General features: G+C 45.0%; 1 protein-coding gene across 1 annotated transcript; it reads left to right on the top strand.

Annotated features, from left to right (window-relative positions):
* The first annotated feature begins 19778 nt into the window (after positions 1–19778).
* PKD2L1 (polycystin 2 like 1, transient receptor potential cation channel) lies at positions 19779–69910 on the top strand. The gene is made up of 15 exons (XM_053310203.1): positions 19779–20064; positions 33223–33336; positions 41312–41439; positions 43308–43561; positions 46798–47022; positions 50726–50954; positions 55937–56107; positions 59377–59558; positions 63298–63418; positions 64076–64174; positions 65567–65688; positions 65913–66030; positions 66766–66905; positions 67767–67914; positions 69318–69910. The coding sequence occupies exons 1-15, from the start codon at positions 19779–19781 to the stop codon at positions 69483–69485; spliced, it is 2505 nt and encodes an 834-aa protein (XP_053166178.1). The 3' UTR covers positions 69486–69910.
* Positions 69911–72089: the final 2179 nt, after the last annotated feature.

The raw sequence follows: 72089 nt of genomic DNA, 5'->3' as shown, positions 1-72089 counted from the left end.
GTGGGACACAGAGAAGTATTAGGCTCACTGCATAATCTGCTGTGAGAGAAGGGTGGGTGAAGAGACCCCTGGAGCAGCCCTTCGGGGCTACTGCTGCAGCTCTGTCACGGCCACAGCACCCTTGGAGTGACAGACAGAGTGCCATGGGAGAGGCCTGGCAAGCCAGAGCCAAGTTCTCAGAAATCAGGATGGCCTCCCTCCGGGGCATAAGAGCAGCCCTGCTGGATCAGGCCCAAGGCCCGCCCAGTCCAGCATCCTGTTTCACACAGGGGCCCACCTCCTGATGCCTCTGAGAAGCCCACAGGCAAGAGGTGGGGGCATGCCCTCGCTCCTGCCGTTGCTCCCAACTGGTATTTAGAGCCATCTTGCCTCTGAGGCTGGAGGTGGCCGATAGCCACTAATTAGTAGCCATCGATAGATGAGAGACCTGTCCTCCATGTATCTATCAAAGCAGGGGTGTCGCTATAATTGAGCAAATGGGTTCAAAGAACCCAAGGGCCCCAGCTCCTGAGGGCCCCCCAGCTCCACCCCTCCCTGTGTTCTGATTTTCCAAGGGGCCACTGGGGAGAGGGGTGAACAACACGGGCCCCCTCTCCCCTCGCTATACCACTGTATCCCTGCCCCTTTCAAAGCCATCCAAGCTAATGGCCCTCACCACATTCCATAGCAGAGAATTCCAGAGATTCATTGCACACTGGGTTAAAGAGTACTTCCCTTTGTTGGTCAGTTTCATGTGGTGACCCCTGGTTCAATGGTTGTGAGAGAGGGAGAAAAATTTATCCTTGTCCACTTTCTCTACTCCCTGCATGATTTTATAAGTCATAGTTGGAGATGCAGCAGTTGCTATGGGAGACTCCCTTCCTTTCCTGACTCCTCTCTCTTGCAACCTGATTCATCCAGAAGGCAAAATATGCAGAATAGGAGAAGAAAGATCCAATCGGAGCAAGAAAGGCAGCTGAGTGCTGACTGAGGGCAGCTACTGGAGCAATCCTCGGCCCTATTGGCAAGATTTTCCTTTTGCTTCCTTGGAGACATTAGAAACCTACTCTGAACCCATCTCAGGTGTTCAGAGCTGAAGGCCTTTAAGTATCTTGGGCAGGAGAATAGAAGGCCACTGAAATCGGGAGCTTTCCCAGACAGCAGGCTTTACTGCAGGTTTACTGTGAGTTCAGGGCATATATCGGATACGCCAATGCAAAAAGTGGATTTTTTTACCCTGGACATAAATCAGGCAGGATGAACTGACAGGATGAAGAATATTTTAAAATGGCAGTTCTATTACTCATCACCTTTTTGTGAGCTAACCATAGAACAGCTTGAAATGAACAGAGTACGTATAGGCTAAACATACTGGCCACAATTCAGCAGTGGAGCCCAACATGCTCAAAGGTTGCAAAGGCAAAGGAAAGCATCCAAAGCACATACAGAATTCCATCTGCCATGGGAAATCATGGGGTCCTCAAGTATATGGGGGTTCCAAGTCAATACATGGGGGAAACCCAAATCGTGTATGGAGTGCCTTCTGTTATGCTGCATGGACTTCAGGGTAAATCTGGCCAGTAGGGCACACCCTTAAAAGCCCCATCTGGGAATGCTCCAGGCAAGCCGAAGGCTGTAATCTGATGGCACAGAGCATTGAGCAACAACTTGGCAGCCTCCCTCAAGTTGCTCAGACTGAGAAAAGGCAGCTTTGGGCCACCCACTGGCACTAGACTGGCTTCTGGTGTCACCTGACTGACTTCTCCAGGACTGTGGTGGTGAGATAGATGGAGATAGCTAATGGACTGTGGTGAGAATGCCCCAGCTGGAACTGTCTGCAGTTCTCTCTGCTGGTCAGCAGCCCAGGGAGGAAGACAGTGTATGTCTCTCAGGGCTTCTAGTCTGGTGCCACCTGGCAGTCAGCCTACTCCCTTCCTTTGTCTTTAGTCTGTTGGGGCTCTGTGCCAATGCCTGGACCCTACTACTAGGTATATTTCATGAATTATATTTGGTACTGCTCAAACCATTTATTTCTTGACTTTGAGAGGCTTGGTTGAGAACACCTGGAGGAGGAGGAGGAGGAATAACTTTATTTGTTTGCCACCCCATAACAAATTGACCTCTGGGCAGCTATGAGGAGACAGAAAAGGGGCTAAGCAGTAGCTAGTAGCACTGGACTTCTTGGGTTGAAGAGGGCCAAAAGGCCCTTCATGGGCCTTAAGCTGGGGCCCTCCACACTTCTTTGACAGAGATGCCTTGGCTCTTTCTATGTTGGCCCACCCTGACGCCAGACCTCAAAGTTACGTATTGCCATTACTCCTATCTACAACATCCTGTCTCATCCCCCAAACCTTTTCCAGAATAGACAATATTATACTCCTCATTTTCTTTACAGTGGCCATCCTACAGCCAGGCAAGAGAAAGGAAAAGTGGTACCCTTTCCTCCACTTTTCCACAGCATTAATTATGTTTGGGTTACTTAACCAATCTTCTTCTTTAAACTTAAAAAAAAAATGTTTATTTTGCATACTGGACAGAGGGAAGTCTAGAAGCTGGTTTTTGCATTGTACCATATGCATGCCATTTAAACTCCCGCCAGCTGCTGCTCAAGCTCTCCTCTCTCTCTTTAGTATGGCGACAAAGAGGGCCCTGATTGGCTGACTCACTCCTACTGTGAAATTGTGGTGAGCAATGGCAGGGAAGAAGAGCAAGGTTGGTGTGGAGGAGAATTTGCACCCCACCCTGGCTCACCTGTCCCCACTGTGGCCTGGGGGTGGATGGTGGGGAGGAGGAAGAGATGCAGCAAGTGACAGCCATGAAGTGGAGGCCCCATGGCAGGCATGGCAGTGCAATCACACATGAGGAATTCTTGCTCTTGCTTGGGCTAGGCTGCTCCTAGTAGTGGGAGTAGTGTCCGATGGTGTCTGTGTATGCATGAAGAAGCTGTCCCTTTAAATAGAAACTGGAGAATCCAGACCTGGCTGCTTCCAGATGGAGGGCTCCTCTGCACCAGCATCTCCCAACTTGCACAAGGGCTGGAGAATGAGTCCACATGCTCCTCCCCTTTCACCTCTTTCTCTCGCAGTTCTCTGTTTTTCTGTCCACATCACAGCTCAGAATAATCCTGAATATAAGAGTTATTGGCTCCTCCCCACTTACTGTATCCCCTCTTCTTCCAGTGCCTCCCCCCACCTCGTGAAGCTGGGTGTGCACATGCGCAGCCAGCTTTCCCCAACCATTTTTTGCCTTTTGGGTGGGGGTGGGGGGTGGAGCAGCACTGGAGTCCCACAGCTCCACACACACAACAAAAGAAAAAGAAAGCTCACAGGAATTCTGCAGCTGAGAATTTGCATTTGTGCAAACTGGGAGTGTGTGTGTTGTGTGTGTGTGTGTGTGTGTGTAGCAGCTGTTTTCCTCTCTTTTTTTCTGTTCTTCCCCTCCATCCATCCATCCAGGCAGCCCCAGCCCCCACATAGCCTTCTCATTTCTGCTACTTTCCTCTCCTTTCCTCCAGTATCCTCGGCAGACGGCATGTGCACTCCCTCACATGCTCTTCAACCCTTCCCAGCATCCCAAGCACAGTGAAGCACAGTTGTTACTCCACTGGGTAGAACTCATGGTGGCGTCGAGGGTTGCCTGGCAAAGAAGTTGCAGGAAAGAAGTCCAGAGTCCCACATTTCCACACACAGCCCTAAAGAGACTTTTATAAAGCACTGGACTCCTGTAACTCCAAGAAGGACCAGATAGAATGAATGAATGAATGAATACTTTATTACGATCCATGACCAGGAGACAAAAATATACAACATATCCATCCATTATATCCAGCTAGTATTTTTATTTAAAGGATATCAATTACAAGAACCACAATTAATGGATCTACTCTTACAAGCAGCCACACATAATTTAGCTACTTTAAAATTCGTCTCAGGATTCACTCCAGAAAGTAAATAGCTGGCATAAAATAACTATGAATGCCCAGGGAAAGGCAGTAAAAGCAGAGTTATAAAAGAATTTTTTATTAACTGATAAAATATACAATTAAGAAGGACATATTCAATTGACTCAACTGCACCAGAATTACAAAGACAAATTCTTGCATCATATGGCATATTTCTGAAACTTCCCATACTTCACCGCAGAAGGTAGAGTATTCCAGTGAGCTAAGGAAAAAGCCCTGTGATGGCTGTCAATTCATAGAGATAATTTGCTGGTTTAAGTTGACTATTAATTCTTTCCAGGTTAAGGTTTTTTGGGACCAAACTAATATCCTTTTGATGCTCCATATAGCAAATCCTTTGCTTAGGAGCCTTCTTAGCACTATCAAAACCCAAGGATAATAAAAACTTAGGAGAAAATCCATAAGCCAATAGTTTAGATTCCAATTTTATACACCAGGTGAATCTAAAAGTATCTGCTAATATCAAAGGAGTTAAACCACTAAGGAAGAGGTTAAGTTTTAGCTAAAAGTTAAATTTTGAAAGCTAAATATTGGTTTCCAGCTTTAAAATCCCAGCTTCAAGTCTTAAAGCTACACTGGGAGCGAATTTAGCAATTTGAAAGATTGCTCTTTAAAATTTGGATTTCCCCAGAGAGGGAAGGTTTGAATAGAGCCCAAGCTGAGCACCATAAAGAAGCTGAGCTAGTACTTTGGCCTCAGAAAGCCTAATGGCTGCAGATATATAATTCCCACCTCTGGTTTGAAAGAAATTTAAAATGGTCGTTACACTCCTTTGTGCAGTCTGAACGAGATGGTTAACGTGTGCATTTTTGCTGCTGGAAGCTTAGAAGAGCACTCCCAGATATCTAAAACAATGTACTTGTTCAATCTCTATCCCATTTATAACCCATTTATGTTTCTTGGGCCTCTTAACAAAAAATGAAACTTTGGTTTTGTGACAGCACAGCAACCTCTTCCTGTGCTATTTTGCTGTGTTACGGATCATATCTGACATATTCAACCGCTAATATAAGAAAAGCTGTTGCTTTTTGTGTTTTATTTATAACAAAAAGAATTGCAATTAATAAACATTATTACAGAATCCCCATTTGTTCTGGGGTGCACTCATTTCTGAATGAACAGGAAAAAATTCAAAGGTGACATATTCAATATCCATTATTGCTATGGTTAGCAGTATGTTCCTACACTTTGCAAGTACCATGTTCCAAAAATCTTGTGTTCTGGGGCATTCCCACCAGAAGTAGAAGTTGAAACAAACACACCCACAACTCTTCTGGCATCTGGGAATGCATTCTACGTTGTTGCTCTGCATTTTCACCATGATAATACACCACCTGGGAGTTATTCACACATGCTTTCATCTGAAAGGTATCTGAAAAGCGAATCTGCTTCGCAGCAAATTCTCAAGATGTTTAATTCTGCGTATTAAATGAACAGTTCACATAAGGTCAGCTCCTCTCCGCAATGCTGGCAGATCTTTTTCCTGTGCGTTGCTCTGGGATTTTCCTCCAACCAATCACAAATCACATCACAGAGAGGAGGAGGTGAGAGAGCTTTTTTGTTGTTCGTTTGAGCTACGGAGGCAGAGGTGCACCTAGGTAATTTTGAAGCCTGGACCTAAAGGTGTTTGGAGGTCCCCTCACTGCAAGTTAAGCATCATTTTTTAACACGTAGGTTCTTGAGGGCACAAACCACACCACCCTGGACAGACTAAAGACTATTTGGGGGGCCCCAGGGAGTGTGGAGGCCCTGGACTTTGGCCCCAAAGTCCAGGGGTAAGAGTGCCTTTGTACGGAGGAGTGGAAGTTGCCGGCACAACAAGTTGCCAAAAGCTTGATCAAACAGCAGGACGCTTAACCCTTGCCTTTGTGAGTGACTGCCATCATCCCCTCATGTGACTGCCTTCATCAATGCCCCCCCCACACACACACACACCACGCAGGGAAGTTTAAAGCAGAAATCAGAGCTTTCTCTCTGTCATGAAGAAAATTGCAGGCTAATGGAATCAACACGGGGGGGGGGAGGCTCAGGTTGCATCAATTCTGCATATCTAAAGCCTATGTAAACTCCTCTTCACTGAGTTTTGAAAAGCTGAATTACTGGCATGACCACTCCACACATCAAGGGAGAAGCAGTGGACATAACAGAAGCCTCGTATTCCTCCCCGGCCACAAAAGCTGCTGAAACTAGAGGATTTTTTAAAGCTGGACATACTTCGGGCTAAGCCAGAATGTGCAGCCTCGATTCGGGGGGAAACAGAGTCCTATCTGTACTGGTCCCTGATAACCCGCAGCTACTTCAGGGTAAATGCAGCTAATATGTGGACTGGCCCACTCCATTCTGGAGGAGACTAAAAGTAAAAGCCCTGTATGTAAAGCCTCCTGGATATTTATTTTAAATTTGCAAGTTAATACAATCTGTTAATCCTGTATTCCCAGGATTTCTCCCATAATCTTCCCTCAAATCCAACTTCTAAACCTGTGTATATGAACGTTTTCCTCGGGCATTTGTAGTATCTATGATCTTATACATTAAAAAAACAGTTATTTCGGAGTTAACAGCAACTCTTGGAAATGCATTTGAGTTGAGTCACTTCTTGATTGTTTGATTTGAGATTGTGTAAGTGCTTAAATTGGGGATATTGGAATGTTAATTGGTAATATGGAATCTTAAGAGCTGCTTCTCTCTTTTGAATATCAATAAGTGACACTTGTTTCTTTCTTGGTGCATTACTTTGCTTCTGACAGATTTAGTTTAGATACAATTAATAAACTAATGGAGGGGAGCCATCATGGGGCCTAAGTAAGAATGGGATTTGGTAAAGGGGAAACATTTGGAATAACTCTAGTTCTCCAACTTTACTACGATTTGAGGGTGTCTAGTATTACAGGATGCTGGTGTTGTCAATTTAGCCCTGTTCTTGGACACATACCAGACATGCACATCAAGCAGGGTCAAGCTGCTTTTCGGTTTGTTTTTAGTGTGTGCTATTGGTAGTATTTGGCCAAAACACAATGATGGAAAATTGAGCTGCCAATAGTACTCTTAGATCTGGAACTGCTAAAACACCATTACTACAATGCTTTTGTAAAACAGCTTTTTAAATCCATGGCTTTTTATGTGCCCAGCAAAATGTGGATATTATTTTTTGCCAGTTTAATTGGTTACAATCCGGGGAATGAATAGGAAGTAGTTGGAAGAAATATTCTTCTCTATAGAATGCGAATTCCTACTTCAGCAATTCTAGCTATGTAGGATGAGTTTTTTAAAGGCCAGTCTTTTAAATCTTGCTCTGCTCAGGCTCAGACTGGCCTGCCCGGCAGGAAGGCATTTGCCCGATGTGCCCTGAGGCCCTCTGAGTATGAGCGCCCTCCCGTCTCCACAGCGCCTGCCTCTCTCTTGCAGGACGCAAACACCAGGAAATCTTGCCTCTGTGTGTGTGCGCGCGCCCTGCTGCTTTCTCCGAGAGAGTGTGAGCGGCGCCTCCTCCCTCAGCCCCAGCCCCTAGAACTGCGGAGCTGCGGTCCGGCACTTTAGAGTAAGAGTAAAGTAAACTTGAGAGAGAGAGGGTGGCGGGAGAACCCCACCTGAACCAAAACCACCCCGTGTCCGGACCAGTCTGGAGGCCTTTTGAATGGCCTCTGAACCGGTCCGTGCACATGACTACCAGCCCCCTCCCTGCCTCTGTTGTCCTGGCAGCTCCCAGCAGCGCCTTCCTCTCTTGCAGGGCACAGCCTGTGTGTGCGTGCGCCCTGCTGCTTTCTGAGAGTGTGAGCGGCGCCTCCGCCAGCCTGCCTGCCTGAGCGCCCCCAGCCCCCTCCTGCCTCCGTTGTACCAGCAGCCGAGCCAGCGTGCAGCGCCTTCCTCTCTTGCCGAGCGCAGCAGCCTGTGTGTGTGACTGTGCCTGCGCCCTGCTTCTAAGAATGTGAGCGGTGCCTCCGCCATCCTGCCCGAGCCCCGGCCCCCTCCTTCCTCCGTTTCACCAGCACCTGACTCTCTCTCTCTTGCAGAGGGCAGGGAATCTCTGCATCCAGGCAGGTTGCTGCTGTGCTGCTCAGAGAGTCCATTGAGGGAGTCAGGGCAGCGGGCTTCCTTTCATTCATTCTCCTTGCTGCCCTCCTCTGAGTCAAGTCAAAGTAGTTGCTTAATTTGAACGTGGCGCCTCCAAATCGCTGCTATTATTAACTGCAGAAATAAATGATTTCAGCCTCCAGTCATGTCTCCCAAGCGCTGGGATTGGGAACCTGGTCCCTCTCCTTACTAATCAAAACATTAGAAAGAGGTGGTCTCCTCCCACTACTACCTTCCTGCTTCCTCCTCGCTTGCTCTCTCACTCTGTACGTGCACAGACTCACTCTTCACCTCAGTCACGTGAGTGAGGTCAGAGTGAGGAGAAAGGAGACATGGGGAGCAAGAGCACACGCACACACAGTCTCATCCATTTCAAAACAGTAAGCAATGCATCATTTCAATCATTCATATTTCAATCAGTAAGCAAAAATGGAGGGGGTGTGGTGCATGCATATGGGGGATGTTCTGTGCAATGGAGAGATATCAGTCTGTCTGTGATTCTGCTGGTGGCTGTGACTGAGTGGAGAAGAGGGGAGAAAGAATTTCAGAAAGTGAGCAAAAATGGAGGGGGATGCATGCATATGGGGCCCCATTGCCCCATATGCATGCATCCCCCTCCATTTTTGCTTACTTTCTGAAATTCTTGGGGGATGTGAAATTTTATTTATTTATTTTACATTTTATATCCTGCTCTTGCTCCAAGGAGCCCAGAGCAGTGTACTATGTACTCCACACAACAACCCTGTGAAGTAGGTTAGGCTGAGAAAGAAGTGACTCTCTCAGAAATGGGGAGGTATCAGGCATAAAATCACTCTCTGTGTGTGATTCTGCTGGGTGGCTGTGATTGAATGAGGAAGAGGGGAGAAAGAATTTCAGAAAGTAAGCAAAAATGTTGGGGGATGCATATATGGGGCAATGGGGTGTGTGAAATGGGGAGATATCAGGCATAAAATCACTCTGTGTCTGTGATGCTGCTGGTGGCTGTGACTGACTGAGTGGGGAAGAGTGAGGGGGGAAAGAATCATTTCCAAAAGTAAGCAAACCTCTAACAGAGATTTTCAGATGTTGTTGACTACAGCTCCCAGAATCGCCAGCCAAATGCAACTGCAGCTGAGAATGCTGGGAGTTGTAGTGAACAGCGTCTGGGAATCCCTGTTAGAGGGAACAGTGCTCTGGTGTCACTGAGAGGGAAGAAAAGTGAACTTTGAGAATAGTCAGCACTGATGCTGCTCTACTATGAAATGTCAGAGAGCTTCTGGTTTTCTAGAGCATGAAATAAACCTCATCTATAAGTATTGCCTTTTTATAGGACTTCCATTATGTTTTGAATTGTTCTGGAGTTGACAGCAAATGTGAAGGCCTTAGGGGATGGCAATGTATTGAGTGCAAAACATGCAGTGCCTGTAGAATCCAGGGCAAAAATGCAGTACATTTTAATTCAAAACCTAGACTTTAAAACTGACTCCCAAATGAGGAAACTAACCAAGGGATTTAATATAAGGGCATGTCCAGAAATGGCCAGCAGATGTCAGTGTTCAATTCTTAACAAGGAAGTCAAACCAACCTTTCCGGTGAGGGGAAGTGTACAGTTCAGGAGCATTTTGGAACTGGTGCACTCAGATGTTTGTGGGCTGTTACCAGTCAGTTCAGGTGGAAATAGGTATGTCCTGACTTTCATTGATGATTACTCCCGATTTTGCTATGTGTATGTTCTAAGAGAGAAAAGCCAGGTGTTTGAGAAATTTAAAGAATATATTGCACTGGTGAACAACAAATCTGGAAGAAAGCCCTAGTGTTTGAGGTCAGACAATGGAGGGGAATATATGTCAAACCAGATGAAAGAATTTATGAAATCAAACGGTATCTCTCACCAGACTACCCCTCCATTTACTGGACAGCTCAACGGGGTAGCTGAGAGAAAGAACAGATCTCTAGTGGAAATGACCAAATGTCTACTGCATGATGCCAATTTAGCAGACAGGTTCTGGGGTGAAGCAGTGATGACTGCTAACTACCTGCAAGACAGATTGCCAACCAAGGCAACAAATAAGACACCATTTGAACTTTGGCACGACAGAAAACCTTCCCTAAGACACATCAAAGTGTTTGGCTCAATGGCCTATGCATATATTCCCAAAGCAAAGAGGACCAAACTCAATTGCAGATGTGAACTGGGAATTTTTGTTGGCTATGAATCTAGAGGATACAGAATCCTTAATCCAAAAAGTGGAAAGGTCAAAGTGTGCAATGCAGTGTATTTCGATGAAAGACAAAGACCAAATAAAGGTGAAGCATCAAATATTTCCCCAGAAATCCAGATGAATAAAGAGCCATATGATTGGACTCAAATGGATCTGGAGTCAAGCAGCGATCCTGAGGAATCAGTGCCAGATTCAGAAGGGGCTGCACAACCAGAACCAGAACTGAGGCGCTCACAGAGGCATAACAAAGGGGTTCCACCTAACAGACTCTCACTCATGGCTAAAGGAGGAGAGATGCAAGAACCCACTACGTGGCAAGATATAGAAAGGTTGCCAGCTGATGAAACTGAGAAGTGGAGAAAAGCAGCAATGGAAGAAATTGACTCCTTGCACAAAAATGAGACTTGGAGACTTATGGAACTACCCGCTGGAAGAAAGACTGTGGGATGCAAATGGGTCTTCAAAGTCAAGCAGGATGCAGAAGGGGATGTACAGCGCTACAAAGCCAGACTAGTAGCCAAAGGATACTCCCAAGTCTATGGTCAGGACTATGATGAGACTTTTGCACCAGTCGTGAAACACACGTCAATTAGAACATTGCTCAGCGTGGCAGCAGCCAAAGGGATGCAAGATGAACACTTGGATATAAAGACCGCCTTCCTACATGGGGAAATCGAGGAAGACATCTACATGCAACAACCACCAGGCTTTGAGGAACCTGGAAAGAAGTGGCTAGTGTGCAAACTGCAAAAGAGCACCTATGGCTTAAAGCAGGCATCCAGAGCATGGAATGAAAAACTGAATCAATTACTACTTAAGGAGGGGTTAACGCAAGGAAAAGCTGACCCCTGCCTATATTCTAGACTCAGAGACAATAGATGGACTTACATTCTGACTTACGTTGATGATTTTATTCTTGCACATGAGGAAATGCAAGACAGTCATGAAATTGTACAACACCTGAACAAGGAAATAGAGGTGAAGGAACTCGGAAGCATCTCATATTACCTTGGCATCCAAATAGTAAGAGAAGAGAATGGAACATTCCTTCTCAACCAAAAACAGAAGATAAAATATCTTCTAGAATGCCTGGGACTGATAGATGCCAATAAAGTCAGCACGCCAATGGATGCTGATTTCTGGAAGCAAGATGAGGACAGCCAGCCTTTACCAGCCAACAACCAGTACAGAAAGGCAATTGGAAAACTCTTGTACATAGCCACAGTGACAAGGCCAGACATTGCCTCAGCTGTGGGAATCCTGAGCAGAAAAGTGAGTGTGCCAACGAACAAGGACTGGATAGCGGTCCAAAGACTGGGAAGGTACCTGAAAGGTACTGCACATTATGTATTGGAGATCCCAGCAAACAGCAATCCCAAACTTGTGGGATATGTGGATGCAGACTGGGGTGAGGACAGAACGGACCGCAAGTCCACAAGTGGACACCTGTTCCTGTATGGAGATGGAGCCATAACTTGGAGTAGCCGCAAGCAGTCACTTGTTGCACAATCATCCACAGAAGTGGAGTACGTTTCAGCAAGTGAAGCATGCAGGGAAGCAGTATGGATACACCAACTACTATTGGACTTTGGCATCGAGGAACCAAAACCCACAGTGATGTTTGAGGACAACCAAAGTTGTATCCAGATCTCCCAAATGGAGAAAATGAAATCTCGAACTAAGCATATTCCCATAAAGTACCACTATGTTCGGGACTTGCAAGAAAAAGGGGTGGTCCAGCTGAGGTACTGCCCCACAGAAGAGATGCTGGCAGATGGATTAACTAAGCCATTATCCAGAGACAGATTCCAGATGCTTCGTGAGAAGATGGGAGTTGTGACCAGGTGCGACAGGCGATGAGAAGGGGTGTTGGAGATGAACTTCCAGTGCATCGACCTTTTTGCACCAACTGTACTAATGACCACTAGGGGCATTGGGAGTAGAGACAGTGAGTAAGGGCCTCCCTAACTGTCCCTACTCTATGACCCCTGAACTGACTCTGCAGCACTTCCTGTGCTGAGTCACAATCCTTCCTTTCTTCCTAGAGAGCAGATGGAAACATCTCTCTCTCTCTCCTTACCTATCCACTATGTAGTCCTTTAGATTAGATATAGGTCTTTCCTGTCTAAGTGTATTTAACCAATAAATGTTTAGTGTTTAGTCATACAAGGATCTCCATGTGTTTTCTCTAAATAGCTGCAATATCCAAACCATCCTCTGCTACCTACTCTGTAACTGGAGTGTGTGCTCATTCCTTAGTGCTCTGCTGTTTTACCTATTGTGGGTAAAAATCAACAACCTCTAACAATATAATGGATTAAATTATTAGTGTACATTGTCATGTCATGTTCTGCTCTGTTCCTCCACCACTCAGTCTTTCAATCTGTGAATTGTTTTGAAGTGCCATGACAGTGGTTCTATAGGCAGACTAAACAACAAAGGCAATAGGTAAAGGTAAAGTGTGCCATTGAGTCGATTTTGACACTTGGCACCCACAGAGCCCTGTGGTTTTCTTTGGTAGAATACAGGAGGGGGCTACCATTGCCTCCTCCCAGGCAGTATGAGATGATGCCTTTCAGCATCTTCCTATATCGCTGCTGCCTGATAATACCATTGGGGATTCAAACCAGCAACCTTCTGCTTATTAGTCAAGCATTTTCCCTGCTGCGCCACTTAAGATGGCTAAAGGTGATAGAGGACAGCCTTATTTTGATGTATACCATATGATGGGAGCTGGTTCTTTGCTGTCACCATGACTTTGAACGATGAATATCTATCTTTAAAAAGTTTGAGCCCCCCCCCCCCAAGTTCACCCACTGTCTTGAAAACGTTTGAACACAGACTCAATATTTCATTCTGAGTCGCAGATAGCAGATGTATTTCTATTCCATGTGGTCAGACGTTTTCTTAGCACCTACTAATATTACTTCCAGAGGATGATGAATTGACCTTTGGTCATATGGATAGCATTTAGTGTCCTACAGATGTTTCCCATCATGACTATAATGGGGAAATGATTATAAATAATCATATATGCTAAGAGTAAACTCAGGTATGCTATATCCATTTTGAAATTCAACAGGGCATCCCCGAATCAAGGTAGCAGTTTCTGGTAGTGGAATGTAGCTGTATATACAGTAAAATATTTGTAAATTAAAAGAAAAAGGGAAATGTAAAATCTCCAAAATGGCCCTATGGACTGACAGGGCCTCTGGGGTTGCCAGAACTTTCAGAAGGTTGAAGGAAGATCGCTTCTTCTTAATGCAACCTTTTAGTTGTGCGGGAGGGCGGACGTTGCTGCTGCTGCCACCATCTTATCATCCTGAATTTCTTCATAGTTACCTGCCTGGAAAGAGGGGGAAGGATCTAAACAAGGAACCAGAAGTCCGGAAGGCTGTGTGAGTCTTTCACACAGCTTGAGAGTAGTTAAAACATGGGATGTTGAAGGAATCAGCTGTGAGGAAATTAAAGGCTCCTAGGAAATGGAGTAAAGGAAGGAGGAGAGAGACCTGTCCAAGTCCCTAATGGATGGTTTGGAATTGGGGAATGTGCACTATGAGGTTAAAAACACTTCTCTTGCTGCACTATATAGAGATTTTTCAGGAGAGAAGACACCATTTCACTCTCCATACAACCACATGTCCCACCTAGTTTTATCTGGCCCTGCTACCATGGTGAAAATGTCCACAGACCCTACGCTACTTTGATCAAAGCGTCCAGACGGCAGCAGTTCCAATGGCTGGAAGACAGCAGTCTCAAAGACAAGCCACTTTCTTTCTCAGCCTCAGCCCCTCTCTACAATATGGTGAAAATACTGAGATTGTAAGGAAGAAAATGTACACAAAGTGTTTGTACTAAGTGCTCTACCAATACCAAGTGCTATACTAGAAGCTCTATACCAAACGTGAAATATTATTGAACAGTTGCTTCCAGCAGGCATTTGGAAGGATGGTGCATTATAGGCTGGCTTTAACAGTCCAAGGAGATACAAAGTGCAGGGTCCCTTCCTGGCATTCCACAAGGAAACCCTTGTCTGACTGGTGTGCACTCCTGGATGGAATGAACATTAGGTTCCCCTCCCCATTTCCAGCCCCCTTGGCAGGATTTCAGTCATGGATTGACTAAAACCGCTGTGGGTGTCTTGGCCGCAGTGTAGAAAGCTGCCTTTTGCTCTCTTACATAAGGTAGGTTTCCTTTTATGTCCTGAACATCATGAGCTAATGGCCCATCAGAGCTTTCACACCTTGCCCAATAAATCAATGCCAGCATTTTCAGGCACTCCCATGTAACCACCTGCTGATGCACTGGCCCTTTTCAAACATGCTGTTTAATCCCACTGTTTGCAAAGCCGGAGACGGGCTGCCTCAAGACAGTGCAGCAGACACTTCTAGGTGTGGGTGGGGTGGGGTGGGGTGGGGTGGGGGCCCAACCAAGAGGAGCTCCTTCATGAACTCTCCCAGGGTGACTGGAGTAAGCAAAGGAAACCACCTCAACAAGTTCCTCCCTTGTGGGGAAATCACCTTCCAGCAGTAGTCATTACTCCAGTTGATAAAGAACCCTTTCCCGACTAGCATGATGGTCGCAGATGCTTTGTTGTGAGGAGGATGTCCGGCCCCAGTGTGACGCAAGGGCTTGGATGGAACTGAGACCAGCCCTCCAAAGGATAGCCTACGACAGATGGTAGGTAACACTAGCCCATTGCTGGATAACTGTGTTGAGAGCAATTGACTCTCTGATTATGGAGAAGTCAGCAACATGGGGCCATCATGGATGAAAACCTGGAAGACCTCTGAGGCCGCGCTCCTCTGAAGCAGTCTCCACCCACAACAGTGCTAGTTCTTAGGGTTAGACTGTTTGATGTTGTGCTTGCAATCAGCCCTTGTGGGCATTACCGATGTTTTTGTTTGTTGGAACCTGGGTTTTTATTTATTTTTTCACTTACTTACTTACTTACATTTTCTGCGTGTTTTTATCCATGTATAGTGTTTTGTACTTGTATATTACATATTTTAATATCAGATTGTTTTTATATTTTTAGCTAAATACTTTTAATTTATTTTTATTATGTGTTTTAACTTTTGTAAACCGCCTTGCGGTTGTTTTTAATGAAAGGTGGTATATAAATCTAACAATCAATCAATCAATCAATATCCTGCTCTTCCTCCAAGGAGCCCAGAGTGGTGTACACGATTATGTTTATCCCCACAACAACCCTATGAAGTAGGTTAGGCTGAGAGAGAAGTGACTGGCCCAGAGACAGTGAGTTTCATGGCTGAGTATGGTTTTGAACTCAGGTCTCCCAAATCTACATCCAACACTCTAACAACTACACCATCCTGGGAGGGGCCCAATCCAGATCAGGACTGCAGCATGGAGGTGGGCTGCAAATGGGAGTTTCCCATTCAGGGCAAATAGTCAGAGGTGGGATTAAGATCAGGGCTGTGACAAGGGGCAAAGGGTTATTCTCCCTCTTCTTCCCATACTGCATTCTGATCCAGATTGGGCCCCCTCTGGCTAGTATTGAGCAACAAGAAGAAAACACCCACAAGCATGCAAGAGCTTAAGATTTCACTATATCCTTAAGATTTTACTGCCTTGATGCTCACTGAGATGAAAAACCTGGATCTGAGCTGTAGCATTTCTGGCTGCAAATGGGGCTCGCATGGCTGAATGTTCCTTCACATGAAATGCCCAGGTTGCCTACCCACCTGGCACGCCAGCTGCTGCTGAACTACAGCTCCTATCACCCCCAGGCACCATTCATTGTGGCTGGGGGTGGTGGGAGTTGTAAATCAGCAAAAGCTGCCTGGTGCCACGGTTGCTACCCCTGCATGAAGATTTCCCTCCACATAGAAGCTTGGTGGCAGACAGAGGATTCAACCCTAGCTATTCTCTGACATGCCTGATTCTAGGAGCCGGGTGTGTGTGTCTTTTCCCTATGGAGGAGGGGTACTCCATCTTAGGAGCCCTCACCTACAACCTGAGGTGGGATAAGATGCAGGGCTCAGCTGTGGCCTTCTAGAACAGGCCACAATAGGTGCTAAAGCTCTCTTGCAGCAGCCAGCCCCAGTGAACAGCCTGGGCCAATAGATTCTGGAATTCCTGCACAGAGCCAGCCCATGGAGACTGTATTGCAGTAATCTAGTCTAGAAGATACCAACCCACCAGGCTTTTCTTAAGACTCTGAGAAGCCTAAGAACTGAATGTTAATTTGAGCTCCTCTTCTGCATTGGAGTGTTAGTGTTTCTCCGTGCCAATGTGGCTGCCTTCATGTGTTTGAGGCCTGGGGCAATTGCCCTCATTGCCCACACCCACAGACACACCAAGGATCTGCAACCTATATATCATAGTTTACCAGTCTCTATTGATGCAGATATGCCCTGAACTCCAGAGAGAACTGGGAAGAAAAATCAAATGTACATCGCAGCCATTGCAGGTTTTATATTTGCACTAGGATATGGCTTTAAACAAAGTTAATTTCAACCCTACCGGTGCAAACCCAAGTGTGGTGTTTAAGAACATAAGAACATAAGAACAGCCCTGCTGGATCGGGCCCAAGGCCCATCTAGTCCAGCATCCTATTTCACACAGTGGCCCACCAGATGCCACTGGAAGCCACAGGCAGAAATTGAGGGCATGCCCTCCCTCCTGCTGTTACTCCCCTGCAACTAGTACTCAGAGGCATTCTGCCTTTGAGGCTGGAGGTGGCCTATAGCCCTCCAACTACCGTGTTTCCCCGAAAATAAGACAGTGTCTTATATTAATTTTAGCCCCAAAAAATGCACTAGGGCAATTAGCGGTACATCAGAAATTACTGCTAGGTCTTATTTTCGGGGTAGGTCTTACTTTCAGGGAAACAGGGTAGTAGCCATTGATAGTCCTCTCCTCCATGAAGTTATCCAAGCACCTCTTAAAGCCATCCAGGTTGTTGGCTGTCACCACATCTCATGGCAGAGAATTCCACAAGTTGATTCTGCGTTGTGTGGAAAAAAATTTTCTGTAGCTTAGGTAGCATGATGTTTAACTCAGCTGTGGCTAGAAATGTACTTATGTGAATGAAAGCTGCACTAAAGGATACATTCCTCTTTCAGTCAGGGACACAAAGGCATCTTCCCATCCCCATCTAGTACAAATGTTCAAAGCTTTGGGATAGCAACCCACCCCTGGGAACATGGGTAAGGACAGTGGAATAGCTAGGTAGTAGGCAGCCTGGGGCAAAATCTGGGGCATGCAATCTTACCCCTGGACTTCCACGCTGAAGCAAGGGCCTCCATACCCTCTGGGACCCCCCAAATCCTTTTTAGTCTGTCCCAGATGGTGTGGCCATGTTAAAAATGTGTTAAAAATTCGGGGGGGGCCCCCCAAAAGCCTTTAGGTCCAGGCTCCAAAATTACCTAGGTCCACCTCTCCATGCACTACAACAACTGCGTCTGCCCCTGCGGGGCAGGAAGGGTAGAGACAGTGGGACGTGTTGTTACGCTGTAACGTCTACAACCAACTTCGCAGCAAGCTAAATCACCCATTTCTCTCACAGTTGCCAGGTCGTTCAGAAGAATTTTATGTGTCTTTTTAATTAACAGAGAAGCAATCAGTGATAGCTTATTCAGTGGAAAACATTTGCACTATGGCTAGCAGCGTGCATCATGAACTAACAAAGGAATCCTCCAGTCTATAGTAGGGTGAACTGAGTAACGATAAACTATTGAATTGAATTGGTCTCTGTGCACAGTTTGTTTCAATTGATTATATTTTATTCTATCGTTATTTGGAGGTGTGAGTTCTTTGTTGTACTGTTATTGCATGTTGTACGGTTGTATATATGGTTTGTACTTCCTACTGTTGTGTCACATTTTGCATTATATTATCACTATGTTTTATTGCATCTGGTCAGAAACCATAATAAAGGACTTAAAAGAGCCCTTGGTGGCGCAGTGGTAAAACTGCTGCCCTGTAACCAGAAGGTTACAAGTTCGATCCTGACCAGGGGCTCAAGGTTGACTCAGCCTTCCATCCTTCCGAGGTTGGTAAAATGAGTACCCAGAATGTTGGGGGCAATATGCTAAATCATTGTAAACCGCTTAGAGAGCTCCGGCTATAGAGCGGTATAGAAATGTAAGTGTTATTGCTATTGCTGTTGCTATTACTTACTGGGGCATGCCCCTCAACTTGGCTCCTTGCTCACAGTTTTGTTGTTGTTTCCCACCATGCTGCACTGCGCAACCAAGTTGGTTTTTCTTGCTTTCCTGCCACTGCCCAGCATCCGGTACGTCTGCCCCACCATGCTGCCTAACCCTCAGCTAGCCAAGGCACATTTACTGCCTGACCCTCAGCTAACCAAGGCACCATTTAAGGGCTCGGCACAGCAAAAACTTGCTGACCCATCACCCTTCAAATGGCTCTCCCCGCCAGAGCTGGGGAGAGCACAGCCACGAGGGCTGCAAAGGTGCGGATGAGCACCTGGGTGGCCCATGTTCAATGCTCATGTTCTCCAAAAGGAGGTGATGCCCCTGGTTAGGGGACAGGGTTGGAAGAGAAGATCCAGAAGATATCCTTCCTATAATTCTGAGGTCAGCAAGAGGCTTCCATAAGCCACAATGCTGGGTCCTCAGGGAAGCCAGAAAAAAGAACTGAGTTTCTGTATGACCAAGCTATACATTTTCCATCTTATCTCTACAGGCATGCTTTCCCACATGTAAACACCTAAGCAAGGAGACAAAAGGTTAAAGCTATAGAGATCCTTGCAATAAGATACCCATAGAGCTGAGGTTTCTCTCAGGATGACTGGTGCTGGGCTGGCAGGGGGTGGGGGGCTCTTTACTGCAGCTACCCAGTTAGAAGGATGGATGTCTGTCTTCCTCCATTTACAATTCTAACTCTAAACCTAAATTTGCTATGTGATGCTAACCAATTTATGATAACATAGGGGAATAATAGAGCAAGTCCTATGATGTGTCTATGTGGCTTTCGATTGGTTGCTATGAATATCACAGTAAAATATTTGATGCTGGTTTCCCCCCGAAAGTTGCCAGTGCACAGGGCAAACACTGCCATATTGGATACAGGTGTAATGAAGGATCCCAATTAAATTTCATCTCAAAGAAACAATGTCAGAGAATCTAATCTCCGAAAACAAGCCTAAATGGTGATTTTCAGTTCTCAAGTGGTCTCTTTGGTGCAGCTCTATTTAAAACCTAGTACTGGGATTGTGCCAAGCACCACTTCGCCTGCAACTGAAGGTGTCCAATGAATGTCCTGCCTCTTTCCCCCCTCCCTCCCTCCCCTTTCTCCCCATGCTGGTTTTCATGACTGTTGTTTGCAGGGAGGGAGAGATCCTCCCCTGGGTGTAGCTGTCCTCACTGAAGAATAGAACTTACAGCTGTTCCCAACAATGGCCTGTGCCTCCATTCTGTACCTGTCATCCAGCGAACTGGTATAAAAGGGGCCTTTGAGCAGAGTGCCGAGCAGTCTAGTGCTCTCTCTGTCTTAGCCCCTCTCCAAGATACTCTTCTGAACAAATCAGCCTCAGCTACTTGCATTCAAGAGAAACTTCTGCTTGGTGTATAGTCATGAGCTGTTCCCGTCTGAACAACCGAGCTGAGAGCCATTTCCAAGCACAAGAAGAACATGAGCTGGAAACTCTGGGAAAGAAAGCATGGGACAACCCTGTTTATAATGGTTCACCTTCTTCCTCCCTGAAAATCAGGGCCATCTACAACCCCAAGTCCATCCTGGAAAATCCCTATGAGAATATTGAGAAACTGACTGACTCCCTGCCCTACCAGAAGGAGAAGAAGGCGGAGGAAGTGAAGTCCTCCCCAGGGTGCTGCTTCTACATCTTCAAAGGTGTACGAGGTAACCATGTGGGGTGGAATGAGGCTGGGTTTGCCCACTTGGGGGAGGGGAGGAAATGTGTGGCAGATTCGCCTCCAGGCAGGGGGCAGCCAAAAAGTAACTTTTGTATAAGATTACTGTGGGAGCTTTGTGCAATGAAATGGCTATTGTCAGGTGTTTCTCTGTACTGTGCCAACTGTGCTGTGTGATCAGCAGGCTGCAAAGCAGAAAATTGGAATTCCTAATTCTGTGGAGTCCAGGGGTGTCGCTATAATTCAGCAAATGGGTTCTAAGAACCCAGACTCCTGAACTCCTGAGGGGCCCCCGCAGCTCCAACCCTCCCAATTTTCTTCATTATCTCCTTCACTCGGAGGGGCTGCCAGGGAGAGGGGCAAACGCAGGCTCCCTCTCCCCTAACTTTGCCCCCCGTGCAGCCTGTCATCTCTTGCAGATCATTACTCTTTCCTTTTTAGTAGCTGGGGAGCCTAAATCTCAGGTGTCACACGCCTCACCTGTGGAAGTAAACAGTGCCAAGGTAATTGTCCTGAGCCTTGAAGTAGCACAAAGCAGCAGTCATGCACACTCACTTTGAAGTAAGTCCGACTGAACTCGGTGGGACTCATTTCCAAAGAAAAGTGCATTGCATAGCTGTAAATCAGCTTGCTTCCAAGTAACTGGGCTTAATTAATATGGGTATTACATGCAGAAAAACTGGCGTATCAAACAAGCCAAATTGAATTTTGCTGTTGACACAAGCTGGACATGGAGCACATGTCTGTGATCATTTGGAAATGAGTGTCATTTTATTACCCTTTTTGGAATGGTCGGATCCACATGAATATTAGTATAGAGGAGAGATGTTGAGAAGGCAGGAGAGGTTGGATCAGAACTTGAGACAGGGTGTCTAATGCTGTGTGATAGCTCTTTGGAAGCTCTGCAGAGAAGTTTCAGTCATATGGTTGGATATATTTGGGGCTAAGAGGGAAATGTAATTTCCCCTTCTGATTGGGTAATCTGGTTTGTGTCTCATTTTGTGTGTGTTGTTGTTTTGTCTTCTGTCTACAAGTATGACCTGACTCACTTTCTTGTGCTATCTGGAGCTATTTACCCTGCTGGCCTCTTTTCTGAAGTGCACCTATGCTTTGCTTGTAGCCCTGATCAGACCTTAGGGCTCTAAAGGACTCTGCCGGGTTCTCTCGAATCTGTTTGGCAAGATCAAGGGGCTGGGTGCTAGTATGCTTTGCATTTGCTAGGTAATCTCTCACAGCACATTCTACAGCTGTATCCTATTTTACACCCTCTGAATCTGGCAAAAAAAGAGGCTGGGGCTGCATCGCACGATGGAATGAGTCTAAAATGTGGTGGCAGGCTGTGGTCCAGCAAGATCCAGATCAGCTTGCTAGGGAGGGGAGGGGGAAACAAACCACGGTGCAAAGGGGGAAGGGGGAAAGCCATCTCTGTCCTGTTGGTCATTCCTTTGGTTAGGGTGGGCTCTGGGCTGGGGAAACCGGGGCAGCTGAAACCATCTAAGTAGTTCAGAATGTCGGGTTTACTGTTGATGGAGTGCCAAGTAGGGAGTGTTCAGTGACAGGGCTGGTCCAAAACATTTTGCTGCTGAAGACCAGGGGCAGCTGGTACAAACAAGCAGGGCTGTGTGTGGAAAATGAGCCTCAGGTGCAGCCCGTGATGCTCCCATTCTGCCTTGCCCTCCACTACATCTCTCTTTCTCTTGTCTGCCCTGCCCTGACTCCAGCAGGCTGGTATTTCATCTGGCTGGAGAAGGGATTGAAATCCCAACTACCTTATTGGGAAATTCAATCCTGGAGTCAGGGCGGGGCAGATGACAGAGGTAGCCAGGACTGGGCAAAACAGGAGGGCCATGGGTTGCACCGGAAGCTCGTCCACCTCCCAACCCTTGCTCGTTGCCCCTACTTCCCCCTGTTGAGCAAAGAGGAAATTATTTAGCTGGTGGTTCTCTTCTGTTTAGCAAGGGAGAGCAACTATCCCTATCCAATCTCAGCACAGCAACCCTCCAGTGGCTGTTGCGGGTGTCTACTTTATGTTTATTTTTAGATTAAGAACATAAGGACAGCCCTGATGGATCAAGCCCAAGGCCCATCTAGTCCAGCATCCTGTTTCACACAGTGGCCCACCAGATGCCACTGGAAGCCTACAGGCAGGAGTTGAGGGCATAACCTCCCTCCTGCTGTTACTCCCCTGCAACTGGTACTCAGAGGCATCCTGCCTTTGAGGCTGAAAGTGGCCTATAGCCCTCCAACTAGTAGTCGTTGATAGACCTCTCCTCCATGAAGTTATCCAAACCCCTCTTCAAGCCATCCAGGCTGTTAGCTGTCACCACATCTTGTGGCAGAGAATTCCACAAGTGTGTTGTGTGAAAAAGTACTTCTGTTTGTTGGTCCTAGATTTCCTGGCAATCAATTTCATGGGATGACCCCTGGTTCTAGTGTTATGTGAGAGGGAGAAGAATTTCTCTTTATCTGCTTTCTCCATGACGTGCAAGATTTTATAGACCACTATCATGTCTCCCTGCGGTCATCTTTTTTCTAAACTAAATAGCCCCAGGTGTTATAGCCTTGCCTCATAAGAAAGGTGCTCTAGGCCCCTGATCATCTTGGTTGCCCTCTTCTGTACCTTTTCCAGTTCTACAATGTCCTTTTTTAGATGTGGTGACCAGAATTGTACGCAGTACTCCAGGTGTGGCTGCACCATCATTTTGTTTAAGGGCATTATAATATTAGCCGTTTTATTTTCAATCCCCTTCTTAATGATCCCTAGCATGGAATTGGCCTTTTCCACAGCTGCCGCACATTGAGTCAACACTTTCAACGAGCTGTTCATCACGACCCCAAGATCCCTGTACTGGTCAGTCACCGACAGCTCAGATCCCATCAACGTATACTTGAAGTTGGGTTTTTTTGTCCCAATGTGCATCACTTTACACTTGTCAACATTGAGCTGCATTTGCCATTTTGTCTCCCACTCACCCAGTTTGGAGAGATTCTTTTGGAGCTCCTTACAATCTGTTTTGGATCTCACTATGCGAAAGAGTTTGGTATCATCTGCTAATTCGGCCACCTTGCTGCTTACCCCTACTTCTAGATCATTTATGAATAAATTAAAAAGCACCGGTCCCAGTACAGATCCCTGGGGGACCCCACTTCTTACTTCCCTCCATTGTGAAAACTCTCCATTTATACCTACCCTCTGTTTCCTGTCTTTCAACCAGTTAGCTATCCACATATGTACTTGTCCCTTATCCCATGACTGCTAAGTTTTCTCAGGAACCTTTGATGAGGAACTTTGTCAAAAGCTTTTTGGAAGTCCAGGTATACTATGTCAACTGGATCATCTTTATCCACACACTTGCTGATGCTCTCAAAGAACTCCAAAAGGTTGGTGAGTCAAGATTTCCCTTTGCAGAAGCCATGCTGGTTCTCTTCCAGCAGGGCCTGTTCTTTGTGCTTTACAATTTTATCCTTGAGGATGCTTTCCATCAATATGCCTGGAACGGATGTTAAGCTAACCAGCCTGTAATTTCTCAGATCACCCCTGGATCCCCTTTTGAAAATCAGTGTTATATTTGCTACTCTCCAGTCCTCCGGTACAGAGCCTGATTGTAGGAATAAGTTATATATTTTAGCAAGGTGGACGGCAATTTCACATTTGAGTTCTTTGAGGACTTTTGGATGGATGCCATTCGGTCCTGGAGGTTTTACAGACAGGCCCCCCCCCCGAATCTACTCCTGATTGGAGTGTGCCAGTCCACATATTCGCTGGATTTAACCTGACCTCCCTGTGGGCTATCATGGACCAGGACAGACAGGGCTTTGTTTTTCTCCGAAGGGAGGCTTCGGATTCTGGCTTAGCCCGAGTTATGTTCGGTGTAAAAAAAACCCTCTATTTCCAGCAGCTTTTGAAAAAACAAACTCCGGGGCTTCTGCTTTCTCCGAAGGTGTTGATGGAGGTGTTGATGGCTATGCGAATAGTCCATATAATCCCTTGATGCCTCAAATCTTCTGCGAAGCAGATTTGCTCTTCAGATACCCCAAGGCATAGAGCCATGTGTAAAAAAAACCTCCTGGCCATTTGCTAGTTTTCAGTTTTTCCAGACAGTTCAGAACATCATCTCTTGTCCCTTCTATCTTTAGCGTCCATCCCCACAAAGCCTGGTTCAGGAACAGGTATATGCTCAGTATCCTCCACTGTGAAGACAGACACAAAGAACTCATTTAGCTCCTCTGCCACCTCCATATCCTCCTTAATAATCCCTTTCACTTCCTCATTTCACTTCCTGGTCTAATGGTCCAGCCGCCTCCCTGACAGGTTTCCTGCATCTGATATATTTAAAGAAGTTTTGTTATTCCCCTTGATGCTTTTAGCTAAATGTTCCTCAAACTCTCTTTTCGCCTCTGTCACTTTGCATTTCTTTTGCCAGAGTTTGTGTTCCTTTCTGTTCTCTTCATTTGGGCAGGCCTTCCAATTTGGGAAGGAAGTCTTCTTCCCTTTTATGGCTTCCTTGATTGTGAGCCTTATGGGGACAGGAAAGAGAAGCATCTTTATTTTTCTATGTAAACTGCTTTGAGAACTTTGGTTGAAAAGCAGGATATACATATTGGTTGTAGTAGCAAGGCGAAGAACAAAATAACACAAATACATGCACATACCATCTGTGGGTGGGTGCTCAGTCTTTTGAGCCCATGCTGCCAAGGTTGCAAGGCAAGCTGCAAGCACTCTCAGGTTGTGTCACCAAGCCAGGCATTGGTGACAGTGGTGTTTTTAGCTCGTGTGTGTGTGTGTGTGTGTGTGTGTAAAGAGGTGAGCCTGCAGGGGACAACAGGAAGGAAACGAACAGCATGCCTCAGTGGGACAAGGAAGGGTGATGCAAGGAAGGGTGATGGCAGAGACTCTGAACTTGCTGTCCCCTGTGCACCTTATAAACTGGACCTGCACCTTGTTTCTCTCCAGAGATGCTAATTGTTAACAGAAGGGGAAGCCCAGGTCTAACCCAAGTCCCCTGGCATGTGAGGCAGTAGGGTGAGGCGTCTCTCCATTTCTCCTGTGGATTCATGCTTAGTTGCACCAAACGCTGACTGGAAGTGCAGACACCCCTCTACTCTTGCCTTCCCTTCGCTGGTGGTCTCTGAGCTGCTCCTCTCACTCCTGCTTCCTGGATTTTTAAAAGGAAGTGGGGCCGAGGAAGCCCATCCTCCTCCTCTCCTCCATGCAGCCTCTTCTGCTTCATCCATTCCCCTCCTCCTTCTTACAATCCAGGGAGCAGGAATGGGAGGAGGAGAAGGAGTGATGGCTGACGTACCATCAGGTAAGGGACTAGACAGAGACCAGCAAGAGGCAGGCAGAGGTGGCCAGCAGGTACAGGAAGCCCTCTGGCAATTTGACAATAGGTCAGGGGTGCCTGCTCTTAAATCGGAGGGGTGGGGTATGTGCATAAAAGACTCCTGAATGGCTGGAGAGAGTAGTAGGCCCTGCCATTGTTAACAAATGACTCCATGATACAGTGAGAAAAGTAGGCTGTCAATGACACCATGGCATTATTTTGTTTGTGCAATATTATTTGACCTGACAAAATTGTGCAATTTTATTAGACCTGACACTTGACCTTGACCCTCAAGAATGGAATGGAACTTAGTCCTGATGAACTTTTACTGGATTGCATTTGGCGCATGTAAACTGGGTATGAACAACACAAGTTTTCTGTCTTTTATGTATGGAACAATCCTCTCGAATATGTCAGATGGCACAGTTATCACACAGAATCCTGGAACTGTGAATTGACCACAGATGTGAACTTCTCCAGTAAAGTTTCATACATTATGATGTCCTCAGTGCAATCCAAGGGGTTTCTTCAATACTGAGAAAACTCTAGGTACTAACATAAGAACAGCCCTGCTGGATCAGGCCCAAGGCCCATCTAGTCCAGCATCCTGTTTTGCACAGTGGCCCACCAGATGCCTCTGGAAGCCACAGGCAGGAGTTGAGGGCATGCCCTCTCTCCTGCTGTTACTCCCTCTCCAAATCAGCTTTGCTAATATAATTAGTCCATTTTGCATAATCTGTGCTCTGCCAGCCAGCGTGGTGTAGTGGCTAGAGTGCTGGACTAGGACCAGGGAAACCCGAGTTCAAATCCCCATTCAGCCATGGTACTTGCTGGGTGACTCTGGGCCAGTCACTTCTCTCTCAGCCTAACCTACTTCACAGGGTTGTTGTGAGGAGAAACCTAAGTATGTAGTACACCGCTCTGGGCTCCTTGGAGGAAGAGCAGGATATAACATGTAAAAAATTAATTAAATAATAAATTATGAGTGTTCTGCTGGTTCAGTGGCACTGAAAATGGAAATACTCCTTATAGACAAATTTCCATCTTGCTAAATGGTGTATGTGACCTTGTTTTGAGAGGGTGTGTTGTCATCTCATCTCTCTAGATTTTGTTTAACATGCCTTCCAATTCAAACCTTCCTATTCTTTGTTAGAAAATCATTCAGCTTTACCAGGCAAATATCTGCCATGCAACATCATCAGTTTTCATTTTTGTTGGAAATATCTGTGCCTGACGGTGTGTAATTCTGGGCAACCTGAAAATTTAAAGATTAATTTGCCCAATATTGCCTTACTTGTGTTTGAATATTTCATTCATTCAGTAGGTCAGTTGGTCAAAAGGTCAGTATACCCTGCAACAGGTCAGTAAACGTATACCCTGCCTTTTGATTAGCATGTTCAAAGTGGCTAACAAAATTAACACTGCATAAAGCAGTTCCATGAAATAAATACAAAATGATAAGAATCTTTTAACGACTTATCAGAAGAATCTGATAGGGAATTGAGGGCTGCCCCCTCTGTCTCTCTGCTGTGGGCAGCTGACTATGCTAAGTGGCTGCAGCAGGAATGCCAAAGAGAGGGCTGGCCTTGGATAAGCTGTGGACCATCTTCTTGTATGTCAAACTACATATTACATTAAACTTAAGGCAGACATGCCTTTCCCCCTCTTTACACAATAGCAACCAGTTTGGGACCTCAGTGTGGTGGGAGGGGCATTTTAATTCTTTGCTCTTTCCCTCCCCACATGCATGCATGGCAGCTATTTGCCCTCAAAGGAATGCGCCCAATGGTACCAGTGTGGGAATGGCACCGAGTGACACAAAGAGTGGAAGACTAAACAGAGCTTCCAGAGGTCAGGACTTGGAGGCTTTAGTGCTTTTGTCTTTCTTGTACGACTACTTTTCCATGCCTTTTCCATACCACATCATGAAACTATCGATAATCTGGCCCAGTAGTCAGTAACTGGGCCAGCAATCCCTCCCCTCTGCCACCATCAGGGATGATTCAGCATATGGACTGGAGGGGATGAATACAGGCTGAGTCCAGCTGCCATGTGTCCTATCAGTGTACCCAATGCACTGATACCTCAAGTAGATGTACTTGAGAGTGAGCCAGTGAACAGTATTGGCTAGAGTCTTGAGCTTAGATGGGTGAATTAAATCACTGGGTGAAGTTCTGGGCAAACTACTGTCTTTTTCAGCCCAGCTTGGGGAAAGTCCACATGCAGTACTATTTGCTCAATGGAGGAAGATCAGCATACAAATATATTTGAGGAGGTTATCCTCCATGTCCTGCCTCCTTTGAAAGTTAGATTGGTGGCTACATGGGTGCCACCACAGCTATGGAACGTCCTCTGTCAGGGGACCCATCAGGCCCAGTCTTTGTGCCCCCTTGTGAGATTGTGAGACTCGCCTCAATGACTGACATACTGCAAAACGTGATGTGCAAGTTGTAACATCCATGCAGTAGCACTGTTGCTCTAAATGCAAGATTTTGTGCAAATACAGTTGCACATTGACTACCATTATTTCTAATGGCTGTCAGTTGTACAATGGACTTATGCAATTCTTGCATTTATTGCAATGGCATTCTTGTGCAACTGCACAACTGTTACGTTGCATCATGCATATAACATTGCACAGCATGTCAGCCAATGGCATCTGAGTTCAATATTTGTTTGTATTTGATAACACAATGGTATTTTAAATTATAATATATTCAATGCCGTGAATATACAGTATAAAAATTTAGAGAGGAAAACTTTGAGGGGGATTTTTGAGAGCAAAATCATTTGAGCTCTGATGTTTTGTTTCTCTATCTGAGATTATTGCCTTATAGGAGAAATGTTGTATGTCATAGGAACATAGGAAGCTACCATATACTTGGTCCATCTAGCCCAGTATTGTCTCCACACTCTGGCAGCAGCTTGGAGATGCCCTGTCTTGGAGATGCCAGTGAGGGAACTTGGAACCGAGATGCATTTCCCAGAGAGGCTCCACCCCTTAAGTGATGGACTTATACACATGCAGTCTCCCATTCATATGCAACCAGGGCAGACCCTGCTTAGCTAAGGGGACAAGTCATGCTTGCTACCACAAGACCAGCTCTCCTCAGAAAAAGGACCAAGGCGTCAAATGGCTTGATCTCAGCTTCATACATTACTTGGAGAAAGCGTGCATTCTACAGTATAATGATAAACTAGCAGCATGTACTGTATGTCTTTTACAAAACATTGAATGAACGGGAACAATTAACATATGAAGTAGGCTCTACTCTCTCAATTTAGTAGTTTCTAAGGGGTGGGGGGAAGTGTTCCAGAGTTAAACCTATTGATTTCAAAGGGAGATACTTAAGTGTGTGCATCACTCTCCCACTGAAATCTTTCAAAGATACCCAGTAAAATTTAGGTTGCACAAGTAAACATTAAAGGAGCCATACCGTGTCTGGATTGTCAACAACTGGGGGGCAAATATGTGCCCCCCCAAATGATAAATCATATAAAATGTCCTCTCAGCCCTCAAATTCCTAGCATTTCAGTAACTTAAAACCTCAGCTTCTAGAAGAACAGTTTGGATCAAACAGGCAATGGCGACTCTAGGGAGCTTCCCAGATTACCTGCTTAACAGCGGCAGAATGCTTCGGTTCAGACAAATCGCATTCAAAATGTAAACAGCTACCAGTAGGGGAAGCAGTCTTGCGAAAACTAACAACTGAGAAATACAGCAAACTTATTTGTTTGTTTGTTTGTTTAATTTTTACATTTATACCCCACTCTTCTTCCAAGGAGCCCAGAGCGGTGTACTACATACTTAGGTTTCTCCTCACAACAACCCTGTGAAGTAGGTTAGGCTGAGAGAGAAGTGACTGGCCCAGAGTCACCCATCAAGTCTCATGGCTGAATGGGGATTTGAACTCAGGTCTCCCTGGTCCTAGTCCAGCACTCTAACCACTACACCACGCTGGCTCTCTTTATGCTGGGCATACAACGTTATAGCAATAAATTGCCGTGATTGAATCCGAAACAAGGCATCGGAAATGTGAACAGCTCCCTGCTGACAGTGTAGGGACTGTGGTGTCACAACACAGGAAGTATGGAAGCACATTTCGCAGATACATCCTGACCCCGTTGCAGGGTCTAATCTGGAAAGCACCTTGAAGGGGGTAAGGGGGCAAGCAGCACCACCCAGAAAAGTGCCATGCTCCCACCCACCCCTTTCTGCTTCAGAAATCTAATATGTGGGGCACAGCTTGCCCACCCATAAATACTTTGCCTCTTCTATGCCCCCCCCCCTCAAATAGTTTCTAGTGCCGTCACTGCAAACAAGACCCATTCAGATGATGTTGGGTGTGAAGTTTGAACACAAATCTTGGTTAATAGGGGAAGAATTGACAACCCTAAGGGTTTGCAGCTGGAGGAAGGAAAGTGGGGGGAGGGGTACTGTTGCTATGCTCTGCAGAATATTAGGAAACATAGGAACATAGGAAGCTGCCATATACTGAGTCAGACCATTGGTCTATGTAGCCCAGTATTGTCTTCACAGACTGGCAGCAGCTTCTCCAAGGTTGCGGGCAGGAATCTCTCGCAGCCCTATCTTGGAGAAGCCAGGGAGGGCACTTGGAACCTTCTGCTCTTCCCAGAGCGGCTTCATCCCCTGAGGGGAATATCTTGCAGTGCTCACACATTAAGTCTCCCATTCAGATGCAACCAGGGCAGACCCTGCTTAGCTATGGGGACAAGTCAGCAGCAATGGTGGGTGTTATTAATGATTCTGTAGTGGGTAACCCCAGGGGGAGTGCAGCTGAGCACACTCTAGCAGCCTAGGCTCTGAGAAGCCGAGAGGGAGCGAACAGACTCTCTGAGACCCAGGAAGCCTGACGAAGTCCAGGCAAAGTGGAGCTGGAGCATGATGTCTGAGGGGAATGGTTCTTCCTAGTTTATTCAAGCAGTTGAAAAATATATATATATAATCTTGATTAGGTTGGGTATGATGTACCTGTCACACCTTCCTAAGGCTGTCAGCGAATTTGAGCTCTTTATTTTTTTTTTTTAAAGTAAGCTTTTGAACCAGAAGTAAGAACCAGAAGTGGCTCCAGCCTACACAGTATCAATGCCCAGCAGTCAAGCTTTTAGCCTTCTCTCTGTCACAGACCATTCTGTGCTGTTCGGAACTGAGTGCTTTCGATTAGGGGTGTGGAGCAGTATCCATCACTCAGCTCTGAGTCTGGGTGTTCTTAGGGCTGAGCCACTTGAGACTATATGAAAGGAGCAGAAACCCTTTGGATATTGATGTGGGCACACCCTCTCAGCTTTCAAATGGAAATTTACACACATATTGGATGAAAGTTTGAGTGAGAACAAGAAGTCATTAGTGGCACTAAGCTGTTAAGCCCTTTAATGCTGTTCTGTAGCAAATCGGCACTGAGCTGATGGAAGAAAAGTTAAGTGATCACATTGGGGAGCCCAAGCCATGAAATGAGGTCCTTGGGCTCAGATTGAAACTGAGCCCACCACTGAAGACAATGGAGAGAATCTTGTTTGGACCACAATTTGAAACTGAGCACAAGATTATTGCCCCTATCCAGCTCTATATCATCCCCCTTACTCTCTATAGTACTTCACCCCTTTTTGACAGTATTGCCTCTTGGAATAGAGAACCTGTGTCCCTCACCCTACCTCTCCTCCACTTTCACCACTGACTAGAAGGCTGTTGCTGAAGTCAGTGGCAGGAATACCCAGGACAACTATTCCACATCTGTCCAATGCCTGGGCCAGCCCTGGAGCACATTCATTCATTCATTCATTCATTCATTTATTCGATTTCTATACCGCCCTTCCAAAAATGGCTCAGGGCAGTTTACACAGAGAAATAACAAACAAATATGATGGCTCCCTGTTCCCGAAGGGCTCACAGTCTAAAAAGAAACATAAAATAGACACCAGTAACAGTCACTGGAGGTACTGTGCTGGGGGTGGATAGGGCCAGTTACTCTCCCCCTACTAAATAAAGAGAGTCACCACATTAAAAGGTGCCTCTTTGCCAAGTTAGCAGGGGTTGGGGTGGCTTGTCAACTGGAAGGAGAGCTGATTTGGGCTGGCATGGTATTACTTCCAATGCAAAATTCTCAAAAGGCTCCAATACAATACAATACAATACAAATAAACAAAATAGGCAGATTTCCTATTTTGCATAATTTCTAAATGTCTGTTCTGAGCCCAGCCTCTGAAGCTCTCATCAAACCGCTTGAAACAGAGTACGCAGTTCTAATGTCAGTTGAAGTCCCATCCCCACCAACACCAACATGGACATGCCCCCTCCCACCAACTATGACTACAGCATTTGTCTGAAGAGTCAAACACTATACTTTAGGAGAGATCCTTCCTGTGATCAAGAATGCTAGGGCACCATGAGGGAAGAACCAGGGCTCCTGCAAAGCATCACCTAGATAGTTTCAAATATATCTCAAATATATCTGTGAGCTAGAACCCTGCTTTTTAAAAAAATTTATATTCTCAAGACCCCAAAACCTCTTCCAGGTTTTGTGTAGAAAGCATACACAATATAGGAAAACATGTGAAGTGGCCCACTTAGCCGACTTCAATTGACTTCAGTTCTAAACAAATTTTCATTGAAAATAAATAATATTGGGCTAGTTCAAACAATAAGCATGACATGAAGAAAGAGGGACTGACGTGAGAGCACACGCATCAGTACATCTTCCATTGATGTCCCATTGCCTTCCGGGCGCGTCTCTTGACTCTCGTTAATCCAAATGTCCCCTAAACAGGCACTATCAATACTTGTTTAAACATTCAGATGAATGGCCCCCACACCCGATCAAGAGATGCACTGGGAGGGCACTGGGACATCTGTGTAGAACCTCCCAATGGTGGTTCTAAGCCCACCATACATGTGCTAGGCCAGTATCATTTGAAATAAACACATATCTGTGCTGTGAGCTCAGCTGGATAAAGCTGGACACATTTCCTTAATATTTGAACATTGGGCCTTTCATACCAGGTATGTGAACTTCTAAACACAAGTTGTACAGGTACTCATTACAGGTACTCGGTCATTAGTTTCAGTTAGTCTCTTAAGTGAACCATTCAAAAGAGGAGATATACCATGCCCAGGATCCAAACATTGAAAGCTGCCATGTACACTTTCTGGGGTAGTTTTGTTCATTTCAGGGTGAGTCCTCTGGAGTGAGCAGGTTCTGGATTGATGCCTAAAACAGAGACAGATCTACCTACCTACCTACCTACCTACCTACCTACCTACCTACCTACCTATTTATTTAAATTTATATGTCGCCCTAATCCCATAGGTCTCAGGCTGGCTTACAAACAATAACATACAAAGCAACACAGTTTTATAAAATACAACATACATAACATCATAACCACAGCCCCATACAGTACTCATTACAAGACATAATAACTATGGATTACCAGATCACTCTATGACCAGCTATCTCAGCGACCAAACACCCGACGGAACATTTCCATCTTGCATGCCTTACGGAGAGCCAACAAATCATGGAGAGCTCCGATATTATCCGGGAGACCATTCCATAGAGCCGGGGCCACCACTGAGAAGGCCCTGGCTCTTGTTGATTGCAGTTTAGCATCCCTAGGGCCCGGGATCACCAAGGTATTACTTGTGGCCAATCTCAGGACCCGGCGAGGAACATATCGAACAAGGCGGTCCTGGAGGTATGGAGGGCCCATATAGTGTAGGGCTTTAAATGTTAAAGTTATTAAAGTTGTGTTAAAGTTAAATGCAGATTAATGTTCATTTGTTCCTTTTGTCTTTTTCTTTACAGGCCTTTGGGGCACAACTCTGACTGAAAACACAGCTGAGAACCGAGAGCTTTATGTAAAGACCACGCTGCGTGAACTGTTGGTCTATATTGTATTCTTGGTGGATATCTGTTTGTGTGAGTAGTACACTACATGTACACTAAATAATTTATAATTAGGGTGCTTGTGGAGTGCTCAGCCACCCACCATCCAGCTCAGCCTCATATTTTTTTTTCTAAGCAAGGAGACAAAGGCCTACGCTTCCAAGTCAGCCAATCATCTGCTTTCCACTTCTTCTAGTAACTGGGAAAGGCAAGGAGTATTACGTGCATGCTCATTCATTGGGCCTGTGCTGAATATTCCTGATTTTGGGCTCAAAAATGTTCGGTGTTACAGTTTCCCTAGAACTCATGTTGCTTTGGCGCAATTCTTCTTCCTGGATCAGTCACAAGGGTGTAGCTATAATGATGGGTTCAATCATAACAGCCATAACAGATGGGTTCAAAAAACCCGGGCCCCCAAGCTCCAGAGCAGGGCTGTCCTTAGGGCATGGCAAGCAGGGCGGCCGCCCCGGGCCCTGCTCTTTTAACCCCAATTAGAATTAACTGGAAGGGGGCCCCACACCGGCTGATTTGCCCTGGGCCCTGCACCCTGCCAGGCCCCCCAGCTCCACCGCTCCCTATTTTCTTCACTATCTCCCTCACTCTGAGGGGCCGCCAGAAAGAGGAGTGAACACAGGCCTCCCTCTCCCCTAGCTATGCCCCTGATCAGTCACATGAGTGATCCCCGCTACTCAGGGATCACCAGCCTTATACATGACAAATGACTGTGTTTAAAGAATTGGAAGGATAATTCTTTCAGTCGCTGTTTGCCATGACAGTTATATAGAACCACCATATTCAGAGGCAATGGGTACTTGTTGTCAGGAGAGGCCCTTCCATGAGGTGAGGTGAAGCGGTCACCTCAGGTGGTAGATTTTGGGGTACCAGCAGGGTGGCATGAGGCCATTGTCTTTGGGACCTTTGCAAGCTTTGCGAGGTGCACCTCTCCTCACACCAGTGGCACACGTAGGTAATTTTGGCACCTGGACCTGAAGGGCTTGGGGGCCCCGCCCTGCTGCGAGACCCCCTTTAACAAAAATGAAATCAAACCTCCATCCTGGGGGGGGCGCTCCTGGGGTTGGCAGTGGCTGATGGCCGGCACAGCAGCAGGTGGGCCCATCTGTCTGCACCTAGCACACCTGTGCAGTTAGAGTATTGAGCATCACAAGTGCATGATGTCACAGACTTGCAATGCTTGATACACCCACTGCACAGGCATGCTCAAGGCCCAGACAGGCCTGCCAGCTGCCACCGCCGCCACCACCACGGGGGAAGCCAAGGCCTTCTCGGCTCACCCCCCGTGTGCACATGGCAGCAGCAAAAATGGAAATGATGGGGCAGCAGTGGGGTGGGCACAGGGTGGGCAGGGTGGGCAGGAGGGCCTTCCCCCAGGACATTTAAAGGGGCCCCCGGGACTTAGGAAGCCATGGACTAGAGCCCCAAGGTCCTGGGGTAAGAGCGCCTCTACCTCACGCTCCTTGCAAAGCTTGTAAGAAGCGTGAGGAGAGAAAAGGATGCTGCTGGCAGCCTTCCCCCCTCCCCACTCTGTTACACTTCCAAGCTTGCAAGGGTTGGTTTGGAAAGGGGGCTGGCCCCCACCAGATGTGGGACAACGCAGCATTTGGCACCTCCCTCCGGCAATGCAATCCCTCCACTTCCCAGCACTCTGTGCACATCCTCTCAGATAGTGCAGGGGCTCAGGAGGAGCCCCTTAGGTGCTGGGCAGAGTCTTGCACTGCATGGTGGGGATGGCCAGGGGAACTGTGCAGAGTGCGCCATTTTGGCCAAAGCTTCACACAAGGCCAATTAGTCAGGGAGCCGCCCTGAGGGTGGATGGGAGCTGCCACTGGCCCTCAGGCCTTGACAGTGAAGAGCACTGATGACCCCTTGTTCTGATTCTCTTTTTTTCATGAAAAGGATGGTGCTATGTAGCAGATTTGGGCTCTATGATAAATCATGGAAGGCGGGTGAAGTTTATTGATAAATTGGTAAATGTCAGTATATCTTCTAACAGTGTTGGAGTCATTTTTACCGCAGTTGCATCAACTCTGCAACTGAAATTAATTTGCTCCTGTTTCTTTTATTTTTTGGAGGTACAGAGATTTCACAGTGGCAAAGTGTGATTTTTTTCCTTTCTTTGTTTTGCATTTTATATTTGTAATTGTTGGAGAATAACAGGACTAGGTATTACAAAAGATTACCAACCCTAGAAATTATCTGGGGTACCTGCAGCTAGCATGGGCTTATTGAATGATAAACTTAGTGGTTTGTAGTAAGCCTAGGGCCAAACTACATGGGCTATAATGTTCAACCTATCATTAACAGATGGGCTCAAAACAGGAAGTGGACTGAAAGTCTCCCGGTTTTATTTAAAAGTGCCATGGGTGTGGGCTGATCTGACTTGACATGGAGGAGAGGGGGTGTTAACACTCTTCTCTTGTACTGTTTTTCTGCCCCGCCCCCTCCCATGGCTGCTTGCCTTCAAAGCAGTTTTGCAAAAAGCTGCTTCGGAAGGTAAATGGCCATTTGGTAAAGTGCTGTTGAGTCAGTGTCGACTCCTGGTGACCACAGAGCCCTGTGGTTGTCCCCAGTAGAATACAGGAGGGGTTTACCATTGCTTTCTCCTGCACAGTATGAGATGATGCCTTTCAGCATCTTCCTCTATCGCTTCTGCCCGATATAGGTGTTTCCCATATGCCAGCGGGGATTCGAACTGACAACCTCTGGCTTGCTAGTCAAGTCATTTCCCCGCTGTGCCATTAGGTGGCAGCCATTTGGAGGGGAGGGGAATTTTCTGTGGGAAAACAGCACAGAGGGAAACGTTAACATCCCCAATCCTAAAGCTGAACTGGGCCCCCTAAGCTGCTTTTTTGACCCCTCCAAAAGTATACTTCTGGGCCACTTCCTGTTTTAAGCCCATTTGTTGATGATGAGCTCAGTGTTGTATTTGTTTGACCCTTTTAAATCTAAACTCAGATGACTATGAATACAACAAATATTTATATATGGCTTTTCAACAAAAGTCCCAAAAGCGGTTTACATAGATATAAATAAATAAAATGGCTCCCTGTCTCCCAAAGGGCTCACAATCTAAAAAATCTACATAACTGTTGGCACAAATTATATCATGTTCTCATTTCATAGGAGCATTAACATTTTTCTGCAGCTTCCTGGAATTTAAGGTGTATAGTTAAAACTTCCAGAGCACTCTGATTTTCCCTTTAAATCCCAAAAGGTTATGCAGGAAGGGTGGTCAAGAAGATAACATAGATAACAGCTGCTATTGTACTCTCTGGGCAGATTTAATGCATGCTAATACTAAGGCACTTTGTGTGGGCAGAACAATGGCTGTTTGTTTTAGGAAGATTCATTGTTATCTCAAAGGAGCACCTGTGGTGTCTCATAGGGCAACAGATTATATTTCATGCACTCTGCAGCAGAGCAGGTATGCCAGCTGTAATTATCACTTGTGAGCAGGAGTACAACACTCCAATCACTCTTCTCATGCAGCAATGATGTTCTGACCTGTGCTAAACAGAAGCTTTGAAAGTTTGTTGTTTGTGTAGGACGCCTGTCAGTTTTATTTTAAGAACCCAGTGATTGATGTTTCAACTTAGCAAATGCTTGCGTCTCTTTGTGGGCATGCATGCATGCGATAACTTACATCCCACTCACAGATCCCACTCTTTGTCGCATAAGCAGAGCTGGGTCAGTCTCCACTGAATGGTGAGACATTTGTCCTGGGAGCTGGGACTGCATCATCAGCTACTGATATGTCTGAGGCTGGAAGAGTCACTGCCAATTCTGGTTGTTCCGGTGCTCCTGTCCTATTGCAGCTGCTGCTACTGCTGCTTCACCTTCCTTCCTTTCCCCAATTCCTCTGCTTTTTCAACCTGGGGGAGAAAAGGTCAGGCACATTACCCAGAAAACGTAGGGTATGGGACTCTACCATCTTCTGGTGGTTGGCAGCAAAGCAGGTGGTAAGGCTAGGATGGGGGATTTTTTTTCAGATTCATAAATGGAAGGCATTTGAGGGTAGGGGGGAATAATACAAATTTCATCCACTATCAAAATTAGCACCACCAAGATGAATGTTTCAGTTCATCTGAACTGAAAATGTCAGATGAGGTTCAGTATTTGCTGCAAAAATATTCATGGGAAAGTCCTCTGTCCACTTCTAGATGCATTTTTTTCACCCTATTCGTACCCATCAATCCTCATCTGTGGTGCTTTTTTTAAAACTTGGAAGGGCTTCTTCAATGTGTAGTCCCAGGCAATCAGGGATCATATAGCAAAGATGATGTCACAGCAGCACCATATGATGACACAGCATCATATAGGCAGTTAGATTTGACTAGTGATGCCATCACTGAAGGCAAAAAGCCCTCCCATTTCTCTCATTCTAAATGGGGCAGCACGGGGAGAGAGGACTCCTTGCCTTACCACACTGTACTGGTTGTACTGCATGACAAGACTTTTGCCCCAATCCTGCTTTAGTCATATTCACATGACTAGTTGGAGCAAAATGTAGATGAGGATGGATGCAACATCTGAATATACAACCCATCCAATATAATGCAGATCAGATGGACAACATTTGCATTCACATGTGCATCCAGATGCAGATGTCAGCTATATAGCACACTGTTATTCACCTTCATCTGGATGCAGATTCTGATGTGCATCTGAATGCTCATCTACAACTGTCCCTCGGAATCAAATTTACACAACTGGATTGGAGCAAAGCAGCACTGATCTGGTTGCCTTGGCAATGGGGATATGTCCCCTCTTCCCCAAAGCCTTGTATCTCAGTCTCACCACACTCACTCTCCCTTATAAAGCCAGTCTATTGAAAGCAACTTGGAACAGAGGTGCACTTTGGTAATTTTGGAGCCTGGACCTAAAGGCCTTTGGAGCCCCCCCCCCTGCAAATTAAGTATCATCATGTTTCACATGATGGGCGACCACACCACCCAGGATAGACTAAAGAGGATTTGGGGGGGCCCAGGGGCTATGGAGGCCCTGGACTTTGGCCCTGAAGTCCAGGGGTAAGAACGCCTCTGACTGGTAATATTCAGCATTTAAGATTTAAATATTCAGGGTTTAAATATTTGCAGCTCTGATTGGACCATGCCCTCGTCACTAAATTTTGCATGTAAAAAAATTAAACTTAAATGGCCAGATGTTGCAAAACAGACTCAAGCATGCATCCAGCCTAACCTCTTGTGTGGTTAGGCTGGATTAGTTTCACTTGGTGGCTCCTAATGATGTGGACAAGCTGCTCGGTACAGCCTACCACCTGTTTCCTTTCCTTAACCCTTGTCCAACATGGCTTATAGTATCTGACAGGGTTGTTGTTGTAGAGGGCCTCGTAGATATTATAAATGCTTCTTTGAGGGAGGGCAGGATGCCTTCCTGTCTTAAGGAGGCAGTTATTAGATGTCTTCTGGGAACGCCTGTTTGGAGCCTTAAGAGTTAAGCAATTATAGGCCTGTCTCCAACTTTCCATGGCTGGGCAAGGTAATTGAGAGGGTGCTCCAGTTCCAGGCAATCTTGGAGAAAACTGATTACTTATACCCATTTCAAACTGGCTTTTCGGTGGACTATGGGGTGGAGACTGCCTTGGGTGGCCTGATGGATGATCTCCAATTGGGAATTGACAGAGGGAGTGTGACTCTGTTGGTTCTTTTGATCTCTCGGCACCTTTCGATACTATCGACCATAGTATCCTTCTGGAGCATCTGAGGGGGTTGGGGGTGGGCGGCAGTGCTTTGCAGTGGTTCTGCTCCTACCTCTCGGGCAGATTCCAGGTGGTGTCAATGGGAGACTGTTGCTCTTCAAAATCTGAACCCCCAGGACTCTGTACTGTAAAGTTCCAATTTATGCTGAAGAATTTCCACAAGAAAGTCGTGTTGAAGAAACATACAGTTTGTATTGCTGTTTTCTTTTCCTGTACATTTTTGGACATGGTGCAACTTTGCAATCCTCTACACAAGAGGAAGATGGGACCATAGAGAGAACGCACCCACCCCAACATCACTAAGGGGTGTACTGACGCAATCTCAGCATATCCTCTAATTGCAAATGGGGGTGTTCATCGGAATCATCCCTCTATGGCCACTGAAAAGCCATGTTTAAACATATGCCTTCCTGAAGAAGTAATATGCCTTCATAAAGCACAGTCTCGTAACCTGCACAAATGCCTTTGACAGACACTTGCCCCTGTTCCCCATGAAAATGCATTGCAACTAGCATAGAACCTGCCATTTCTACAAGTTGGTCCCCAGCCAAAAGAACAGAAACATTCTTCAGTTATCTTTATAAGCCAGGCCACAATCATAGGGTAGAGTAATGGAACAAATTCAGAGCTTAATTTGTGCTGGTGATCTTTGGTGAGAGGATCTTTTCAGATGCTGCTGTCCAGTCACAGAATGGCACCCTCTCATACTGTTTGTTAAGTGGACTGTTTCTCTCTGGACATGTTTCTTTCTTCTGAGCATGTGTAGAGTGTATTCTTCTTACAATCCACCAGCCTTCCTGCATCTAGGGTTGGGGAGGTGAGAAGTATGGATCCTGTAGAATCCAAAGCAAGGAGTAGTGGTACGCAAGGAAAAGGCAGTGGAGCGGAATCAGGAATATTCATTTAATGAAATACAGCAGATATTATGCACAGAGAGGCAAGTGCAGACTGCTTTTCAGTGCTCTTGCTGCTGGCTGTTATTTTAGGCCCACCTCTACACTAGGACTGGAATACAAGGAACTAAAGCCCTATGCAAAAGCTGGCCTGGAGCAAGGAATGGGTTAACCAAAAACACCACAGATCCCATGAAGTTTGATTCTTAGCACTTTCCTTTTATATAATCACTGCAAATGCTTGTAGGCTAAAGGATATATCCTTGATGCACCATTGCCCTTTAAAAGATTACTTGAGTTTTTCTTATTTGTTGGAGACTCCAAACAAATATGTTAGGGATAAGTTCCTAGTGTGGAATATAAAGTTAGCAACATTTAGCCATATAAAGGTAGTGTGCCATCGAGTCAGTGTTGACTTCTGGTTGTCTTTGGTAGAATACAGGAGGGGTTTACCATTGCCATCTCCTGCGCAGTATGAGATGATGCCTTTCAGCATCTTCCTATATCGCTTCTGCCCGATATGGGTGTTTCCCACAGTCTTGGAAACATACCAGTGGGGATTTGAACCAGCAACCTTGCTAGTCAAGTCAATGGATTGCTAGTCAAGTCATTTCCTGCTGCATATAGGCCAATCATATAGGTCACTCTGTGGATCTGCCCTGGAAGGTGCTCATGATATTTTGAGAGGCCTTGGTCAAACGTGGAAATTCTAGATTTCTTTCCCATGCATTCTTTTTTCATTTGTTCAAAACTAGAACACTATTGTGCTGGCTTCAGCAAATATATCATAGCAAATAGCTAAAGTAAGAACACAGGAACATAGGAAGCTGCCATATACTGAGTCAGATCATAGGCTCAGTATTGTCTACACAGACTGGCAGCAGCGGCTTCTCCAAGGTTGCAGGCAGGAATCTCTCTCAGCCCTCTCTTGGAGATGCCAGGGAGGGAACTTGGAATCCAGATGCTCTTCCCAGAGTGGCTCCATCCCCTGAGAGGAATATCTTATAGTGCTCACACATCAAGTCTCCTATTCATAAGCAACCAGGGTGGACCCTGCTTAGCTAAAGGGACAAGTCATGTTTGCTACCACAAGACCAGCTCTCCTCTCTTATAAAAAAATACAATCTTTTATTTTTCTATTGATGGGGATGTAGTCAAGATTTCGACATTGTTGTAAAATTTTGAAATTCTTGGAAATAGATAAATATTGTGTGATAAATATTTTCCTGTAATCCAAGCCCTTTCATATTACTATGCCAACAGAAATTGCCCCAGTAAAATACATTGCTTTCCTAAGATAGTATTGCATATTTTTAAGTCAGTCTTCAATGTGGAGTAAATTATTTAGAAGTTTCCTGTTTTCCCTTATTTTCTCTAGTGACCTATGGGATGACAAGTTCAAATGCCTATTACTATACCAAAGTGATGTCTGAACTCTTTTTGCAAACGCCATCAGACAGCGGTGTCTCCTTCCAGACCATCGGAAGCATGGCTGACTTTTGGGGAGTGAGTACCAGTAAGCTTGGGATGCCCTGTGCTTCCTGTGTCAGTTTTTGTAGACAAATTTAAAATGGTTGCGCTCATTGACTGACCTAAAGCAAATAAAGGGTCCTGATCTGGCCGCTTTGAATCTGACCAGGGAGCAGCCCCCGCAAGGCCAATAACTGAATCCTGACTGGGCTGCTTTTTCCATTTGTGCAGACATTAGTAGGCTTGCACTTAATGTGCATGTGGGGACCCAGATGTGTGAATCAGCCACTATGATCTTGCACAAGGTGGTTTATATATAATGAGTTATGTGAGGAAATGTATACAACTCACATATGTACATAGAACCCGTTCACTTCTTTTCCTCCAGCACACACAAGAGAGCCCTTGTTCTTGAGGTCCATCCCTCCTCTCATCTGCTCCCCCTCTCACCAACAGACCAGGGGCATAGCCACCAGGATTCACACATTAGGGATGTGCATGGAAACGGCAGGGGGTCGTTCGAAGGCAGGGGGGGCATCCCTTTAAGGGTGGGGGAGGGTGCCCTTACCCCTCCCGCCACATTTCCCCTGCAGGCACTCCATTTTAAAAATCTCCGTTGTGACAGCAGCATACCTCCCTGCTGCCCCGGTGTCCTCCTCCGCCGGAAGTAAAAAGAAGTACCCGGTGCATGTGCGCATGCCATGCTCGATCGCTCGCACATTGAACTGCCGGTTGTTCGAACCGGCTCAGAGGCCCATAAAGGGCCTCCAAACCAGTTCCATGCCCATCTCTATCACACGGGTCTTGTTAACCTGGGCCCCCGGGAGCTGCCGCTGCCTCCCTGTCTAGCCTCTGAGGGCCCTCTTTGCAGCCACCTCCTTCCTCTTTTTGTGGCTGTTAATCTGCCCACTGTTGCAGGGGCAGGAGAGGTTCCCTCACTGGTGTGAGAGAGGAAACCTCCTGTTGTCTCTCCTCACCTGCTGCTCTAGGAACCTACGAGGTTCCCAGCAGGTTCTTAGAGGGGCCAGTGACTGGGAGAGGATGTGAGGCTTCCTCTCTCGCATTGGAGGGAAACTTGCCTGGCCCCCCCTCCAAATAGTTGCAAGAGGAGAAAGGGGCCTGGACTGTGAAGGGGCAGCAGGGAAGCTTCCTTGCTGGTGCTAGAGGAAGCCTCTCTTCTTCTACCCTTCACTGGCTGCTTTAGGAGACTGCCTGGAGTTCCTGGCAGGCTCCTAGAGCAGAGAGCAAGGAGAGGGGACACGGAGTTACTTCTCTCGAGGCAGTGAGGGAAACTTGCCTGTCCTGCAACAATGGGCAGATTGAGGCAGGAGCAGTGAGAAGAGCGGGCAGGAGGCGGTGGTACGAGGAGGAGGTGGAAAGGGGGCGCTCTGCATATGAATGGCGGGGGATGGCAATGGGGGAACACAGGCTGCCCTGGGGCTTGCTATGCCCCTGCAACAGACACAAGGCTATACTCCAAGGAACTGTAGACAGAGTTGGCTTTTCTTCCCCTTCTATTCCTTTGCTCTGGTCTGTGCAAGGAGAACTGTAACCACTTACCCTTTTCAAACTGAGAGTCTCCTCCTGCGTAATTAGAAGCCTATTATATAGGGGTAAGTAATATTTGTTGCTCCAGCTGTTGTTGAACTACAATTCCGACCATTCTGAGCCACCTGTGGCTATGGATGATGGAAGTTGTAGTTCAACAACAGCAGCTGGAGTGCCAAAGGTTGCTACCCCTGCTATAGAACTAGCCCAACCATTCCCATTTAGGCATATGAGAAAGACAGGTTGACTTGACACTGTGTATTTTTCTAGGCTTGAGATTGGTTCCCCTAAGGTCATTCTGTGTTGGGTGGCTATCCTAAATCACAAATCTTTCTCATTTCTGTATACCTCCACAGTATACACAAGGCCCCTTACTGGATAGCTTGTATTGGACCAAATGGTACAACAATGAATCTCTGGGCCATAACACCCAATCATATATCTATTATGAGAACTTGCTGCTTGGTGTCCCACGATTGCGCCAACTGAAGGTCCAGAACAACTCATGTGTGGTGCACGATGACTTCAAGGATGACATTTCTGGCTGCTATGATGTATACACTGAGGACAAGGAGGACAGATCTCCCTTTGGGCTTCTCAATGGAACAGCGTAAGTGGATCATAACCTCTGCCATATTTGATTTCAGAAGCTAGTTTTGAAGATCCTCTCCATCCTAGCAATGTAAAATGGCAGTCTACTTATTTTATTCTCTGTTTACTAGAGATTAGTGGGTTACTAATCCAAATGAATGCATCAAAATATACTTTTTAAAAAATCCAAAGCCAAGAATCTCACATTCACCGCTGTCATGGATAGCTGTTTCCAAATGGTCATGGGAACTACTCTGCTTTTTCCCTAGGGAATAAAAATATACAGAGAAGGCCCAGCCCTGCATGAAGTCACATCCTCTGTGATTTCTCCTTAATCATGAGGGAATTTTGCTCTTCACTTGCTCAGAAATACTCTTCATTATTGCTTAATAGGCCCAAATAATTCAGTCACCCCATTATACATGCCCTGCCAACCCCTTGACTGGACTCTGCACCAAACTATTCATAGAAGTGCCCATGATAGCTGTATGGGAACTTTGGTTAGTCAAGGATGCAGCAGGCAGAGTGGTAATGGGTGTAGCTGCCACAGGAGCATGTTACACCAATACTGTAGGATCTCCAGTACCTTAAGATTAGCCTAGGAACCATTGGTTTTTACCTTTAAGCCCCTATATGACCTGGGTCTAGAATACCTGAGAGCATCCCTACTTCCTGCAAATGAGGCCCTCCCTGTACCAGAAATGTAATGAACTACACCTATAATGGCCACGATGGAAGTAGCACCAGGAGGATGCTACAGAGTCATTGGGATTGCAGCGTCCAATGAACAGCCCTAGTAGTCAACACTTGTTTTTTAGAGTTAGAGTCAATTTTTTTAACTGCTGAAACATAACCACTCTCTGTGCCAGTTTTAAAGGCATGCTGTCCCACAAAGCTCCAAAGAAGTGAAGCAAGGAAATCCCAGAAACCATTCCTACCCAGTGCCAACAAATGATTATTGTTGTATAGAATGCTCATGAACATGGAGGTTCTACATGAAAGCCAAACTGCCTGTGAATATGGAGGCTTCATTTCTTAAGTATGGTGTAGTGAACGGCCCCTCCCTCGCCTAAAGAGTGAACTAGAAGTGAACCCTGTCTTGACTGACAGGCAGTGACCTCTAGGGTTCAGGCACTCAACACATGGTGGGCAGGACCTAGAGGGCCTTGCGGCAGGAAGAGAAGGGGTTTTTTTTGCTCAGTAGGAGCCAGACTGGGCTATCAACAGGTAGGCTGGCCAGGAAATGGCTGCAACCAGGAGGACTGCAATCCTGGGAAGTTAGGACTGCAGGGGCCTGAAGTCTCTACCATGGATTTGGTGAGTTCAGGAAGAAAGCCAGGGCTTTGGTTTATTTTACTTTGGTGTGCCTTGCATGACCTTGCAACTGTTTTACTGTTTTATCTGTAACGTAACAAACCAAGAGAAACTGAGCCAGCACCATTGCAAAAGTCTCTGTAAACTCTTAAAAGGGGCTTTTTGTATTTTCTTATATCTATGTTCTTTGCAACTGGGTAACCACGATATTTAAAGTATGTCACCCCAATATCATCTGAGGGCGCTTTTTGAAGTATTCCTGTAGTTACTGAGTGTTTCTTTTACCTGTAACTAAAAGCTGAGAAAGCCTCAGATGGAAGCAGTCTGTAGTATTTTAAATAAAGTTTATTTTCCCTTTTGTCCTTTGCAATTTTAACCAGCCTTTGTGAGTGGATGTTTAACTCAGGAAAGGGGGGTAGGAAAGGGGTTTTTGTCTCTGGTGCAATACACATCTCAATTTGATTGCTCAGCAACTCTACAAAGTTTTCTCATCACATGTAGGCTTGCATGTGTACTTTTGTGTACTTTTCCAATAGTAAAGAGAAGGAGAGTTCCCTGGAATTTCTCCCTCATCAGAGAGGGATTAAACTCTGTTAAAAAGTGGGCAAGGTGGCAGCAATTGAGCTACTAGAGGAATAGTTTAAGTTTAAAGGAACAGCCTTTGTGGGTGAATGCAAGAGAGAGGATGATTTAGCATTTTTCTTCCCTTCACGTAGACTTGCTTTGAGGAAAAGGCTGGGTTAAATCTGCTACATATGGCCAAGTAAAGCTTCCATATTCACTGGCAGTTGGGCTATGATGTAGAACCTCCATGTTCAAGAGCAGTCTACACCAGAATGATGGTTTCTTTGTGCTGGGTGGAAATGGTTTTTAAGATTTCCTTGAGGTTCCTTCTTCAGAATTTCCTAGCATGGGTTCCTTGGTCCCAATATTATATATTTTTACTCAGAAGTAAGCCCCAGAGAAATAAATGGGGTTCCCCTTTCAGAAGGATTCCCCCCTTCTATGTTTTGCTGAGGGGCTGGGAGGAAGAAGAAAAAAGAGAATGCACATTCTTGCTTAGGATCTCTGCTGGTCCTGATTCCTATGTGTTTTTACTCAGAAGTAAGCTCTAGTGGAATCAATGGACTTACTTTCTAGCAATTTATTCCAAGCTTTGCTGAGGGTCTTTGCTTCACCCCCTTGATGGCACTGAGAGAAAGGGGAGAAAACAAATGTGTGGGAAATGGAAGAGAGGGGGAAGAATGGTTGTTTAACTATACAAGTGCTTATAGAGTGACTGTACTTATGGGCACTTATATTCAGAACCAGGAAGTCATTTGCTAGACATTCCTAGGCCTTGTCCCTTCCAACTTTGGTGTCAGAATTCTTAATGGGCAGACTCAGTAATGCTCTTAGCTAACTTTCCGTTCATTACTTTACCTGTTATTGTGGGGATTTTGAACAGAAATTACTCAAAAAATCACTAGATTGATGTTTTTCAAACCAGCAAAAGGCACCAGTCTAGTATGAACCTGGATTTTGGGGGAATGCTAAAAATACATCAAACATATTAAAATATACATTATCTGTGGTGAAATAATGTCACCAACACTTTGAACCCTCTTTTTAGGAGTTAAAACCCAAATTGCTGTATCACAGCCATTTTGCAGTGGATTTGCACCAAATTTGGAAAAGCTGTGTCCCTTGTACCCTAGTAAATTTGTGCAAAATTCCATGGGGATTGGATAGATACTTTTGATTTTTTAAAAACAATAGAATGTTCAGGGCTTATAATGGCAGAATGTTGAAAATATTCCTCATTTTAACTATACTGGCATGACTGTGCCAGGATAATCTGTGTCTAATGCACACATAACATTCTGAACCTGAAACAGATTGCATTTTCAACCCACCTATTAGTTCCACTGTGTCTTTCTCTATAACACTTTCCTTGTGCAGGTGGCAATATCACACAGAAAAAGAGCTAGATGGTTCCTCTCACTGGGGCAGACTAACAAGTTACAGTGGAGGAGGGTATTACATAGATCTCAAGATGACCCGGGAGGAAAGTGCTGATGCTCTTCAAGTCTTGAAAGAGAACTTGTGGCTGGATCGGGGAACTCGTGCGATTTTTATTGACTTCTCAGTGTATAATGCCAATATCAATCTCTTCTGCGTGCTCAGGTAAGTGGCATCTATCTTAACTAGTAATTCTAGCTCTTCTCTCTTCAAAGAATATGATTTTCTGAGACCTTATTTTGGTGTTTTGCTCATCTTTTATAGCCCCGTTCAAGCCATCACAAGGATGTTTTATAGCTGCTCTCCTCATAAACACAAAGTAATCTTATGTATATTTGATTGATTATATGCCATCAAGTCGGTGTCAACTCTTAGCAACCACATAGATAGATTCTCTCCAGGATGATCTGTCTTCAGCTCTGCATTTAAGGTCTCTCAGTGCCTCCATCGCTGTCATAATTGAGTCCATCCACCTTTTTGCTGGTTGTCTTCTTCTCTTTTGTCCAACTTTTCCCAGCATTATGGACTTCTCAAGGGAGATGGGTCTTCACATAATGTGTCCGAAATATGATAGTGATTTTGTGGCCATTTCTCATAACTTGGCCCCTCTGGTGAGGAATTTTTATGTAATCTTCCACCCAGAGAGTGACCACTTTCCCCTTGCTGTGAACTTTCTGTGGAAGGGAACACTTTATTTAGAGAGTGATCAGATGCCCGGCACAGAGATGGGCTGCGGGCCACTTAGAGCAAAATGGTCTGCTGCTCTAGATTCACGCCTCACTGTACTATTTAACTTGCCCAAAGCTCGATCTTTGTGGGTGGCAATTATGGTAGGGCCTTCAACCATTGTGGATGGCTCTCCACCTAGAAATCATCCAAAATTTCCCGCTCGCCCATGGTTTGATACAGACTGTCAGGATGTGAAAAGGAATTTAGTTAATGCATTTACAATCTATGCGGAAGACCCATCGAAGATTAGGGCACAGGAGGTTCATACTATGAGAACACAATACAAGCAATTATTAAAAAACAAGAAACTACAGTTAATTAAGAAGAATTGGGCTGAATTGATAGAGGTGGCTAAAATGAAAAACCAGGCTGCCTTCTGGCAGCTTGTCTCTCCTTCCCTGGTTAGAGAGCCCCCTCTTCTCCTTCCTTCATCATTTCTGCAGAAGTTTGGGACCACCATTTCCTTACTTTATATCAAAGGGTCGATCAGATGGTGGTTCATATTGATTCAAACATCGAGGAACTACCATGTTGGAATCCAGCCTCTGGCTCAGAAGTTGAAGATCTTATCAAGCAATTTTAAAAAGGCAAAACCCCAGGAAGTGATTTCATTACCATTGAGGTTTTGAGGGTCAACTTAGACTGGTGGGTTCCAGTGTTAGCTTCCCTCTTCACCTTCATTGATAACACGACAAAAAAATCCTTATGATTGGGGTGTAGCAATTATAATTCCAATCTATAAAAAAGGTAGAAGAGAGGAACCAGCAAACTATCGCCCTATCAGTCTTTTAAATATAACCAGTAAAATTTATGCCAAACATCTATTAGTCAAGCTGATTGACTGGATAGATATTAATAACATTTGGCTCCTGAGCAGACTGGTTTTCGGACAGGACACTCTACTATAGAACAGTTTTTAGAAGAAAAGTATACCCAAAATCCAGGTTCTGCCCTACAGGTATATGTAGCCTTTATAGATTTAAAATCTGCATTTGAGCTCATTTCTAGAGAAAGGCTATGGCAAAAGCTGAAAGACCTTTCTATTGACAAGTGGCTTCTGCTGCTAATTTCTTCCTTGTATGAAAATACAGTTTTGAAGGTCTGATCCAATTCGTCTGGTTACCTGTCTGCAGAGATTCCAACTTTCAGAGGAGTAAGGCAGGGTTGCATTTTAGCTCCTATTTTGTTTAATTTATATATCAATTCTGTGGTGTCCTGTTTAACTGATCTTTCCACACACATCCCGAAACTAGCACACAGGCATGTTTCTATTCTGCTGTATGCAGATGATATGGCTATCATGTCTCAGACCTCCATTGGACTGAAGCACGCTCTTGGCTTACTTAGCTCCTTTTGTGCAGATGGGTTTACTGAAGTTAACTACCAAAAAACTCAAGTCTTGTTATTCGCCAAACGACCTAAGTTCTATAACTGGGCCATGAATGGACACAAGATTGACCAAGTCAATTCCTTTAAGTACTTAGGCGTAGTTTTCCATTCTTCAGGTTCCTGCAACGCTCACTTAAAATCTACTATGCAGAATGCGCAATCATTGATAAATTTAATCAAATTTATCCCCCTACCACTTTATGTAGGGGGCCTCCTTTATCCCTGCTGCAATTAAGCTATTTGTTGCTAAAGTATAACCACAACTTTGTACAGAGCACAGTTGGAGCCGGTTAGTAACTTCTCCTTGTTGGAAGCTATTCAGTCTAAATTTATAAGATCTATACTACAGGTCCCATGCTGTGTGTCTAATGCTGTTGCTAGACGAGAGGTAGGTCTCATTAGATTGGAGTCATGTTATTGGAGATGTATCATTTTGTCCTGGTTAAAATTGGCTCTCACACAAGTGGGACTGGTTTCTTTAATAATGATTGACAGCTTTAATTTTAAATGGAAATCCCTGGCTAAAAACAAACTTTCCCAATATGGACTTACCCAGGACAAACTTATCAGACTAGGGATAGACCAGGCCAGGAGGGCCATTAAGCAACAAATTTTAGATATGGAATTGCACTACCATCGGCTGTATTGGAAGGTTTCCCTTTCCTCCAGCTTTTCTCTGTGCCACCTGAAAATAATAATTTTGTTGTTGTTATTATTGTTGTTGTTTACACAGTCAGACAGGTGTTATTGACTGGTTTGTTTTATCCAGACATCGAGTCCTTCCCAAGGACCTGGGATGCTAGAATTTTATTGTCAATGGTTATAGATATCGTCGCAGAATATAGGCTGTTCCCAGTAAAGCTGCTTTTTGTAATTGGCTGATGGTGATTTCTGTGGCCCCTATGGTGTTGAGGTGCTCTTCAAGGTCTTTTGGAACTGCACCCAGGGTGCCAATTACCACTGGGATTATTTTGGTCTTTTTCTTCCACAGCCTTTCAATTTCAATTTGTAGATCTTTGGTTTTTTGTTTTTGTTGTTGTTGTTGTTGTTGTTAATTTGATTTCTATACCACCCTTCCAAAAATGGCTCATGGTGGTTTACAAAGAGAAATAATAAATAAATAAGATGGATCCCTGTCACCAAAGGGCTCACAAAAAGAAACATAAGATAGACACCAGCAACAGTCACTGTGCTGGGAGTGGATAGGGCCAGTTAGGGTCAGTTACTCTCCCCTGCTAAATAAAGGGAATCACCACATTAAAAGGTGCCTCTTTGCCAAATTAGCAGGGGTTATGTCTCTGTGAGCAATATGACCCTCAGGAACAATTTTGGGTTGCACAAGTAAACAAGCACCTTTTTAAAGTGGTGATTCTCTTATATTTCGCAAGGGGTGGACAGTTGTCCCTCCCCTTGCCACAGCACCGTATCCTTCCTATTCAGCAATTCCTATTGCTGGAATCTACTTTATGTTTCTTTTAGACTGTAAGCCTTTGGGGACAGGGTTAAGGAAATCTTATGTATTTTTCTGAAAATTGCATGCGTGCACAGACACACACACAAGCACCCATGCTTCAGAAGGGGGGCCACAGCCATAGCACACATGCTTCTTTTGCTTGCACACATGCAGTCTTAGTATTTCAGCCACAGTCTTTGATATATATGTATATGGGTTGCCATTCTGCTTTGATGTATGTCAAGGAATATGCATTATCACCTTTTGCCCATACCTTCCCTCTCCCCTACTGCTTAGGCTGGTGGTTGAATTCCCAGCCACAGGTGGAGCCATCCCCTCGTGGCAGATCCGAACAGTGAAGCTCCTCCGGTATGTCAGCACCTGGGATTTCTTCATTGTGGCCTGTGAAATAGTCTTCTGTGTCTTCATCTTCTACTACGTTGTGGAAGAGATTCTAGAACTGCGTATTCATAGGCTCCAGTACTTCACCAGCATCTGGAATATCTTGGATATAGTTGTCATCCTGGTGAGATTACTTACAATTCATATTAGGAAAGAAGAAGGAAGAAAAGTACCAACAAATTATGTGGGTCATAGAGACCAGACCTGGAAGAATCTGTTGGTCAATTCATTAATTGATTGCCAATTTTTTATTATGCAGTATGTATTTATTTATTTTATTTACAACATGTCCTATCTCAAAAATCTGAAGACAGTAATAATAATAATAATAATAATAATAATATAAATATTATAATAAATATTATTATTATTATTCCAGCAATGTATCTGGTGTGTGTGTGTGTGTGTGCACATATACAGCCGTCCCTCGCCTATTTATTATTATTATTATTATTTATTTATTCAGTTTCTATACTGCCCTTCCCAAAATGGCTCAGGGCAGTTCACAAAGAGAAATAACAAATAAATAAGATGGATCCCTGTCCCCAAAGGGCTCACAATCTAAAAAGAAACATAAGATAGACACCAGCAACAGTCACTGGAGGTACTGTGCTGGGGGTGGAGAGGGCCAGTTACTCTGAGAATCACCACGTTAAAAAGTCCCTCTTTGCCAAGTTAGCAAGGATTACTAACTGCACTTATCAGGGATATTACGGGTTTCCCAATCGTGGATTTGAGTATCTGAGATTGGGAAATTGTTACCACCCTCGCCAACCAGCATGGTGTAGTGGTTAGAGTGCTGGACTAGGACCGGGGAGACCCGAGTTCAAATCCCCATTCAGCCATGAAAACTAGCTGGGTGACTCTGGGCCAGTCACTTCTCTCTCAGCCTAACCTACTTCACAGGGTTGTTGTGAAAGAGAAACTCAAGTATGTAGTACACCGCTTTGGGCTCCTTGGAGGAAGAGCGGGATATAAATGTATAAATAAATAAATAAAATAAAATAAACCGTGACTCAGGTATTCGTAGCTTGGTGCCATTTTTTAAAAAATTTGGGTGGTTGGGGTCATTTCCAGGGGTCAGGGGGTCATTTTGGGGGGTTAGGGGGCAGTTTCTCTATTTTTTCTTTATTTTCAGGTATGTTTCCAATCGTGATTCACCTAACCCCATTTCCCATGCAAGTTAATGTCTCGCCTACCGTGAATTCACCAACCGCAAGGGTTTCCAGGAACAGAACCCTTGTGGTTGGCAAGGGACGACTGTATAGTGAATAAAATTTCTGGAAAATAAAAAAGAAAGTAAGGCACTCTAATTTGATCTTAGTGTTTATGTGCATCATTTATTTTCCTTTCTTACATTTGAGTTTGTCCCTCATTGTTTCTCTGCTGTTCTTTAACCTTAATAGGTTAACCTTTCAGTTAACCTATTCATACATAATTACTGCTGTTTGAACTGTGGCAATTTCTAATTTATAATAAAGCTTAAATTGTGCAGAGAAAGCTGTGCAACTGTACACCCGCAATCACCTGGAGTGCAAGAAAGAGAAGCCCATCTTTCTGATTAACAGTGCAACCCTATACACCACTTATGCCACCTATAGGGCCTTATGATACTGACTATAGGCTGATTTTCATGATGAATCTAATGATAGCTTGACAGGAATCAAAGTTCCCTGTAGTGTGCACACTGCTGAGCATGTCATGTGAACTCAGAATGTTTCACCAATCTCCAGTTGGCAATGTGCTGACCTGACATGGACCTGACATGAATCTGAGTTCCATAATCAAGATTTGAAGTTGGCTTGACCATGTCAACCAGAGATTGGCAAAAAAAATCCTGAGTTCACACAACATGCCCTGCAAGGAGTGTGCACGTGGCATCTTGTGAGCCAGCCCTGTGTCTTTTGCACTCCTGATTTTGAAAATATGCCTATGTTGAAGATCTGTACTGGCTGGAGTAATATCAGGGTTACACTTTGGTTTGTCCAGTGCCAGTACAAATCTAACTGTAGTCCAGATTCGGTGGTGGTAACACATGCACGTCACCACCATGGAACTTGTAGAACTTGGTATCCTAAGCTCTCAACAAAAAGACCCTTTAATTACACACACAAAGAAAAACAAAAAGTTGGTAAACATGAGACGTTTTGGTGTGACAGACCATCCTCAATTTAAATAAAACAAATGAGCACAGATGAAAACCTTGGTTCCCCAGCTGTTAAATTCCTTAGACATGATAGCACAGTTTCCTGACTGGTGGAAAGATAATGAGTGTGTGGGGAGGGGAGAGAAGGGGGCAACACCTAATTCTTCTCAGAGGCAAATAAACTTCATAGCACTGGCCAGTGCCTCCCAAGCATTAATGTCAGGCCTCAATTTCTCTATAAATAATGCTTCCTTGATTTTCCTTCTTTGTAGGGAGGAAAGCGCGCAGGGCGTACTGGGGAGATCCCTGGAGCTGGGAGGTGGCTGTTCGCCTCCCCTCTGGGGGTCTACTTGTGAGTAGGCACGGCGCGAAGCCATGTCGTGGCTACTCGCGATTCTAAAAGCCAGGTTTACAGAGCACTCGCGGGGTTCTTGAGCGGGTTACCCGCTTCAGAACCACCGGGCTTGCAGCTGAGCCCGGTGGTTCTGACTATTGGCAAAAATCGGGCTAGTGAAGGCTAGCCCGATTTTTGCCGATCGTCCAAATAGCCCCCTTGTCTTTCCAAGGTTCTCTGGGTTCACCATGTAAACCTATCAGTAACGAATGGTATTTTATCCTAAGTTTATATATGTTTTCAGTGTATTTAATTCCCTGAGACATTGGTCTGATGGTGTAATGTTATGCTGGCAGAATAGGTGGTGTGATTTAAAATATTCCTATTGAACTCAATGGAGTGTTTGGTGGGCCAGGGGCACATTTTGTAAGCTTCTGCACTGCACTCAACCCATTATCCACAAGTCCAGTAAACTGCCATCATCTTGCTTTTTCAGCCACGGGCACACCTTACAAATACTGTATATTCTTATGAAAATAACAACAATATTGTCTACATTTCAGTCTAGCTTTATTATCAAAGTAGGTATGTGCACAAATCAAGGTTCACGCACAGGCTCAGCTGAGTTTGGATGCGTTCTCCCAAGTACCCCTGCAGGGCACCACGTGGGGGTATGTGGGACAAGCGCCTCTGCAGTAGGAAGCTGCATGCGGCAGTGGAGAGCAGGGAAGGACCTGCTCTCTCTTTTTTTAAGTTCCCACTCACCCTCCCACTGCCCGCAGTGCCAAACCTGTGCATGAACCTCGGTTTATGCACATCCCTATACTAAAGCAATGATATGAATAAGAGTGGCTTGAAAAATCCAATACACTGGATTGTAATATAAAAGTAAGTAATTTTATTTGATGGGCATAAACCAAGACAATAATGAAATATCAAAACAAAATCCATAATCAACAGTACGGGCATACGCAGATGTCCTTGAATCATAACCAAAGCCAGTATTTAATCAGTAGGATGTTAAAGCCCATGCATCAATCAATCAGTAAAACAGTCTACTATATGCACAGAAAATACTTTTGGCATATATGCTCCACCACCAAGGCACAGGAACTCTATATCTATTGTTGCCTAACCAATATTCAATTTTTTAATTGATTTGTCCAAAAAACAGTGCTGGCAAGAAGCTGTTCTAGGGATATACATTTTATCTCTTTGTAAACAAGGCAACAAAAAGTGCAGCAAATCTTTCATTATAGAATGATGACATTCTATAATGTCATTTACCCACATTTCAAAAACCTTAAACTGAATCAAACCCTCTAAGAGGCAAACTGTGTGTTACAAAAGTCATGCGACTGTATTAGTGTGCTTGCTCTTTCTGATGTAAGCAGTGCATGGGAGTGCATAATCTAGATTGGGGCCATGATTGGGGTAGGGGAACCTTAACCCTTCTCCCTGCTGCAGTCCCAGTCCAGATAGCATCACCACATTTGCTATGTACACACTGGGGTGGGTGGGAGCTTCCATCAGCTCAAATGGAAATGTGTGTGTGTGTGTGTGTGTGTGTGTGTGTGTGTGTGTGTGTGTGTGTGTGTAAATATGGACAGGTGTGTTCCACACTGGGACAGAGCAGAGAGTGGGGTTGAAGTTGAGCTGTCCCATGCCACAGTCCTAGTCCAGATTGCATACCCCCAGCCCAACCTGCAGCAAGCACACTGGATCCAATGACATGACTAGTGTCACTTGTGGTTTGACCCTAAGACAACAGATGGCATTTGGTAAGGGTCAGTGTGCCCTTACCAAAGTCAATGCTTCCTTTAGTCTTTTCAACTACTGCAGGATGCCTACCAATATGGGAAGTCATATGACCGCAAGCAAAAGCTGAGCAATCTTATGCAGTCAGGAGTTTCCCCTTAGTCCACTTGGATAATTCTGCTACTGGAAACAGAAGCCCTGTTCTTACATGATGTTCAGCCTTCATGTCATTAGTATATAGTTTACACAGATAGAGTTCTGTATACAGGTAGTTAGTTATTCACACCAGGGATGTAGGAAAGTTGGCAATGGCCTCTCCCCCACCACCTCCCCCCCCCCGCCCGCTGCCCACCTGTTGGGAAGGGCAATGGGCATTGCATCCAGGTTTCAATGCTAGCCACATCCCTTGTGCCAGCATCAGCATGTCAATGCAGGGGGTGTGGCCAGTATCAGGGCACAGCTGCACCACCCATAGCCCATCCCTCTCCTAGTCAGCAAGCAGTTCCATCGCCGGCTGGGTGCTTAAGTGAGCAAAGCACCCAGCTGGTAAAGGCACGAATGCACCAGCCACCAACTACAATTTGATTTTCTAAGATGTGATTAAATTCGTTAATTCGTGACAAAAAGATATTACCTCCCTATAATGATGTTTGTTTTGGTGATTTCCCCATTGTTTTGTGGATTTTTTGAACTCTGGTTAATGGGATTTTGCCGGTGAAGGTAGGAGTTAGCAGCACTTCCTATCATGAATCTTACCCGAGTTAATAAGTATTCCTTATTACTACTGACTGGGGGAATAGCTCCATTGTTCTGCCCAAGAGACTCCACTCTTGGCTGAATTTTTATTGAATCCCAGATCTTTTCTCAGCTTTCTATTGTAGCCATTGGATTCCACATCTTTCGCACCATTGAAGTCAACAGGTTGATGGGGCAGCTGCTGAGAAACCCAGGCATCTATGCAGATTTCGAGTTCCTGGCTTTTTGGCAGACTCAGTACAACAATATGAATGCTGTGAATTTATTCTTTGCTTGGATTAAGGTATCTTGCTGGGTTCCTCTAGACCCTTCTCTGCTTCTCAAGTTGCTTATGGTTTTGGTCACTATCTGAGGGCTAAAACCTTTCCTCCTCCTAAGGAAGCAGAGGTGGAAACTGTAAGAGGCATAAAGTACAAATAAAACATGAGGGGGAAATTATTAGAGGGGATACAATGGTGTAGAAGAAAAAGCTGAAGGACAACAGAAAAAGAGAAACAGAGTTAAAGAGAAGGAGGTTGGTTGTTCATGATATTCAGTGAGAAGCTGATGTAGTGCAGTAGCTAGGAAACAAATCAGGAGGTCCTGGATGGACTTTTGTCTCTGCACTGAACTCACTTGGTATCCTTCAGCAAGCCAAAAGAGCATGGAGGGGAAGGTGAACCCAAGCTGCTATGGTAACTTAAGGGGGAAAGTGACTCGGGGGGGGGGGGATCCTGTGGTATTTTTATCTCTAACTCAGAGACAACTATGAATTAGATAACACAAATCAGAATCATTTCAGAATCAGAATCATTTGTTATCTTTGTAACAGCAAGAGTGATAAAATATTTCAGAACTGTGTTTTAGTAGGGGTGTGCACAAAACCAGTTTGCCCAGTTTGGTTCAAGTCTGAAATGGACTTGAACCAAACTGGGCATGTTCAGTTTTGTCACCCCGAATGAGGGACCCAGCTTGACTCGAATTGACCCAGCTGGTTCAGGAGTTCTAAAATTAAAAAAATTATTTAATTTTTTTTACTCACTGCCAGGTTCAGCAGTGGCCTTGGGGGGTGCAGCTGCAGGGGGGGGTTCCCTCTCTTCCCACCGGCCTCCCCCAGTCTCCAAAGGGCAGAGGCGTATCTAGGGAAAATAGCGCCTAGGGCAAACACTGAAATTGCGCCCCCTGTCCAAGCATCTGACACCCATCTTTCAGATAACTTTACCATAATATCAGCTGAAAAATACAAGTCAGGCTCGTTAATCTTTTAATATTTCAAAAACTATTTTAGCAGTGGACTTAGCCAGATCAAAAAATGCTGGAAAACTACAAATTTCACTATGCTGGGGCTCATCAAATACCCAAATACTATGTGGAGGTGTGCTTGGAAAACTAAACAGAAGTGCCTGTCTAATACTCTACTATGTATTTTAGCATCACCATTACATAAGTTTTAAAAATAAATGGAGAATTTGACTTTTCCCAGATACTCTGTAAATAATTAAAGGATATGCAGAGTAAACTGTGTCACTGCTTGGAATATATTCTAGTCTTTCAGAAAGACAGTTAAAATGAGAGAAAGAGAGCAAGAAACTCCCAGTGGGCCTTAAAACTAAGGATTTCACACTGATTCAAAGACAAACTCACCATTAATAGCCATATTAGCAAGACATCACATTTAAGTCACTTATCACAAGAAGCAAAGTAAGAGCAAATGAATGCAATCCTAGCTCATAAGCATCAGCTCAGTATTCACAAGCCCTGATTCTCTGTACATAGTGCCAATCTGAATATGTGTACAGTGACTTATATTATATATTATTATTATTTTACCTGTAGCCCCTTTGGGGGGCTTCCTAAAGGCTGGGGGTGCAAAGGTTTGCAAAGGTTCCTCCTCCCCCCACTGGCCTCTAGGGCCTCGCAGGGACCATTTGAGCATGTGCAGTGGCCATTTTTAAAAATCTTTTTTTTAAAATGGCCACTGAAAACAAAATGGCCACCGCGCATGCTCAAATGGCCTCTGCAAGGCCTGGCATGACCTAGGGCCTCACAGAGGCCATTTGAGCATGCATGGTGGCCATTTTGTTTTTGGCAGCCATTTTTTAAAAAAAATTAATTTTACAAAATGGCACCCCCCTTCAAGTGGCGCCCAGGGCACGTGCCCTGCCTGCCCTATCCCTAGATACGCCCCTGCTGAAGGGCAGTTTCAGCTTGTTTTCTGGCCATTTTTGGCCCTTTCTGAGGTGGTGGCAACCAGGTCACCTGGTCATGCAAATGGCCAGGGTGCATGCACGGTGGCCTCCAAAATTGCCACCACTACCTCAGAAAGGGCCAGAACAGCCCAAAATAGCCCTTCAGAGACTGGGGGAGGCTGGCAAGAGAGGGGGAACTGCTAGAAACCCCACCGTGGCAGCATACACATACCCAGGCCACAGCCAACTCAGAAATGAGTTAAAATCCAATTTAAAAACCTGTAGAATCCCCAAAGCAGCCTAAAGCTGGCCGAGAGGCTACCTCAAGGTTGAGCCGGTTCACACATCCCTATATTTTAGAACTGTATGATTATTGGTCAAGGACTGTAATAAAATATGTATCTATGTTTGTATCTACCTATCATATCATGCAGTATTCCACTGAATGTTCAATAATATTTAACCTTGTTATGAGGATCGAGATTGATGCATCCATCTAAGATTAGAAACCTTTAATACTGTATGGTGGGGTCCAAAAAACCTGACCCCAGCATGCTATTATAAAAAAAATAGTGTGTGTGTAACTATTATATTATATATACTCCTATAAGTATAGACACATGTTTTGATGTGATTTTTGAATGATTAAAGATATATTCTGTGTATTAATGTTTTGATCATATTAATTCAAAGATCTTGATGATTCTGTGGAATATTGTTATGACAGAATATTAATTTTTTATTTAACTTGCAGTTACCTCTGAAGAAGCATGAGATCTTGAAACATTCCAGGCATTTTTTTATTTTTTGCCTTATCTCTTTCTTGGTTTATATTAGTGCTAATTCTTTTTCTTTTCCTCCCCCCTTTTTTTCTTTGCCTCTCAGCCTCATCCCCTACCAGCTGCAATATAGGGATAAAAAATGGGGGAGGCAGATTCTCAAACACATGCTATGAGGATAATAATACTTACCTGCCTTACTTGGGTTTTGTAAGGATTATAAAAGATAATTTATATGAAGCATTTTGAAGTGCTATAAAAATACATTATAATCATAATGAGACATAATACAACCACAAGTGCAGAATGGGTTGGGACATCGGGGGGGGGGAAGAGAGAAACCCAGTACTTTTCCATCTGGAGAACCACCAGGTAGCATTGTACAGCCCACATTGGTCCCCTATTAATCATGTAGAATGGTGGATCCATTTTCTGATCTCCCAAATGAGCCCTTTGCAGTTGTTTGTTAAGTAGGACACAGGCTATTCCTGCCAGACCTTTGTTCTCACCATTCCATCTCACATAAAAGTGCTTTAGCTTTGCCAAAAGATAGTAGTATTAGATGGCGACCCTTGACTTGCACCTATCTTTTCTTTCCCATCCAGATATTCAAATACATTAGCTTTAACAAAACCATGACCCAGCTCTCCTCCACTCTGGCCCGCTGTGCCAAAGACATACTAGGCTTTGCCATCATGTTCTTCATCGTCTTCTTTGCCTATGCACAGCTCGGATACCTTCTCTTTGGAACCCAAGTGGAAAACTTCAGCACCTTCGTTAAATGCATGTGAGCATACTCCCCCTTCTTCTTCTTCTTCTTCTTCTTCCTCTTCCTCTTCTTCTTCCTCTTCTTCTTCTTCTTCTCTCCTCCTCCTCCTCCTCCTCCTGGTCATGGACAATCCACAAGAATCGATAAGAAATATATTGTGGGACACAGCACTCAGGATTTGTACTTTCGGCACAGTGTGATCTGGGTATCGTAGGATTGGTGAATGAATAGCCCTGTCCCTGGGACAGGAGATCAAACTAAATGGTGACCAGCTGGTCCACTGTTACACTGAATCTTGTAACATGCAGCATCAGTCTACCGAATGAGTGGTTACTAATACTGACCATTAAAACAGCAAAAAGAAACACACAGAGGTTAAAATGGCAATGAACTGTACTTTGCCAATAAATGCTGCAAAGATCCAGCAGTGTCTAAAATACCAAGAAGTCATCATAATGCTCTGCTACCTCTATAATGTTATGTTATGAGAATGTGAATTCTGCAGGCTTGTATTAGAGTATCATAGCTTTATTGATACTTGGTAAGCATTGCAACGCTTGGAGGTATATGACACCAGTGATGCTGATAAAAGGAGGAACTTATTGCAACATTTTATTCAAAATGAAGCTTTCTTTTGTCTCTTGAATCTATATTTGTAACATTCTAATTCTGAATATTTGTATACTGAAACCCAAGTTTTAAAATTTAGATTTAGCGTAAACATTGAAATTTTGCTCCAGTATGTGTGTTTTATCACTTATATGTGTGTTTTATCAGGTATAAGCATAAAACCTGCTAACTTGATCCAGAGTTCTTTGTAGAAATTCAAAATATGAAGTTTTAGTTTCATATTTTGTAGAAACCTGAACCCAACATTCAGACTTAAAATCGTGTTAAAATTCTGATTCCAGTTCAAATCTTGTTTAACCACATTTCTCTTACTTAAATTGGTTTCAACAATGCTAGTTACTGATAGGAGTAATTTTGTAGTAATTGTCCCCTGCTTGGTTTTATTTAAATTGTATTTAATTGTTTTATTATTGTTTTGACTTATTTTTCTGTAAAACACCTTAATATCCCATTTGGGTAAGGTATGATTGAGAGGGTGGTGGCCTCCCAGCTCCAGGTGGTCTTGGAGGAAACTAATTATCTAGACCCATTTCAAATTGGCTTCCGGGCGGGCTATGGGGTGGAGACTGCCTTGGTCGGCCTGATGGATGATCTCCAACCGGGAGTTGACAGAGTGAGTATGACTCTGTTGGTCCTTTTGAATCTCTTGGCAACCTTCAATACTATCGACCATAGTATCCTTCTGGAGCTCCTGAGGGGATTGTGGGTGGAAGGCACTGCCTTGCAGTGGTTCCGCTCCTATCTCATGGGTATATTCCAGATAGTGTCTCTTTGACACTGTTGTTCTTCAAAATCTGAACTTTCATATGGTGTCCTGACCCTCAGGGCTCTATATTGTCTTCGATGTTGTTGATCTACATGAAGACTCTGGGAGAGATCATCAGGAGATTTGGTGCAGGGTGTTATCAGTATGCTGATGACACCCAACTCTATTTCTCCATTTCAATCTCATCGGAGAAGGCATAACCTCCCTAAATGCCTGCCTGGAAGCAGTGATGGGCTGGATGAGGGATAACAAACCGAGATGAATCCAGATAAGACAGAAATACTTATTGTGCGTGGTCAAAACTTGGGAGACAGGGGTGCTTCTGGATGCAAACCTCTCCCTAGTGTCCCAGGTTGAGGTGGTGGCCAGAGTGCTTTCTTTCGGCTTTGGTTGATATGCCAGTTGCGTTCATGAGATGAACTACCTCAGAACAATAGTACATACACTGGTAACCTCCAGACTGGACTTCTGCAATGCGCTGTATGTGGGGCTGCCTTTGTACGTAGTCTGGAAACTGCAGTTGGTACAGAATGTGGTGGCTAAGGTGATCTATGGGTCATCTAGGATAGACTATATTACTCCTATGTTGAAAGAGCTATACTGGCTGCCGATAAGTTTCCGGGCAAAATACAAGGTGCTGGTTATTACCTATAAAGTCCTAAACAGCTTAGGACCTGGGTTTTTAAGAGAAAGAGCCCCATCACCCGTACATCTATGGTTGCCACTGGCTTGTCTGATGGCTACTCAGGAACGGGCCTTCTCTATTGCTGCCACTGGGCTTTGGAATGCTCTCCCTGTTGAGATTAGAGCCTCCCCATCTCTGGCAACTTTTTAAAAGGCACTGAAGGCGTATTTATTCACCCAGGCTTTTAATTAGAGTTATAGTTTTAATAATTTTAATGTTGGGTTTTAAATGATTATAATGCTAATGATTTTAATATTTAAATGATTTTAATTGTAAACTACCCAGAGATGCGGGTTTGGGGCAGTACAGAAATATGCTAAATAAATAATAATATAAGTGTGGTATACAAATGTTGTTAGGATTAATATTATTAACAATATCAGTATAGCAGTTTGAGACTGATGGAGGTTGATAGGGATGTGCTGGAACGGGATTCAGCTGTCTAAATCATGAGCACCTCCCTTTAAATTTGAGGGCTCACTCCGCCCCTTGAAAGCAGCGGAGAGCATCCCAGTCCTCCCCACCCCCATCCCCCCGCAGCTCTGCCTGTGTGCCAGTGGCGCATCTCCCAGCTGCCCTTGTATGGCTGCTGGCCATGTGTGTGGTGTCAGCCCTCGAACCATGCTGACCGTGCACTTGGCCACTTCACATGCACAGAGGCCATGTGCATGCCAGTGCCATACAGAGGCAACTGGGAGATGCCCTTCCAGCACGCAGGCATAGCTGGGGGGAGCGCTAGGTTGCCAGTAATGGTGGCAAGCAGAGGAGGAGCAGGTTCGTACCTGCTCTCTCCTCTGCTTTAAAGGGGCTGTGTAAGCCCTTGAATTTAAAGGGAGATGCCCATAAGTCAGCATTTTGGCACATCCCTAGAGAATACGACAGTCGAACAGATAAATGTAGAACTTTTTTTAAAAAATCCACCTCCATCTTCAGGTAGATTAAATGCTGAATGAGGTAGTAATAAACAAACCAAATCAGATGTTGTTCAGATGTCACAGATGTTTACAGGTACGTTTAATTCCACAATAAAGTGGGAAAGTGTACAGAGATTACTCCTCTATCTTTACTTCTAATGTGTCAGGGGAGCAGAGAAGGTTTCAGGAGGATGAATAAGGGGGGAAAAGGTGTCAATTTCCACTTTCCCCCTTCCGTGAGTCCCAATCAGTGCTACAAAGCTATAGTTTCCATATGACTGTATGGGGAGGTTTCGTGAGTGGGGGGAGGAAAAAGGACACCTTCCTTTTCCATTCTCCCGAAGCCTACTCTCTCCTCACTATCAAACAATAAACTGCTCAAATAGAGCACTTGTAGCCATACCAAACAAACCCCTTGATCACTATATAGCACAGCAGGGAAAGATTCAAGAAGGTGGGGAGGGGGGAAACTGACCTTTTGAGTCCTGATCACCACCACTATATGCTTCTGTTCGATGCTGCTCTAAGAATACTCCTGCTAGGGTCTGTGGATGCAATGCAACATTTTGTTGCAGGTCACAAATTCTTTAGCGTTAGTTATCACTAAGTCATCATTTGTTTGTTTGTTTGTCAATCATATTTTTATACCGCCTAATATGTACTTCTCTAGGTGGTGCCTAGAGTCATCACTTGTAATGTCTAGTCCAACCTTTATGCCATCCAGCCATATAGTACTGACCACCACCAATTTCTACTCTCTAGCTTCACCCAGTTTCGAATAATTCTTGGTGACTTTGACTACAATGCCATCGACAATGCCAACAGGATCTTGGGGCCTATATATTTTGTCACCTATGTCTTCTTTGTCTTCTTTGTGCTGTTGGTAAGGTTTTTTTATTAGCATTATTTTTAAAAAGCTTTCCATGTGCAGAGATTGCTGTTGTTCTTTGAGTTAGCTTAATGTCCTACCGGAGATTCCAAAGAGATAAGAAGGTAACTTGGACCACAGACTATGCCAGCACCAGCAGTAGCCAGATTTTCTCAAAGTTCCCACTAGAGGGCACAGGCTCCTCATGGTTCCAGCATGTTCAGGGGACTTTGGTGGGCTCCCCATCCTTCTCTGAAGATTTCCCATATAACTCAGGCTATGGGAGTTGGGGACAAACATTAGAGGGGGTTATTGCATGCATGCCCTGCTTATGAGCTCCCAGAGGCATCTGGCTGGAGAGAAGGAATAACCACATTCATATGTAATGTGGGACTGCAGGTCCGATAGTTCTCCCCTCCTCCGCCCACTGACCTGTCCGCCTTTGGATATAATGGGTAGGATCTGAACACCAGTCTGCGAGACTGCAGAGAGGAGGGGGAACTGGCTGTGCAGGCTTCCTTCTGGCATGAGGACAGCCCCGGCATCCAATTACAGCCAGAGAGAGGGAGAAGCCTCTTTACTCCCATTCATTCAATGGAGTAAGGCAGAGAGCTTATCTGTATCTCGGTCATTTGGACAAGTCCATTTGATCCTATGTATTCCTTTCTACAGAACATGTTCTTGGCTATTATCAATGACACCTATTCCGAAGTCAAAGAGGAGCTTTCAAACCAGAAGAATGAACTACAGCTCACAGACATCCTGAAACAGGTTTGTGCATTCATTTAAAAATTCTTTGGCTGACATTCAAATGAATGAAGCGCTGGTACAGTGACGCTGCACTGGTGCCACCTGGGGAAGGGTGTTCCCTGATCTTTCCTTCCCTCTGAAGGGTCGCGAAACCTGATGGTCACACAGCCCTCAGGGACATATTTTTGGAAGTCACAGTTAGCTTCAAAGGGAAGGGGAGATCCGCAAGAATTGCCCCTTCCCCATAGCACCAGCACAGCATAATCTGGACGTTAACCATTTACATTACATACTTTTGATTAGGTTTGGGAGGGCTTGTACACTGAGTGAATGTTTGCTACAATCCTTTTGGAAAGTGATAGTTAATGGGAGAGGAAATGCTGAGCTTCTTGTATGAGTTTTATCAATGCAAGACATGGGAACAAACTTGACAGAGGAAAACAGAACCTGGATTAAAGTGAATGGCAAGGAGAGAAGGACCAAGAAAGTCTCTTCTTCAAGTGGCCAGTCATCATGTACTTTGAAATTCTGGCTGAGGCTTTATGCAACTGAGGAAAGCCAACAGAGAAACTAGAGGGGAGAAGAAAGTGGATTGGTTCAGACATCTATAGCTAACTGCCAAGCATGTGGTAGGAGTGAACCAATTTTGACTGAACCAATTCATGAACAAATCTGGGTCAGATGGGGCAGGCTGGAGGCACAAGTTCTAATGGGAGCTGATGAACCAGTGAAGAGCTAGCGATATCTGAATGCCTTTATGGCTTATCGGGTCCTGACCCTTCCTGAACCTCTAGGGTAGCCTCCTCCTGAGGAGGCACCCAGATGAGTCTCTCCCTCCTCCTGAGTAGACCCATTAGGAGGAGAACCCCAAACAGCCAGCTTTGCCTTCAGAGTTGGTGCTCTTTCCTGGCCCAGCATTGCCTCTTCTCCTGGGGACCCAGAAGTAATGGAGGGGCTCAAGAAGAGGAACCAAAACCCCATCAGGAAGCACTGGGTCCTCAGGGCATCAGGGTTCCGCAAGGGGAGCAGCTGGCTCTGGCTGCTCCAGTTCTTATGGTTCCAGGAGGTTGTTATCAGGGGTGGAGACCCAGGCCAGGGCAGGCTTCCCCTCTTCCCTTGAATTGGTCTCCCCTGGGTCAGTGTCTGGTGAACCCCAACAGGTCACCACTTTCAACAAGCAAAGTATTTGCAACTTCCCTGAAGCATCTGTATTCAACCCCATTCAATGTGGAATGAATGGAAAACTGGGCAGAGAAGACTTGTGAACTGAATTCCATGGCCTATGAAGGATGGTGTTTCAGATTCTGACTTTAATGTCACCATGTTCCAGCGTGTTAATACTGCTGCCATTCCTTTTCTCTGTCCGCAGTGAGACAGTAAGGCTTAACTGTTGCTTGCATCTCTTGGCTCCAGGGCTATAACAGGACACTGATGCGGCTGAAGCTGAAAAAAGATCGGATCTCTGATGTGCAGAAAGCTTTGCAGCAAGGGACCAAGGAACTAGAATTTGAGGATTTTAAGAACAGCTTGAGAGAGTGAGTTTTTAAGCAGTTTCAAAGTCTGCCATGGCCTTTCCCAGCTGTCCACCACACCGCAGACTGGGATCTGCTTTCAAATATTTTCTGATGCTAGAGTTTCTCACATTGCATACAAAAGGGGTTCCCAAACCCGCTTGTCAAGTCTTTCATTTGGAATCTGAATGTTAACTGTTTAGACCTGGCATCATCTCCTTGCATTCTTACTCTTTCTCCTCCCTTAGGCTAGGCCATGCTGAGCATGAGATCACAGCAGCCTTTGCAAAGTTTGATAAAGATGGTAACCAGATTCTAGATGAAGAGGAGCAGAAGAGAATGAGGAATGACTTGGAGGAGAAGAGGGTAAGGTCCAAAGGGGAAAGATCTATTCAATCAGTACTGGCTGACAGCCTGACTAAATGTCCTCAGGGAAGTCCCATTGTATTTAAAAGTACCAGTTAGGTACACAACTGAAGTCAGTCACTGGTTATGCTCCAAAACACTGATTTGCAGAGCCCATGTTGCAAGTTCAGGCTCAGGCAGTAGGTTAGAGTTAGAGTGGAGCACTTTCTCCAGTTTTCCTTGGGATTGGTGCTTCTGGTGCTAAAGAACAATGGAGGTGAAGTGAGAGAAATAATGGACAAGAGGCTCTTGGTGAGATGTGAATGAACGTTCAGCAACCTGCAGGGTCTTTGAGTTGCAATTTTCTGAAAGGCAGAGTAGGGCTGATGAGAGCCAGAGAACCCAGGCAATGGTCAGCTGGTGCAGTAGTGGAAAGAGCAAGCTATTGGGGCAGAAGATGTCAAAGCCCAGGTGTGATGGTTGTGAAGGGCCCACTAGATGTAGGAGCTTCAGGAACCAACTGATGGGTGTTGTGATGGTTGGGTAGAGCAGCAAAATACCCAAATCTTGGCCTGCAAAGCATAAAAGTATTTCTCCCTGCAAATAAGACTAATGAAAGCTCAGCAAGAAACATTCCATTAGAAACAAAGCAGATGTGAATCAGTCTCTTGGACCCATGACTATGAACTGGAGTTTTAAAAACATTATAGCCAAATCAGAACAGGACAAAATGACCAATCACCTTTCATTTTGCAGGTTGCTCTCAATGCAGAAATTGAGAACTTGGGGAAATCTTTCCAGGGCAGCAGTTTGGAGGATGCTCCGCTTGCCTTGACAGAGACAAAGAACAATCAAGCAAACCAATCCAGCTTGGTGTCTGAGGAAGGATTTAAAACGTGTGTATTATTAGTGCAGAGACTGAGGACTTTCCTTTCCTCCTGAGTGCCTCAGGCAGCCATTCTACAGTGCATGGGGCTAGTGGGAGGGAAAGGTACTTGGGAGCCATAGGGGCATCAGGTCTCCTAAAACTCAGCCCCTGAGATAGGGGCCAGAAACTGGGTGCTAAAATGAAGGGAGTTGGGTAGGGGGAAGTGAGGTATAGTGGCAAGTATGGTGGGGACACAGATATTACCTGGCTGGTCAGGGGAAGAGCCTGGCTTCTACCTGGTACTTGAGTAGAATGTGATAGCCATGGGAAGGGCCAGGGGACAGAGTGAATGGCAAAGGTTCTCAAACTAAGCTGAAAATAGTTTGTCCCATCCCCTTGATTTTGGTCCCTCACCCTGAGATTGTATTCCTTTCCTTGATGATCTTCAGAAGAAGGAGACTTCTTCAGAAGAAGGAGAATTTTAAGTCAAATTCAGACCTGGCAACCCCAGTTGGGGGAATCTCCTTACCTGTGAATTGCTGATTTGCGAGCTCCTCCTTTAATTCCCTCTGATGTAAATAATTTTTTAAAAAAATTATTATACAGTGCCATTGATGTCCCACATACAAAATATGAAAGGACAAGTCCCTGCCTTGAAGGCCTTACAATCTGCAGTTTGACACAGGGAGACAACAGAGGACGGGGAGGGAAACTGGGGCAGGGATAAACAAGGACAGAATATCCACTTTTCAGTTACACATACTTATGCTTAGTTCAGGCACAACTGATGACAGAAGGTCCAGGATGGTTAGGGACTTCCTTAACTAGTGGCAAATCCAGCGTCACACCCTGAAAGAGGGCTCTGAAAGATGCTTACTTTCTTCCACAGACTCCTGCGGCGGGTGCTGCAGTTGGAGCAATCAGTTGGCAGCATCATGGCCAAGACTGAAGCTGTCGCGAATAAGCTAGAGGGCCTAGAGAGAACCAAGCCAAAGGAAAAAGACCCAATGGGCAAGTTTCTTGACAACAAGAGCAAAGTAGGTATTCTAGATCCAGGTCAGTGCTCCTTCTAAGAGGGATTCCCAGATGTTGTTGACTACAACTCCCATAACCCCCAATCAAAGACTACTGCAGCTGGGGGAACACTGATCCATCTCTACAAGGATGGCCCAAGATATTGCAGTGCCTGAGGTGAGGAGCCTTGCCCCACATCCCTCGTGCGGGCCAGACTCTTTCAAAACCAACTCTTTGAAAGTGCATGCGGAGCAGGGAGGAGGGAAGGTTGCCAGCAGCCTCCAATCCTCTCCTTGTGCTTCTTGCAACCTTTGCAAGGTGTGTGAGGGGAGGCATTCCTTGCAGGGGTGTAGCTATAATTGAGTAGAGGAGTTCAAAGAATCCGGGGGGCCCAGCTCCACCCTTCCCTATTTTCTTCATTATCTCCCTCACTCTGAGGGGCTGCTGGGGAGAGGGGCAAACATGGGCCCCCTCTCCCCTGGCTACACCCCTGACTCCTTGCAAAGTTTACGAGTCATATTGGTTCAAAGAGCAGCTCCAGAGGTGACAGTAGGGCATCTCAGTGCTCTGCTGGCACCCCAGTAATCTGCTTCCCAAGGCAACTGTCCCACCTTGCCTCCTGAAAGGGCCACCCCTGTCTCTCTGCCCTAGATGCAATATCCACGACACTGATCCACCATCCAGTGGAGAGAGGCAAAGACTTCCACTTAGGGGTGTTTTCTTTTTCACCCTCTGCCTTTGGATGTCGTAGTGGCCTAATAGCATAAATGGGTTCAAACAGGAAAGAACAAATATGCATGCAGAGGAGCAAGCTCTCCACACACAGCTGTGTACAGGTGGCCCAACTCCCACGGTTTTGAACAACTGCAGTCAGTCAATGGAGACCCGACCTTGGTATACACGATTTTAAAAATTCACCTGTCCATGGTTTCAGGGTGGCCGGAAATGACCTCCGAAGTAATTTCCAGTCACCATTTTGCTGGATGGAGCCATTTTGTGGCTCTTTTTCATTTGAAATCACTGAAACTGGGGGTTTCGGGGGGCATTGCTGGACTCAGAGCATGGTATGGTACTTTATTTTCTTATTTCTGCCATTTTTAGCCATTTGTAATATTTTTACCCCACAAAAGGCCTTCTTTTACTCCAGAAACCCAAACCCCACAATTCCCATTGCCCCAAGGTCTCATTATTGGTTGTAGCTGAGAAGGGAACCCCTGCAGATAACAAGGGCCACCCGTACACATATCTTACAGTATCAAGCTACCAAAATCATGGCTAGCAACTTCCTATTTGGGACAGGTGAGGGTGAGTTTGAATGAGGGCGAGCTCCTTCCATGTATCTGGTGTTGGAAGAAAGCGCAGAAGTCCTTTGCCTACAAATCCTGCCCCTGAATGAGCAGATTCTTTTCCTTTCCCCTGCCTGCAGGAAGAACAATTCCACCAAGGTCTGGTCAGCAAGAAAGAAGGTGGACTGGAGGTGGCATGTATGCAGGAGAACCTCATCAATATGAACTCTTTGAGTACCAGTAATGCGATTTACCCCATTCCACCCAAGACAGGGCTACCAGGGTGTCAGATGCCCAAGAACATCTAGTGCAATCTAATATGAACTTGAAGTTCTTTTCTGAATATTCACACCTTGGTTAAAAGATACCATGCCTACTGTTTCACTACTGTTTGACTAGTCAGAAGAGGTAACCACAAGTACTACAATCAGGCTTATTTATATATGTGAGCAGTTGTAATGGGAAAGGATACATCTAGCTTTGGGGATTTCAGAATCCATGTTTTGTATCTGGCTCTTCAGTGTTTAAATTGACCCAAATCCCAACCAGTTCTGAAGCCCCTGGAACTCTGGGAACATTTGGCATTCAGAGTTGCCACTTTGCAAAAAAATGATTTTCCTACATGGATTTAATTTCCATGTAGAAAAACCATGTGTACACTGTAACATGTGACAAATACAAAGATATCTATTTTGCCGTGTGTGTGTGTGTGGTGAGAATCTGCTGCCTCAGATGGAACCGTTTGTACAAATACATATTCTGCTTGTTTATTCTATGAAATAGATGTGGCAATTTTTAAAAAAAATTTTTGGCAGCCCAGAGTACATACGGGTCCATAATATTTATTATAATACAGAAGGACGTCTTGGCACTTTACAGAATGATCAAAATCATTGATTTGTATTCAAAAAGGAATGCTAAATTATCAGTCAAGTGTTTGGGTGTTCTCTTCTTGTACATGAATTAAAGGCATTCATATTGCTATTCCAGCCATCTCCCATAGTTTAAGCCCAGTTTCTGACCAAACTGCTTATTTCTCCCACTTTTCTCGTTCCTGTTAATAAATGGGGGATGATGAGTGGTTTCAGATAATGCAACAGACTTAATGAGGATTTCATATGTTGTTCTTCATTTATATTTCTCTCCCAATAGAGTCCAAAGTCATGTGCAAGACTGCACAGAAGCCATTGCACCCCAGGGTTGGACTCATTGCTATAACCTGCCATGTCATTTCCTGTGCCCCTCTAGCCCTTCCTGGGCTCCTCTGTGATTCTTAACACAAAATCCACTTGCCTTGATCTCCTGTGGTAAATGATCTCCTTATAAATGCCATCTTGCCTTGATCTCCTTGTAAATGCCACCACCAGCTTGAAGCACTTCCATGCATTGTGTATGTTCATCTATTGTTCTGAGGCCAACACATGTCATGACTTGGGATGCCCTCTGTTGTGCACATGATCGAACACCTGCCTCAAAGATGCTTGATGAATAGTTTAGATCTGATAATCTGCCATGTCTTCTCACCTCTACAATGGTTGCTCTTCTGTGATGTCAAATGATCGTCGCTCCACGCCATTGTAGAAGTAATGTTAACATCTTCTTTCTGTATGACTATTGCTATGCAGTGCAATCACCGACTGTATTTTCCCGTGTGTCTTCTTGGATTTCTGTAGTAATGTTATGCTTCTAGTTAGAAGGCATAATATAAGTTGAAAGGAGTAAAGTATTTTTCAGGGAACTGCAAAAGCAACTATGTGCATACTTTTCCTTTCTATTTCTGAATGTTCAGAAGAAACAGGTTCTTTACCACAACACTTCCCAAATAAATGCTCAATAGTCTTACTAAAAAGAAGTGCAAAAAGATCCATTTAAGGGCTAAACTACACATGTCATTAAGGTAAATGGATTTGTTTTTTAATGGAGTAAATAGTACCCAGATCAGTACCACTGGTGAATTGGGACTGGGGTGGGGGGGCTTTAAACAGAGCCCCTGCCAGCCTCTGCCATGGTGCAAATCCAGATTCCCCCTTCCCAGGCATGCTATTTAAAGATAAAAGTAGGGTTGTGCTAAATGTTTCGGGTACAGAACGATCTGTACCCGAAACAGCCAATTTCGGGTGATTCGGATCCGAACCGAATCACCCTTCTGGCCCTCCAAAATTTTTCATAGCCGAACCGAATCACCTCCGTTTCGGCTCAGAATATCTGTTGTTTCGGATTTCGACGTCTATTTGAATTTCCCGCCTTTTTGCCTCCCATTGACTTCAATGCAAAAAGGTTTGAAATTCTTCTACTCAAATTTCGGGTCCCAGGGGCAAAATAGTGGGGTGGGGTGGTAGTGCCTAATGGGTGGAGGCTGCCACCCCAATTGCAGAGGGATTGGGCAAATGGCTGATTTTTGGTGAATTTTTGAAGTTTTAGTGTCTTTGGGGCAGATTGGGGGCATAATGTGGGAACTGGGCCAAAAGAGTGGGGTGGGGTGGTAGTGCCTAATGGGTGGAGGCTACCACCCCAATTGCAGAGTGATTGGGCAACGGGCTGATTTTTGGTGAATTGTTGAAGTTTATGTGTCTTTAAGGTTTTCCCCTATTAGGTATATTGGAGGGTGCATCACTTCACGTCAGGGGGAAAGGGGTGGCCTAGAGCAGTGTGGGGTTGGTGGTAGTTCCAGGTAGGGGCAAGGAAGCTACCTGAATTTTTTCAAAGGATTTGTGCAGAGGGCTGATTTTTGGTTAATTGTTGAAGTTTACGCGTCTTTAAGGTTTTTCCTCATAAGGTTTAATAATGGAGCTTTCAGCAGCTCCATAAGTGCACTTGGGGGGTGCTGGGTGGCCCAGAGCGAGTGGTGGTGTAGTGCACATAGGGTGCCAACCACCCCTATGGGTTTCTAACCCATGGCGTACAGGTTTCTG

Source organism: Hemicordylus capensis, chromosome 3, assembly GCF_027244095.1.
Source record: "Hemicordylus capensis ecotype Gifberg chromosome 3, rHemCap1.1.pri, whole genome shotgun sequence".
Classification (NCBI taxonomy): domain Eukaryota; kingdom Metazoa; phylum Chordata; class Lepidosauria; order Squamata; family Cordylidae; genus Hemicordylus; species Hemicordylus capensis.
This window is presented reverse-complemented; position numbering and strand designations above follow the sequence as displayed.

Bases quoted from the DNA above. Each gene is read 5' to 3' on its own strand.
- PKD2L1 (XM_053310203.1), top strand. From the start codon at position 19,779: ATGAGCTGTTCCCGTCTGAACAACCGAGCTGAGAGCCATTTCCAAGCA. The intron at 56,108-59,376 runs GTATCTTGCTGG...TTTCCCATCCAG, and splicing joins TATTCTTTGCTTGGATTAAG to ATATTCAAATACATTAGCTT. The intron at 66,031-66,765 runs GTAAGGTCCAAA...TTCATTTTGCAG, and splicing joins ATGACTTGGAGGAGAAGAGG to GTTGCTCTCAATGCAGAAAT.